Source organism: Cornus florida, unplaced genomic scaffold (assembly GCF_030987335.1).
Source record: "Cornus florida cultivar Cherokee Brave unplaced genomic scaffold, ASM3098733v1 CherokeeBrave_3.0.0_Hap2_Chr08, whole genome shotgun sequence".
NCBI lineage: Eukaryota > Viridiplantae > Streptophyta > Magnoliopsida > Cornales > Cornaceae > Cornus > Cornus florida.
This window is the reverse complement of record NW_026775578.1, coordinates 53892450-53954165: the sequence shown is the minus strand read 5'-3', so window position 1 is coordinate 53954165 and position 61716 is coordinate 53892450. Positions and strand designations below refer to the sequence as shown.

Genomic DNA, 61716 nt, shown 5'->3' with positions numbered 1-61716 from the left:
TGTAATTTGCCCCTTTTTTTTTGTTAATTAGGTTTTTTTTTTAAAAAAAAAATTAAAAAAATATTAAATAAGATAATATAGCATTTAAAGAAGATCAAAAAGAAATAATATATATTTTTTATTTAATTAGATAAATGTATGAAAAACATTAATGAGGTCAGCTATTTGTCCAAATCTCAACCCTAGACAAATCCAACAAAACCCAATTCTATGTTGTGTTTAAAGTATCTTTCACAAACAAAATCCAGGTTGCTGAAAGGAGGGAGTATCGAATTGCCAACTAGTGTAGTAAGTTAAACCCTTAAAAACAAGAATTCACAAAATTTACCCATCCTCTAAGATAGATGAAAGTTAGGTTTCAATTGGGTGGCAAACCGAAGACAGCCGAATGAAGAAATTTGATTCATACACCAAAACGAATGAGTTAAGCCAAACTCTTAGTTGAATTGAGCTAATGTTATACTTGGGAGTACTGAATCGGTATCTTAAATTTGGGATGGTGCCTTACTTTATATGTAGTCGTCTTCTTTCGTTTGTTTCCAAAATCTTGTTTATTTTGCATTTCTGAACCCAAGTAAACGAGACTATCAATCAACAACTTGTCAATTAATGGGTCTGATGTGCAAAACTTGCTCTTGATCATTTTTTATAACAAATAAGAAAATAAGAGGATATGTATTTGTGGTAAACAGTACCAAATTTATTTTTGTGGTACAGTACTGCATTGTTTTGCTTATGGATAGGTCTTGGTCATGTCAACAGCATTTGGAAAGTGCTAATGTGCATTAATTGAATTTTTTTTTTTTTTTGGTTGATTAACTTAATTTAACACTTAATAAGTCAAATATTTTAATAGTTAAAACGAAATTAATTGTTTTAATAATATATTAAATGACATTTTCATTTAAAATTTTAAATAGAGAGACTTGATTTATAATTAAATATATATATTTAAAATTCAAACAAGTATTAAAAAAAACTATATGTATAGTTAGCAAGAGCATTTATGTCTACTACTTCAAGTGGTGTGTAAACTAAGTTCAATAAAGTTCAATTTATAGAGAGAATAATTAAATTAAAATTTTGTGTAAACTTTGACATAATAAGATTATGCAGAGGTAGTTTAAACAACTAAGTAAGAAAGCCACGCATTTACTTTGTTTTAATTTACGACAATTAAGTAAGAAAGTCACACATTCACTTTGTTTTAATTTACGACAACTAAGTAAGAAAGTCACACATTCACTTTGTCTTAATTTACGTTGTTGTTCTACGAAGATTTAACTATTCACGTTTCAAAAACCTTAATTGCACGTCAATCAAGATTGTACATTAACCTACATATCTTGATTGTATCAAAGATGCATTTCTAAGAAGGGTGAAAGAATGAATAAAGTTATGAATGCTTTTCAATAGAGATTGACAAAAACACCCAAATCAAGTCTCAAGATAGTGGATATACAAAGGCTAAAATTGTCTAGTGGGAGTCACAATTATTAAAATTTTCAGTCAGTCACAACAATCTATTTTTTATTATCAAAATAAATAAGATGTTTGGTTGGGAATATTATGTTTATGTTTTTCCTTGGATACCCCTAGATATTAGGACAATTGAATCCGTATCAGGGGATGCCCTACATGCTTAGGACAATAAAAAAATTACAAATTTTTTTACTATTTTGTTGCAAATTTACATGAGAAATTGCAAATGCAGATACTCTATAATGACTTATGTCACCATCCTTGCTTTATGTGATATTTTGCGTGTACATTAAGAAAATAGGATAATGCCGACCAGCTGGAGGAGTGCTACACAATAGCTTTTTGTTTCGCAACATAAGCTTTGTTATTTTCAAGGCAAAGTCTACTTTTTGTTTCTTTCACTAAAATGGGTTTTTCCCCTCCTCAAATGAGGAAAGGCCCGAGAGGGGTGTATTTATATATAGTGAATGAAGATGAGGGTACTTACATAATTTTAGTGCGATAGTGGCCATCATTGTATTGGTCAAGTTGCAATTAGTCATTTTTTCGGAAAAAAGTGGATGGAAAGATAAGAGATTCACGTAGTGGGGGTGTGACAGGAGTTGGTAACTTGGATGGATAAAGAAACTTGGGTGCAGTCGAAGGAATAATGATGAGAGTGGCATAGTCTGATGTACATTGTTTGGTTGTATATGTGTAAACGTGGTGTGACTACCTATATGCATGTCGGTGCATTAAGTCATGTTTGGGAAGTGTTGTGCAGTGTAGTGTAATGCTTTAACCTAGAACAGAACAATTATTTTGTAGTGTAGTGTTCTGAAATGAGAACAAAACATGTCTGGTAACGAAAATTTGTTCCAAAGAATTTTGGAACAAAAACATGGTAGAACATGTTTGGCAAGGTATTTCGTTCCAAGAAATATGAGAACAAAATATGTTTGGTAGAGTTAAAGTGTAACCAAAATCACTAAAAAAAAATCGTGAAATATCTTTATTTTTTAAGTGACAAATTCCAAAACTATAATTTACCAAAAAAATTTATTGGGTTTCCTTTTACAAGGTTTAAAGAATGAGAAAATTATGGCATCGCTTTTTCATTGAGTAAAATCATATACATATAGCGTATAACTGAAATTCTATTCTAAGTAAGTCAAATTTACACTAAGGAAACCAAATAACAATCAGAATACTACCTATTCTAAGTAAGTCAAATTTACACTAAGGAAAGTAAATAAAAATCAGAATACTACCTATTCTAAGTAAGTCAATGTAATGACCCGGTCATTTGACTCCCTTTCCTTTTTCCTGAAATTTTACGGATAAATTTTTTCCGTTTAATTTTTCTTTCTGAGCTCTATTTCTCATCTCATAGTGTCGTCTCAAGTGCTTAAAAATGGTTTCTGAGACTCTTTCATTCGAATTAACAACTTCCTTTGAGGACCGAGTCATTTCCACATTTTTCGTTTTTCGACACTATACACTATTTCGTCCTTTTCCCTATTCTGTCTTATCCCCGTTTGTTAGTTTTTGGAACAACCTCACTTTTCGTGCTCGGAGTTAGATTTTGACTTCACATATCTTGATCTTGAGTGGTTTCCACGAAATACGTATCTTTACTTTTTTAAGAAAGTACTCTAGTTGCTCCCGGTGTCCATAGGGGCATGGATGCACAATTCTTTTCTTTTCTTGGGGTATTTTTCATAAATATCTTTTGAAGATATTTATTTCAGGGGTATCTAAGAAAATATCATTTGGAAGATATTTTCATTCTGGGGCAGTTTTGCAGTTAACCCTTTTTGTAGGGGTCATTGTGCAATTAACGAAAGTTATTGCAAAATACCTCGTCTAGTACCTGAATCCTCGTACGGGTTTCATTTTCACATTTTTTCGAGTCGTGTACTCTTGAAATTTCCTCCTGGTCGATGTTTTCTAGTTTTTGGCCCTAGTTTGTGCCAAACTTGTTTGGGCATAACTTTCTGCTCAGGACTCGGTTTTTGACGCCCTTTCTTCCGTTGTTCATATTTTATCATTTTGAATCTTTTTCATTCATAGAGTTTTGCCATTTGAGTGCGTCTACTCAAATTTCACTTTTTCGGACCCGGCGGGGCCCGTTCGGGGCACTTTTTGAGATTTCTATAAAAGGGGGGTGAGATATTTTATTTTTTCATTTTCCCCACTCTCTTGCATGACCTGAAGCTTCCATGGAAGCCCAAGGGAGGCTGCCAGCTTCTCTCTCCTCTTTTGAGCTTCATTCCTTTGTCAGAACATAGTAGGGCCTTTGCGTTTTGTGTTCGTGTTGATGCCGCGCACCTTTCACCCTTATTAGAACCCGTTTCTGACCAAATTTTGAGTTCGGGTTTGAGGTCAAGTTGTGTTTTTCATAGGTCCTCTTTGGAGTTTATCGTGCACGGCGTAGTCCCCGACAAAACGCTCCGGTATCATTGGATTCGGAGCCGTTTTATTTTGGTGGGCTTTTGAGATTTCATCTCAAATCGAGGTAGGGGTGTTATAATTTATTTTTCTTGTTATATAGCATGCTTGGAATGCTTATACAACTTGTTTGCATGATTAAATATAAAATCTAGAGATTTTATTATTTATTTTTCTTGTACGGGATCTGATTTTCCCGGTTACTCATGACTTGGTTTAAACATGTAGCATGATATTATATTACCCCTTGATATGTTCATTGTCGTGTATAAAACTTAGGATATTTGAATAAGTATTAAAGTTTTTATTTAATATTTATCTTAGGTGAAAGATTAAATCATGTGGTCTTAACTAGCTTTAAATCAATGTGTGTTAGCATATTAAATTAGGCCCTAGCATGCTCTGCAACATAGATTAATTTGAGAGCATTCGGATGTGTTTTAAAATCTAGAGAATATTTAATTATTTGATTAATTAATTTATTCCGAGTGTACTATTCACTCCATTGGAATCCCGACTTGATATTCATGATGTGCATGCTATGTGGTTTCACATATATTTAATCTAGAATATTTGATTAGGTTTTGAAACATTTCATTTATTATTTTTCTAGTATTAAGGTTTAATACTCATGGCCGTGCATTGCATGAAATGTACTTGTATCGTGTTCTTAAATCAAGTCTTGGCATGTTGTATAACATATATTAATTTGAGATCATTTAGATGAATTTCAAAACCTAGAGATTTTAATTAAATGAAGTAATTAAAATCCATTTCATGGTTCATTGGTCTTAATTTAGTTTCTAACCTTGTATTCATGATCTTCTAGACAAGTTCATTCACGTGTATCAAATCGAGAATAATCGGATAAGTTTTGAAACTTATATTTAATTAATTCATTTGTATGGAACTTAATTCATATAGTTGTATCTTGCTTAGAATGAACTTGTAACTTGATATTGGACCTGCCTTGTGTAATGATTTGCACACTTCGCATTAAAAATCATTCATGCATAACGTGTAACAAATCGCACACTGAAGATTCGACATTCATCATATCATATTAATGCGAACTTAGGGCATAACTTGTATGTTTCAAAATCTTGGTTGTGCATGAGACGTGGTTAATGTGTTTCTAGTATTTGATACTATCTTGACTTGCACAACATGTTGATTTTGGAACTTGGGATATCAATCAAGAAATGGCATGGCTAGGACTTGGTTCTAGTACGGGAGATAGAGAGCTCCCTATTATCAATGCGCATTGGGGGAAAGGTACCCTTGGGTTAGTAGCCCTAAAGTGATCTCAATTGAACGGTTATCTTATAATGCGCAGTAGGGGAAAGGTACCCATGGGTTAGTAGCCCTAAATTGATCTCAAGAGTACGGTTTTAATCCGGGCGATATCTAAGTTTCCATATTGGTTGATTTCACTCTTTAAATTTCAAGTTGTTATTCCTTGAAGATTTAAACCTTGTCGTATTATGTGAAATGCTCTAATCTTGTCATTTGCATAGATATTATGCCTCATTCGTGATTTCAAGTATACTTCATGTTATGTTAATTGGTATAGTCCAATCATGTAAATTGCGTTGATAATGTAATTCTTGTTAACTTATATCCAAGTATACCTACCATCGTGTTATATGGATTATCCCATTCTTGTTTAATTTCATAGATTTTATGCCTTGTCCTTGCTTAGGTACTATGCATTGTCTTAGCATAGATATTATGCCTTGTCTTTGAACTCATGTATAAATCTTGTCTTGTTAAATTCGAATGCTCCAATTCGTGTTAAAATTGCATAGATATTATGCCTTGTTTTCGATTCCATGTATCACTTCTTGTCGTGTTCTTTGGATTATCCCAACCTGAACTTGTTTCATATATGTATGTATATCATGATTCTTGTTGTTAGTACTCCATGGTAGCTTAGGATGCTCCCTGAGTCTAATTCTTGACATAGACATTAGATGGCATGATCTCTTTGAACTATTGTATGTCAGTCTAAAAATCTTAAAGAAATCGAGTCATGCATGCTCATTCTTTACAAGTAAACTTGTTAGTCTTGTTTACTCACCCCGAAGTTACTGGGGGTTTTATTCAAGTACGAAGACTTGGTTCGTGATGCTTGTCGTTCCTTGGAAGACGTATAGCTTTCAAGTTTCTATTTTATGCGAGTGTTAGCATGAAATGCCATTTTTGTAGTCTTATGTATTAAAACTTGTATTCTTTGATTCATGTATGTAATGTACATAAATATACCCTTTTTATTGTATTTAACATGTATCAAATGAGGCCGGAGGCCAATAACATGTATCTTGAATTCTATGCACTTTCGTTTTCAAGGACTTTTATGAAAATATTGAAAAATGCTAAGTCATTGTTGCATAACTTTTGCATCGGGTGTGGGAATTCCATTTTTATTCTTTCATAGGGTCTTATAAATCATGTTTGAAGTGTGGCCAAGGGCCAAACGGTAATTTGAGATCATTTGATAATTTTGGTTTTCAAATTTTTCGTTTCTTGTTCATTTTTGTCTCTTTGCCCGTTGGGGGGTCGGATTTTGCATCAGTGGTATTTTTAAATCATGAACCATTGTAGCACATCTTAATAGGTAAGTTATGTTTATGTGCATGGTCGTTTTCAAGAAAAACCTCATCCTTGGTGATTTGAGCTTCCTATGGACTCATTTCGAAATTTTTTTGCATAATCTGATCTAGGGGCATTCTAGACCTTTTACATCAGTTTTATTTTATTCTTTCGACTTGGTCGCTTAGAAAATATGATTTTAGGGGGGGTTTCTTCTTCGTGTTTTTTCAGGAAATGTCGCTTTGGTGCTGGAAATCCCGTGCAAAATTCACTTTTCTGCTATGCTTGTAGCAGCTTTTTAACCCTCTTGCCCCCTTTCTGATCTAGGGGCATTCTGGGTATTCCACAGTGCAATTTTTTTGTTTTCTTTCGCATTTTGGGTAGAAAACATGATTTTAGGGGGGGTTTCTTCTTTCTGTTTTTGCAAAACAAATCGTTTTGATGTCGAAAACAACTCGCAGATCTGGGAACCTGGTGGTTTCAGGTTTTTCCAGAAAATGTTCTGATCTTAGGGGCATTTTGGGTATTTCACTTGGTGAATAAAATCTTCTCTTGACTTGGTCACGTAGAAAACATGATTTTGGGGGGGGGTTTGTTCACAACTTTTTGCCAAAAAATGGAGTTTAAGTCCTCAAAACCACATTTGAAGTCCGAAAATCTGCGCGGACCCTGCACACACTTGAAACCTAGAAAGTTGTTTTTTTGAAACTTTGAGGCTTCATATCTTCTTCGTCCTGACTCCAAATCAAGTGATTTTTGAGTCTAAGTTTATTATTTTTTTATTTTCTATCCAAAAATATGCACGGTTGCATCCAATTCTATCTAAAATGACTATTTTACCCCTTGTGAAGTACCCTTGCCGCATTGATTTTAAACCCAAAAGTTATTTTTTTTTTAAACTTTGACGTTTCATATCTTCTTCATCCGGACTCGAATCAAGTGATTCTTGAGTCTAGATTCATTAATTTTTCCTAGTCTATCTATCGATATGCTCAGTTGCATCCAGTTTTGTCTAAAAAGACCATTTTACCCTTTATCAATTACCCTTGCCGCACTGTTTTGAAACCCAAAAGTTGGTTTTTATGAAACTTTGGAGTTTCATATCTTCTTCATCCGGACTCTGAATCAAGTGATTCTTGAGTCTAGATTTGTTAATTTTTCACCATCTTTCCAGTGGTGTGGTTGGTAGCACTCGACTTTATATTTTCAGAAATGACTATTTTGCCCCTGGGGGCTTATTCGTCATATTTTTGATCTTTTGCTTTCGCGTCAGTTCTCATTGAATTCCACGACCTCATGAAAGGTCATCAAAGTGTCTTAGAGGTGTGTTATGCCTTGGGAGACAGTTGTCTTGTTTCTTGCTTCCGTATCTAGATCCGTTATCGGGTCAATCTTGGGTTCATCATTGTAGTACCGGGTTGAATCAAAACCCGGGTCGTTACAGTCAAATTTACAATAAGGAGACTAAATAACAATTAGGATAATACCTATTCTAAGTAAGTCAAATTTTACAATAAGGAAACTAAATAACAATCAAACTAAGAAATCTTAAGAATCCGAGATTATCGATTTTCTCTATCATGCCCCCGCAAGATGGAGCTCCGAGAGGAGAGTCCAATCTTGGTCTTCAAAAATAAAAATTGAGTACGCGGAAGCGGTTTGGTAGGAGCATCAGCTAACTGATCAGTAGAGGAGACATGAGCCACCCGAAGAGCGCCACTTTGAACTTGTTCACGGATGAAGTGATAATCTAAAGCAACATGCTTCATGCGGGAATGAAAAACCGGATTTGAGCACAAATTCGTAGCACCGACATTATCACAATAGATCACTGGTTGCGAAGAGAGAGAAACACCAAGTTCAGTAAAAAGAGAGCAGAGCCAACGGAGCTCAGTGGCAGTAGTTGCAACAGAGCGATATTCAGCTTCAGTAGAAGAGCGAGCCACTGTACGTTGCTTCTTAGAACTCTAAGAAATAGGATTGCAACCAAGGTACACAAGATAAGCACTAGTGGAAGTGAAATCATCTTTGTTACCTGCCCAATTGGCATCAGAAAACGCATGGAGAGACAAGGAGGAGTGTTGATAGAGGACAACACCATGATCCAAAGTCCCACAAAGATAGCGCAGTAATCGCTTGACAGCATTCCAGTGGTCACTAGTAGGGTGATGCATAAACTGGGACAATTTATTCACTGTATAAGCAATGTCAGGGCGCATAAGCGATAAGTACTGGAGACTTCCAACAATAGTCCGATACTCAGAGGGATCGGAGAGCACTGTGCCAGAGTGAAGTGTAAAGATAGGGGCATTGGCAAGAGGTGTAGCTACAGGCTTTGTATCTTTCATGCATGTGCGAGCTAGTAGATCCGTTATGTATCGACGTTGAGATAGAAGGAAGCCTTGAGAATGGGGAATGACTTCAACGCCAAGAAAATAAGTTAAGTGACCAAGATCCTTGAGAGAGAATCGATAACCAAGGAGTTGGATGAACGTTTGCACAGCCCCATCATTGTCACTTGTAATTATAATGTCATCAACATAAACTAGAAGATAGATCAGAGGACCGCCGTTGTTGTAGACAAACAAGGAGGTGTCGGCATGAGAGTTGGTGAAGCCAGATGTGATAAAAAAACTAGCGCAACTCATGATACCAAGCGCGGGGAGCTTGTTTAAGGCCATAAATAGCCTTGCAAAGTTTACAGACATGATGAGGATGATCATGATCAATGAAGCCCTGTGGTTGCATCATAAATACATCCTCAATAAGAGTACCCTGGAGAAAAGCATTATTGACATCAAGTTGCCAAAAAGACCAGCCACGACTGACTGCAATACTGAGAACAAGACGAACAGTGGTAGGCTTGACAACGGGACTGAAAGTGTCATGATAATCAACTCCAGGGTGCTGATGGAATCCCTTGGCTACTAATCGAGCCTTGCACTTGTCAACAGAACCATCAGGTAAATATTTAGTACAAAAAATCCACTTGCAACCAACCAAATTCTGTGTTGGGTCAGAAGGAACAAGTTCCCATGTCCCATTCCGAACAAGAGCATCATACTCATCAGACATAGCATGACGCCACTTGGGATCCTTGATGGCTTGAGTCACGGATATTGGTTCGCGGTCATCTGAGGTAGTGAGTTGAACAATAAGATTTAATTTATGAATGGGCTTGTGAATATTGTTTTTGGATCTGGTGACAATAACTCGGGGAGGGGAGGCGAAATGCGAGGAAGAAGTGAGGGACGGTGAGTGGGGTTTTGGCGGAAGAGGGATGTGGCAAAGGGGAGGTGGGTGTGGGTAAATGTAGCGGAGGTGGGGTTTGTCCAGCGATGGCCGAAATGGGATTTGCAGGGGGCGCAGACGTCGAAGCAGTGGATGATGAGCCGATAACCGAAAGAAACGACACAGTAGGATACCAGTGAGAGAATGTGTCGAGGGAAGGACGATCGAGGTAAGACTGAAGAGAAGTAAAAGGGAAGATAGACTCTACAAATTTGACATGACACGACATGAAAATATGAGAGGAGGTGGGATCAAGACATAAGTAAGCACTTTGAGTGGAAGAGTAACCAATAAAGACACAAGGAGAAGAACGGGGAGCAAGTTTGTGAGATGAGTATGGTCGGAGCCACGGATAACAGAGACATCCAAAACTATGGAGTTTAGAGTAGTTCGGAGGAACACCAAAAAGTTTAGCATACGGTGAAAGAAGATGGAGTGTGGGTGTAGGTAGGCGATTAATGAGATAGACAACAGTGGAGAAGGCATAAGACCAGTATGACAGAGGCATGGATGCATGAGAGAGAAGAGATAAACCTGTTTCAACAATATGACGATGACGACGTTCAGAATACCCATTGTGTTCTGGCGTGTGTGGAGGAGAAGTGAGATGAGAGATGCCACTAGTAGCTAAAAAAGAGGAAAGTGCTTGATATTCCCCCCCCCCCCCCCCCATTATCAGAATAAAGTGTGATAATTTTTCGGTTAAAGAAGTTTTCAACAAGCGACTTAAACCGGGAAAATATATCATAAACATGGGATTTGCGTTTGAGTGGGTAAAACCAGATATACTTTGTAAAGTGATCAACAAAAATAACATAGTATTTGAAATCATTAACAGAATGAATAGGAAAGGTCCACACATTAGAGAAAATAATTTCCAGGGGAGAGGAAGTAACAAGAGAAGAAATTGAAAAAGGTAACTTGTGACTTTTATTGCATTGACAAGAATTACAATTGAAATTTAAATTTAAAAAACTCTATAATTCTAAGTGAAAATTAGAAACAAGATGCTGAAGAATTTTAGATGACGGATGACCTAATCTATGATGCCTGTAACGACCCGGGTTTGGATTCAACCCGGTACTACAGTGATGAACCGAAGATTGACCCGATAACGGATCCAGATGCGGAAGCAAGAACAAAACGATGGTCTTCCAAGGCACAAAACACCTCTAAGACCCAAAGATGACCCTTCATGAGATCACGGAACTCAAAGAACCAAGGTACGGAAGCAAATGACTGAAAAAATGACAATTAAGCCCCCAGGGGCAAGGTAGTTATTTCTGAAAGTATGGATTCAGGTGCCACCAAGAACACCACTGGAAAGACAATGAAAAACTAGTCATGATAGACTCAAGAATCGCATGATTCGGAGTCTGGATGAAGAAGATATGAAACTCCAAAGTTTCATAAAATTAAACTTTTGGGTTTGAAAACATTGCAACAAGGGTACTTCACAAGGGTTAAAATGGTCTTTTCATACAAAACTAGATGGAAATGATCATACTATTAGATAGACTAGGAAAAAGTAATAAATCTAGACTCAAGAATCACTTGATTCGGAGTCCGGATGAACAAGATATGAAACGTCGAAGTTTCAAAAAAACCAACTTTTGGGTTTAAAATCAGTGCGGCAAGGTTACTTTGCAAGGGGCAAAATGGTCTTTAAAATATAATTAGATGCAACCGTGCATACCGTTGGATAGACCGGCAAAAACCAATAAACTTAGACTCAAAATTCACTTGATTTGGAGTCCGGATGATAAAGATATGAAGCCTCAAAGTTTCAAAAAAAATAACTCATTTTCCGGATAAGAAATCTGGGCAGGAATACTGTTTTGACAGAAAGCATCTTTTGATTTTTTTTTTCCCCAGAATTAAGGCTAAAAACGGACACTTAAACGAGTTTTTCTGGAAAAACACGAAGAAGAAACCCCACTTAAAATCACGTTTTCTACCTAGAAACGCTGAAGAAACAAAAAAAAAATACAAGCTGTAAAATCCCTAAAATGCCCCTAGAACAGCCTAGGTCAAGAGGGTTTTGCAAAAAGCTGCTACACATATTTTTCAGAATCTGCCCACAACTAAGAGCAAAAACGGGGACCTTAACGACATTTTCTGGAAAAACACGAAGAAGAAACCCCTCCTAAAATCATGTTTTCTACCCGACACGCAGAAGAAAACAAAAAAAAATGCACTGTGGAATACCCAGAATGCCCCTAGATCAGAAAAGAGTAAAAACGAGGAAAATGCAACTTTGCACCAAGTATGCATTTGGCCCTAAATGCATTTCTAGGTTGAAACGAATGTGCACGCAAGTGTAACTTACCTATTTAGACGTACTACAATGGTCCATGGCTTAAAAATATAGCCGATGCAAAATCCGACCCCCCAACGGGCAAAAAGGCAAAAATGAACTTGAAATGGAAAATATGGAAACCGAAATTAGGAGATGGTTTCAAATGACCGTTTGGCCCTTGGCCACACTTCATACAAGATGAATGAGACCTAGTGGAGGTGCCAGAACACACTTTGCACCACCCGATTTGAAAATGAACCCTTAAAGGTTCGGATTCTACTATTTAGCCCAAAAATGCAATATGTGAACTAAAATGTAAAAATGAAAACTAAATGGTGTTTGGCCCTTGGTCACACCTCACATATGGCAAATGAATGCTAAAGGATGAATTTCATCTACAATGCACACTCCGGTGCAAAAACGACATGTTAAAACCCTAATTTTTCATACTTTTCTCATTTAGAGCAAAATTCAACATTTTTCAATATACAAGGTTTTCAAATGAAATTTGGCCCTTGGCCACATATCATATACATAGAATGAATACCAAAATGTGTGCTTAAGCACATAATACAAGTTTGGGATCAAATATACACATTTGACAAAATGGCTACAAATGGCATTTCAAGCCAACCTTTACAAGAATTTAAAACCTTCAAGTCTACGATCATCCAAGCAATGACGAACATCGCAAACCAAGTCTTCGTACCTGAAATATGCCCCAGTAACGTAGGGGTGAGCAACATAAAGCTACTCGTAGGAGATGAGCATGCATCGACCTAGCGTTTTATAGTTTTATCACCTTAGGGTGAAACATGTTAAAGGGCTCATGCCACCTAACGTCTATATCACAATGAGACTCAGGGAGCATCCTAAGCTACCCTAAAGCATAAGCAACAAGAATCATGATACATATACATGTATGAAACAAGTTAAGATTTGGAATCCAAGAACACGACAAGTTTGCACTAAAATACAAGGATAGAATACACGACATGAAGTACACTTAAAATCAAGAACGAAGCATAATATCTATTTAAGTAGACAAAGATGGAACACTCCATAAAACACGAAAAGAAGTATACTTGAATCACGAATAAGTCATAATATCTATGCTAACGACAAGATTAGAACATTCTAATTTACACGATGGGAGTTATACAAGGAATCAAGAACAAGGCATAATATCTATGCAAGGACAAGGCATAAAATCTATGCTGTGAAACAAGAATGGAGCATTTCACATACACGAAAAGTTTAAATCTTCAAGGCATAACAACTTGAAATTTAAAGAGTGAAATCAACCAATGTGGAAACTTGGATATCGCCCGGATTAAAACCGTACTCTTGAGATCAATTTAGGGCTACTAACCCATGGGTACCTTTCCCCTACTGCACATTATAAGATAACCATTCAATTGAGATCAATTTAGGGCTACTAACCCAAGGGTACCTTTCCCCTAATGCGCACTGATAATAGGGAGCTCTCTATCTCCCGTACTAGAATCGAGTCCTAGCCATGTCATTTCTTGATTGATATCCCAAGTTCCAAAATCAACATGTTGTGCAAGTCAAGATAGTATCAAAAATACAAGATATGCTTTTATCACGTTTCATACACAAACAAGATTTTGAAACATACAAGTCATGCCCTAAGTTCGCATTAATATTATATGATGAATGTCGAATCTTCAGTGTGCGATTCGTTACACGCTATGCATGAAGGATGTTTAATGCGAAGTGTGCAAATCATTACACAAGGCAAGTCCAATGTCAAGTTACAAGTTCATTCTAAGCAAGATACAACCATATGAATTAAGTTCCATACAAGGGAATTAATTAAATATAAGTTTCAAAACTTATCCAATTATTCTCGATTTGATACACGTGAATGAACTTGTCTAGAAAATCATGAATACAAGGTTAGAACTGAATCAAGACCAATGAACCATGAAATGGATTTTAATTACTTCATTTAATTAAAATCTCTAGGTTTTGAAATTCATCTAAATGATCTCAAATTAATATATGTTATACAACATGCCAAGACTTGATTTAAGAACGTGATACAAGTACATTTCATGCAATGCACGGCCATGAGTATTAAACCTTAATACTAGAAAAATAATAAATGAAAGGTTTCAAAACCTAATCAAATATTCTAGATTAAACATATATGAAACTACATAGCATGCATATCATGAATATCAAGTCGGAATTCTAATAGAGTGAATAGTACACTCGGAATAATTTAATTAATCAAATTAATTAAATATTTCTAGATTTCAAAACAACTCCGATTACTCTCAATTTAATCTATGTTGAAGAGCATGCTATGGCCTAATATATTATGCTAACACATATTGATTTCAAGCTAATTAAGGCCATATGAATTAGTCTTTCACTTAAGATAAATATTAAATAAAAGCTTTAATACTTGTTCAAATGTTCCAATTTTTATACACAACAATGAGCATATCAAGGAGTAATATAATATCATGCTACATGTTTAAACCAAGTCATGAGCAACCGGGAAAAACAGATCCCGTGCAAGAAAAATAAATAATAAAATCTCTAGATTTTATATTTAAGCATGTAATCACGTTGTATAAGCATCAATATCATGCTATATAACAAGAATTAAACCTAGAACATCCCCTACCTCAATTTCAGATGAAAATCCCAAATCCCCACTGAATTGAAACGGCTCCGAATCCGATGAAACTTCTAGGTTTTGTTAGGGACAACACGATCTATATGAATCCCCAAGAAGCCCCATGAAAATCCAAACTTGACCTCAATCCCGAACTTGAAATTTGGTCAGAAATGGTTTCTAACAAGGGGTAATGGTGCGCGTAGTCAACACAAACACAAAACGTAAAGGCACTTCAACTTTTTAACAAAGGAATGAAGTTCAAAAGAGGAGAGAGGTAGTGGTAGCCTCCCTTGGGCTTCCATGGGAGCTCTGGTCGTTCAAGGTGAGTGGGGAAGATGAAAAATGAAATATTTCACCCCCCTTTTAAAGAAATCTCAGAAAGTGCCACGAACGGGCCCCGCCGGGTTCGAAAAAGTGGAATTTGAGTAAACGCGCTCAAATGGAAAAACTCCATGAACAAAAAAGATTTAAAATGAGAAAATATGAATAACGAAAGAAACGCCGTCAAAAAACAAGACCCGAGCAGAAAGTTATGCCCTGAACAAGTTCAGCGGCAACCGGGTCCAAAAACTCTGAAACTGGAGAAAAACGACCAGAAGGAAATTTTATGAATTTACGAGTCAATGAAAAATGAAAATGAATCCCGTACGAGAATCTAGGCACTAGACGAGATATTTTGCAATAACTTTCGTTAATTGCACAATGACCCCTACAAAAAGGATTAACTGCAAAACTGCCCCAGAATGAAAATATCTTCCAAAAGATATTTTCTTAGATACCCCTGAAATAAAATATCTTCAAAAGATATTTATGAAAAATACTCCAAGAAAAGAAAAGAATTCCAAAGAATTGTGCATCCATGCCCCTATGGATACCGGGAGCAACCAGAGTACTTTCTTGAAAAAGTAAAGATACGTATTTCGTGGAAACCACTCAAGATCAAGATATGTGAAGTCAAAAACTAACTCCGAGCATGAAAATTGAGGTTGTGCCAAAAACTGACAAACAGGAATAAGACAGAATAGGGAAAAGGACGAAATAGTGCATAGTGTCGAAAAACGAAAAATGTGGAAATGACTCCCCCTCAAAGGAAGTTGTCAATCCAAACAAAAGAGTCTCAGAAACCATTTTCGAGCACTCAAGATGACACTATGAGATGAGAAACAGAGCTCAGAAAGGAAAATTGAACGGAAAAAATTTATCCGTAAAATTTCAGGAAAAAGGAAAGGGAGTCAAATGACCGGGTCATTACAATGCCACTTGGACGAAGTGGTCTTGACACTGGAGAAAGCAATCAAAGGAGAAGACTTGACAGAGAGATCCGGCCATTCGTACACACCATCCTTAGTCCGACCATGCAAAAGGGTTGCCCCCGTGCGGAGATCCTTCACAAGAAAAGAAGTAGGTAAGAATTCAATTGAAGTATTATTGGATTGACAAAACTTAGAGATAGAAATAAGATTCTTTTTAATTGTAGGTACACAAAGAACGTTATTTAAAGAAAAAGTGTGCGAGGGAGTATAGAGAGATTTTGAACCGGTATGGGTAATAGGGAGACTCGTGCCATCACCAATCATAATGTCATCAGATCCATCATAAGGAGTGTGAAAGGAGAGATTACTCAGGTCGGTGGTAACATGGTGCGATACACCACTGTCAAGAAGCCAACTAGAATTATCAGGAGTGTTGGCGGTTACAAGATTGGCTCGTGGTTGCCATGAAGCCTGAAGGCGTGGTTGCCAAGGAAGAGTTTGAGGAGAAGCAGAAGGTGGTGGTAAGGTTGGCTGCATCTTACGAAACACGGGATACTGTGGAACAGTGTGACCCTGAACACGGCACCACTGGCAACGACCCAAGTAGGGCCGAGGAGGGGGACGACTATTCCGGTTTACGGTGTTGGAAGAGCCCGAGTTAGGAGCACTCACCAGAGGGGGGAAGGAGGGCGTCCACTGTGGACGTTGAGTACGGTTGCCAAAGTTTCTCGAATTGACTTGGGAATTAGCCGGATTTGCAGAAGCTGGAAGTGGAGAAGAGTTGGAATGATGCAGACGCAGCGAGAGTTCTTTATTGATTAATTTTTCATGCAGTTCATCAAAGGAAATCGGCGTGTCACGGCCATTAATGACGTTAACAATAGGCTTGTAATCATCATCAAGGCCATCGAGAATTTTCTCAATGAGGTCCTTATTATCCATAGGCTTGCCGAGGGCCGCAAGTTCATCAGCACGAGTTTTAATAAACTGTATATAATCAGAAATCATCTGGGAGCCCTTGTTGGCTTGCTTAATTTGTTCCTTGATCTGTTTGATGTGACCACGAGAAGGTCGGCCGTAGGTATTGGCTAGAACATTCCAAACTTCACGGGAGGTCTGCGATTGAGTGATAAGGGGGATAAGAGACGATATGAGGGTGCCAACGAGGGCACCAAAAATCAGTTTATCTTGGCGAAGCCGTGTTTGGTATGCTGGATTGGGAGCGGTGATATTATTTGTAGTAGTTGTAGCAGAAGGAGCAGGATGAGAGCCATCAATGAATTTTTGAAGATCGTAACCAATTAGAATTGCTTTCATCTGTAGTTTCCAGGAGAGATAATTGGTGGAGGTGAGTTTTACTGAATTGTTGGTATTGAAAATGACAAGGGGTTTGGTGGGTTCCTGTGTATTTGGGATTATAACTTGATTGTTTTCGTTGGCCATGGTTGGTGCCGGAGATTAGGATTTTGCAGTTCCAGGAGGAGAGAGCTCTGATACCATAAAAGGTTTAAAGAATGAGAAAATTATGGCATCACTTTTTCATTAAGTAAAATCATATACATATAACGTATAACTGAAATCCTATTCTAAGTAAGTCAAATTTACACTAAGGAAACTAAATAACAATCAGAATACTACCTATTCTAAGTAAGTCAAATTTACACTAAGGAAAGTAAATAAAAATCAGAATACTACCTATTCTAAGTAAGTCAAATTTACAATAAAGAGACTAAATAACAATTAGGATAATACCTATTCTAAGTAAGTCAAATTTTACAATAAGGAAACTAAATAACAATCAAACTAAGAAATCTTAAGAATCCGAGATTGTCGATTTTCTCTATCACCTTTGTTAAAAAATTACCAATAAAAACCTGTAAATATTACCAATAAATTCCATTGCATGAAGTTAGTACGAGTGTTGGGTTTTTTTATTAAAAAATTACCAATAAAAACCTGCAAATAGAAAATTTGCTTCTTCATGGTACCCTTTTACTAAAAATAGAAAAACAAATTTGATCATATATTATATTATCTAATAATAAGTTACAATTTGTTTCCTTTGTTCTTTTCTTTCTCCATTTTATTTTTTATTTTTTAAATTTCAGATAGACAAATATAAAAAATGAGGATTCAAGCTATTTTGATATATATATATATATATATATATATATATATATATAGATAAGTAGAAAAACAAAATTTTAAACCCATTGATCATTCCTAAGAAAAGAAGTCAGCTAAGGCTTTTCACTCTACATATATTATTAATCTCTAAATAATTAAGAATAAACTAAGAATAAATTGCTAAAATTAATGACCACTTCGACAACATTATTGTCTAGTGCCTGGTGGTATTTTTATAGTATATCTTTGAGGTTTAATTCTGTTTTACTATAAACAGAGTCAATTTGAGTTTTTTTCCCAAGACGCGCATTAAGTGCACAAATGACAAATAAGGCTATGAAAACCCAAAATGCATATTACTTGTGCATGTGGTGGATCAAACTGTAGGATGAGAATCAAATAAAATGTCCATGTGAGTCACTGTATACAAGTCAGAACAAGTGGTTTGAAGTGTTGTATTTGCTACAGTGAAAGTTGGGCCTTGAATGAAGTCGGAACAAGCAAGAACACCAATTTGGTGTTCCAAGATTTCAGCCTTTTTTACAAAGTGTTCTGCAACTGTGCAAACCAACATAGCCCGGCCCAAACGTGTAGTGTTCTGAAAATGGCTTACTGTTCACATTCTGGAGCAATACACCACACCACACTACAGACACCAAATAGGCCCTTAGTGTATATGAGTGAGGGACAGTTGTTATACACTTATACCGATTGTGTGTTAAAGTGAGTTACAATGTGTGGGTGTCATACCCCCGAGTTCATGTGTGGTAACGCCACATCATCAACAATGGCTTACACAATTTGGTCAAATGGTCAATGAGCTATGCACATCAATAGTAATGACCCACTTAACCTGGTTGACGGTCAAAGTTACCACGACATTAGCATACTTCGAACAGAATAATGAAGACTTGAGTTGGGAGTAGAACTTAGGATTACCTGAAATTTGAGGAAGTTTTGGTTTGGTGGTTGAAATTTAAGACTCGTCGAATCGACACTCGATCTGACTGATAGAGAGAGAAATATCATTTTGACTCCCGAGCATTTAACACATCTAGATTAACATTGCTTTATAATTATTTGAGAAGGCCAAGAAATGGGTAGACAAAAAGGGGAGGAAATGACCTCCTTCACATTTGAGAGCTTTAGGCTCTCTCTCAAATCCAGATTTCCCCACACTTCACACCTTCACCAAGAGAGTTAATGGTGTTTTTGTACACTGTCATCCTTTTTCCATCTCTTTCTCAAGTTTACTTGGGCTTTCACCTCTCTTAATCCACCTCAGATTATACTATGTTGCAAGTTATACCTCACCATTTGTTACTTTGTTATGATTTTGAACCCACCTGAATACTAGGTATCTACATTTGGCGACTACACTGGGGAGTTATTCTCGTATAAATCAATGGAAGAGTCCTTTGTGGATATGGAAGAACTCATAAGCCCTCTGTTGATCTACCGTTTCAAATTGCAGCCTTGTACTCACTGGCATGGAAACTGGAAGAGCTCACTGTGCGAACTTGCTGCTTCATACGGTGATCTCATTCCATGCTCTGTCTCTAGGGGTGGCAATTTTTACCGCCCCATCCCACCCCGTTAATAACGGATATGAAAACAACTTTTATACCGTTGGGGCGGGGCATGGATTCAAATTTTGAACCTCTCACGGGTCACAGGGTGGGGACGGGATCTATTACATATTTGCCCCGCCCCGCTAACATATAATTCTATTTAATATATATATATATATATATATATATATATATATATTATATATAATATTAATAACTTATGTGTACAGATTATATATATATATATATAAGTTATAAGTTACAACCCTAACTGAAGTGATATTATACTATAGCCAGCGGCGCATCAAGGTAATATGTCCTTCTCTCTCTCTCACACTCTTTCGTGACTTGTGGTTTTGATATTGTAATTGGTCACGCAATCTTTGTGGTTGCTCTCACCTTAACATATCTCTTGGCTGGCCATGAAACGAAAAACTTGGAGCGAAGTTAGGTAGTACTGTTTAAGCAATCTTTCTTCATCTTCCAATGCTAAGGGCTCGTTTGGATTGGCTTTTGAAACGCTGCTTTTAGCTTTTTAGGGTTGGAAGCTATTTTGAGTAGTGTTTGGCTAATTTTTTAAAAGAGCTTTTAAGTCCTAGAAGAGCATTTTGAAGAAGCTGGTACCCCCAGCTTTTCTTAAACGCTCTTTTTTTAAAGACACGGGAAGCTGTTAAATGGTTTAATGAAACTTTCAAAATACCAAGCGTGCCCTCCATATTTGTGAACAAAAAATAAAATATTCCACCTATATCCCTATATATGTAAAGAAACCTAATCGCATCACAGATTGTCTCTTTGGTCTAGTTCACAATTTCACATAGCAGCAAGTTCTTCCTCTCTTTTTTCTCATCCTCAAGATTTCAAAGCTAGGTACTCCGTATTTTTTCCATTGGACAAATAACTCCTAAATATAGTATTATTTTTAGTTTTATCATGAATCAGATTTGTTAGATTTTAACAAACGATGAGTGAGAACAATATATATATATATATATATATATATATATATATATATATATTTATTTATTTATTTATTTATTTATTTATTGCTATTGCAATTTATATTTTGATTCATTCTTGATTTTGGTTTTTTGTTTTCCCTTTTTCTCGTATACATTACCATCATATGTTTTTGCCTTCAATTTTATTTTCTCTTAGCTTTGCGAAGCTGTGGGTATATACAAGTAATATATGTGTATATTTTATATGATTTACTTGATGGTAGTTACGGAAATAAACTCCATAAGTTAGGCTAATGACTTTTTCAACTTGCATAACCACGGTCAACCAAAAAATATGAAGAACAAAGAAATCTTTTCATCTTTAGCTTTTTTTCACATCGAAATTGAATTGGGAAATACTTTCCATCTTTAGCTTTTTTTTCACATCAAAATGAACATGTATATATAAGAATCTTTCTATGGCAACCACGATGTACTAACCCAAAAAAAAATGACGAAAAAAAAAAAATCCCATTTTTAGCTTCTTCCTTTTTTCACCTCAAAATTGAATTGAAAAATAGGTGAACTTATATGTAAAGCATTGTATTAAAAAAAAAAAAAATTCCTTTCATATATCAATTTCTCAAAACACTATAGAAGAAAGAATTTATAAAATGAGTTACATATATTATGTTGAAAAAACCGAAAGAAAGAAAAATAATTAAATAATTAACTGTATGAATGACTTCCTTATAGTGAAATTAATAAAGAATGTAGAAGAATGTTATTTAGATCATTTTATAGACAACAACAATGTAAAAGAAATAATTTTTAAATCATTTTCACGATAGATGTGTAACATATTTTGTTCTTTCACAAATGATATGTTTGTTAATTTCATAGTTTTGGTTACAGTTGTTGGGATGGTCATTGTTTGGAACCTTATTTCATTGGTTAGTGTTTGGAACCTTATTTCATCTAAGGGCAAATTAGTTATATTAGTAGTAGAAGAGCTTTAGTAAGCATTTTGCCAAACAGACAAAAAAGTTCTTCTAACATTAAAAGCCCTTCTAAAATGCAATTCCCAAACACTATCAAATAATCCGAATATAAGTGATAGCTTCTACTTCTCTTCTTCTTCTATGTAAAAGCATAAGTAAAAGCTATACCAAACGAGCACTAAGCCCTAATTATAAATCTTTTTGGCTTTCCAAGTTGCAATCTTCAAACTGCTCATTAATTTGTAATGTAAATTATGCATTTTTTGTTCAATAATTTCACAAATGAAGAATATGTTCTTATGATATATAACATTATGTATATATTGTTTTTCCTAATTTTTCTGCTTGTATTAAATATCAAATTTAAACAAAATCTGCCTATCATTTTCTTTAAAAAAGAAATTATAAATATGTAAATCTTGAAATTTCATATTTTATTTAGTAGATTTATTCATTAAACAAATCATAAAGTTGTGTTTTTCCTTGATATGATGGGTGGTCACACATTCTTGAAAATCTTTCTATAAATCTCGAGGACATGAGAGTCTTGGGAGATTGCAGATGCCAGATAGAATAATAGCAGCTTAAGTCTCAAAAAGTGGAAGGAAAAAATTTGTTAATGGGCGGGCATGGGGTGCCATCCCTATATGTCTATCTATTTCAATATTGTCCACCTACAAATATTGCTCATCTCAAATATTACACTTTATTACTTGGTTGCTTGCATTATCTCAAATCACCATATATCTGAAATGGGTCTCCCACGGACCTAGCATAGATGCTCCCATTGAATTTTTTATATTTTCATTTTATATCTTAAATTTTTTAGAATTTAAAAAGATGCTTCCACTAAAATTATAATTCACTCCCTGAATTATTTTCTTTGCATTTTATATTTCAAATTTTGAAGAATTTTCAAAGATGCCCCCACTAATATTGCAATTCATCCTCATTGAATATATATATATATATATATATATATATATATATTTATTTATATATAAATTTTTTGCATTTTACTTTAAATTTTTAAAAATTTATGAAGAAAACTTCATTGAAATTATAAAAATAGACCCACTATATAAATTTGTCTCCACAAATTAAAAGACTGACCCCACTCACAAAATTTTTTGCGTCCATCACTGCCTTGCTCATTATTATTATTTTTTTATTATATATATATATACAAACACATATTATACAACATACATCGACAACTTCCCTCTAAAACAATTTACAGTTTGAGAAGCATCAAAGAGAAATGACTATTTTCTGCTTGAAAATCTCACCTTTTTTTTTTTTTTATATTACTTTCGCCACAAAATATCTTATCACTTCCACTCTTAAAAAAATAATAATAAAAATAAAAATTATTAAAATACACATCTATATACACAATGCTAGCTGCCAAAACCCACTTGCTTTTATCATATTCATTTTATATTCAAAAAAACCCTCAGACTTATTTTTAAAGCTAAGCACAAGCGCGAGCTGCCAAATCCACTTCCCCTCGAGACACCGTCTATGTGAAAGGAGACTAAGGCTCTGTTTGTATTGGCTTTTGAAAAGCTGCTTTCGGCTTTCAGAGCCAAAAAGCTGATTTTTTTAGTGTTTGGATGATTTTGTAGAAGAGCTTCGGGCCTCCAGAAGAGCGTTTAGACGAAGCTGGGGTGGCCAGCTTTTGTTGGAAGAGATGCGGGAAGCTGTTTTGGGGTTTTAATGAACTTTTCATATTACCAAGCGTGCCCCTCGTGATTCAAAGGAAAAAAATAAATTTCCAGTTGTATCCCACAATGTCATCGTTCTTCTCCTAACCCTCTTTCTGCAAATACGCCTCTCTAGCTCAAATTAGGTTTTTCATCCTCACTGCTTCTTTCTTGGTCTCCTCCAAAAATTAACACTGGAACATCTTATCATTGTATGGGCATGAATATATTTGTAGCTATATACATATATTGATGTACATACATATACATGCATAGAAGTGTACTTTTCAATAAAAATTGTATGGGTATGCGTTTGATATCTTGAGTTGCAAAGATCGCATCTCTGTTATTTGCTCTCTTTCTAAGTTGTTGGTTTTATTTTTCAAAAAAATTCTAATTTCCAAAAACTTTTGGTTGATTCTTCTATGAACTTTATAAATCTCAACATCTATGATGGGTTCATTCGTTTAGTGAATTTAACAATAAAAATCGTTCTCTCACAGTCCATTGTTTCTAAATTTCTAATTTGAATTGCATTTTAAAATGCTCTGATTTAAGAAAACAAGCTCTATTTTCATATAAAATTGCTAATCTATTGCTTATAGCTTGATTAATATATATATATATATATATATATATATATATATATAATCAGTTGCTTTATTTTATTTGGTAAAATTAACTCTTTTCATATTTTGGTGAGCTGTGCAATTGATTATTGTAATTATGTTAATTTATTCCTATGATGAGATCAAATGCATAACTTCAAAGAATGCAGAAATGTGCGCGTGTGTGTATATATATATATTATAAGTGTGTGTGTTTGTGTGTGAATTTGCATGATTAGAAAATGAAGAATACTCCTACTTGATGTATATGTTAAATACTGCTCTTATGGGATTTTTTTGGCCTTGTTATCCTTTACTTTTGGTTTGGAGGGCTTGTTCTCCCTGGATCAAGAATTGAAAATTTGATTCATTGGGACAATGTCAAAAAAAGTTTGGTAGCTCCTGGACAATAGTTAATTAAATCTAAGGGTAAAAACATAAATTCATTAATAAAAGAGTTTTGATAAATATTTTGTCAAACACAGAAGAAAAAAATTATTTGTCATCGAAAATTTTTTTTTAAATGTAGTTCCCAAACAATACGCTAAAGTTAAGTGGAAGTGATAACTTTCGCTCTCCTTTACTTCTGCATAAAAATAAAAGTAAAAATTATGCCAAAGGAGACCTAACAAGTCCCATGTCCATTGATACGGTGTGTTGGCTAGACCATCCACACACAATGCTTCCACACACAATGCTTCGAGATTAGCTAAAACATCCACCAGCACATATGCGGAGGCGCACCCGTCAAGGTCGATTGGAAGGGTAGTTTCTCCAAACTGCGGAATCAACCCCATAACCGCCACCAACATTCCCACCTAACAACCAGTAGCGGCACCACCACCACCACCATCTCCGTCGAACGGCACAACTATCAACGGCGCCGATCTGTTGAAAACCAGAACCAGAATGCGGCGGCACCACCTCCCGGAGGCCAAAATCGAGTCTGCCAACGCCGTTCTCCATTTTCTCTGGCGACGTCCAGTGCCACCTCTTACCGAGTCGTCGCCTTCCTTGCCTTGTCACACATCTGTACAAAGATGGGATGAGGGAGACATAGAGTTGTTGATTGTACAAAGTGGTGGTGGTGATTGTGGTGGGCGGGCATGGCGGCAAGGTTGGTCTCGTCAGGCAGCGACATTTAGGGTTGGGATGGTATGAAGCTGTTACTTTGCCCGAGAATCGTGAGGAAGAGCTTGGAGAGATTGAGCAGTCCCTTCAATGTTCTACCGCAACCACAGCGATGGGTTTTCAGCAAACTGCCTATTTTGCAATGGTAATTAACTTTCATCCCCACAGCCCACTCCACCACCAGCTCCACTTTTCTCTCTTGATTGTGAAGATATGCTACTTCTTGGAGACCATGTTAACGAAACATCAAGAAGAAGTCCTTGGAGCTCATAGTCGAAGCCAAGAGGGACCTTGATGGTCTTGGAGGGGTCTCATTCCACCACTTTGTGTCTCCGTAACACCGAAAATTTTCAACCTATTTGGTTGAGTTTGGGAGTTGCAGCGTTTGGCAAGGAGTAGTATGGCGTGGTTGAGGCAGGGGAGAAATTGGAGGGTGGATCGATGGTTTGGTTGATGGGATTGGAGGGTTTCTTGAGTTTGGGTTACAATTTGGTGAAAGGATGGAAGTAATCGGAGAAAAAATGGTACATCAGATGTTGAAATTGGAGATGGAGTTTGAAAATCCAATACAGGTACATCTAGGTCGGTCGGTTAAGCATCTCTCCGGGGAAGGAGTGGTTGAATAGTTCTAAGATGGCCCTCCCCTTATGTACAGTAAAAGGTTCGTGCCGCTCTTGTTCTCTTTTCCGCAGCATGCTGTTAGCTGACTTTGCTCCCTCTATCTGTGTTTAATTGTGTGTGCGTGTGTGTGTGTGAGAGAGAGAGAGAGATGTGGTGGTTAGTGACGACGGTGGTGGTGGTGGTGGTGGTGGTGGTTGCGGATATATGGCGTACCCTGCACAAATTGGCGTTCGACCCTCTTCTATTGAAACGGGAACCAAGCTCTACATCTCAAATTTGGATTATGGTGTCTCAAATGAGGACATCAAGGTATTTTTTTATTATATATTTTTGTGTGTGTTTCAATGTTAGTTGGTTATTTTCTCATCTATCTTCTTAAAAGGTTGTTTTCATTTTTTTTTTCTATAGTATAGAAAGTATTGGGGATTTTATATGTTTTAACGAGGTGTTTTGAGCTGCCAGGATTTCAGAGAACATGCTGTCTCTACTTGTTATTTGATATCTGTCACCAAGTAGACACGATATGAATACCATTGTCTTCTTTTCAATAATTTTTTTGGGTACAATGGTTTTAACTTGCAAAATATGTGCAAAGCTGCTTTTAGATTTCCAGGTTTGGAATCTCTGACTGGCATCAATTACTGTACATATATATATATATAGGGCAGTCTAATGATGTATACCATTGCCTTCTTTGTGAACGTGTATATTTAAATGAATGGTTTAATGATGTAAGACAACTTGGAGGAACAGTCTTACAAGCTTTCCCTACCAAAATCTATGTAGGGGGTAGCAGTAAAGAGTGGGTTTTGGTTAAACTATGGAACTGATTGTAAAAGATACAAGGGGTCGGTTTGAGCTCGGTTACTTTAAGAGTTTTGGTGATGGAATTTGATTATAATAAAGAATAGTAACTAAAGAAAGAAGTATAGGATTTGAGAGACAGAATTTCGTAGTTTTACCTGGATTCTTGTGTATTTTATGGTTTTCACTGACAATGGTTACGAACCATCACACAAATAGAATCTAAAATTCTCAAAACTCAACTCCGTTGAGATAAAGAAAATCAGGCAGATATTTGTTGGATGTTGCACTACTAATTTTCTTGGCATTCTCTGATTTTATATTATGAGCTTTTTATTCCTTTGTTTTTTATTCAAATCCAACAACTGCCTCAACATTTATTTCTCAAGATCAATTTGTTGGTCCATATGATTTGTCTTGGAACTGAAGTTGGACGAGAATAGAGTATTCTAGTTGTACAAATTTATCTTTAGTAGGATTCTTACCTTAAATAGGAACTGCAGTAGCTTTTCTTTGTCAAAGCTAACAAAATCATAGATGCTTTGATAGAGCTTATTTGTCATCTACTAAGTGCTTTTGGCATTGTAGTAGCTTGTAGTAAGCACTTATTTATTATTATTATTATTAAATTTTTATTTTTATTTTTATGTGGATTTGTTAAAATGGATGTTGCTTTTGAATGATCAAATTGTGTTCAGTGATGCATATAAAAACACAATTTTATAAATATTCTCTTTCCACAATTAGACTCATTTTATAAGTTTCTCCCTGTACTTTGCAAACACAATTAAAAAAGGTCCAAATTTGACCTTTGACTAAAAGCTCTAATAGGTCAAAGTGTCTAAAACTGAAAAGTATTTATTTTGACACAAAATTAGAAATGTGTTTAGCCTTTCCAACCGCAAAATGCACCAGAAGTCCATGCGGATCTGGTTCCTGATCTGTGGACTGATGATTTATCATTGCATCTTCCTTTTTCTTTAGAAAATTAGTTTCCCGATTGGATAATTGGGATTAGTATTTCTTTTTCTCTCTGTTGGTCTCTGGCTATGGCTGCTCTTGTGGAAAAAGAGAGGAAAAGGGACTACCCTGAAATTATGATATCTCCAGTAAATATTCAACCTTCGGAATTTGTCATATGTGACAGACCTCATTATAGTGAATCGATAATGATAACATGTGCAATAAGTTTTTAGGCATGCTGGTGGCTTTGAAGAAAACCCACTTTTAGATTTTACAAAGTGGTATTTTGAATTAATCTACATAGTTTTCATTATATAACATGCTCCTATAACCAAAATATATTCACAAATCCACTTTAACCCCCCACTATGGATCAATTTTTTGATTATATTAATTTCTTATCAGTACATTTATATACATCAACGTGTATGTACATATGTTATTTATATTAAAAACATAAGTTCATTATAGTATGCATTCTAAAGATGCTACTGAAGTTTAAAGTTCTGCTCTTCTGCTCCCATTCTCTCTTTCGCACTCCCTCCTACTCTTGCTTTGTGACTTATATTTTTAAAGTGATATTTGTAGTTTTTGCTTGCAGTAATTTTCTAAACACGAAATCTACAGTTGTCTTGAAGGTGGATCCAAATTGGTCGCACAATGAGCATTCAAAGAAAAGGTGAGTGAGATTCTTCCTCTTGTTGACACAGATGACATAACCTCGACCCAAGAACTACTTCTGATTATTTATTTTGTGTGCTTGGTGTTTATCGCAGATGATGTAACTCGTCTTCTGGTACTTTAACTTCTCAGTCGATGATCGTACCAATTTAATTACTCTGTTTTTTTTGCTCTAATTCATTTTTTTCAATGACGGTGATTGATTGTTTCGTAATTTGATCTTCTCAAGTGGGAATAAACGAAGCTTGGAAGGTGAAAGCTGTTAAACACTCCTCCCCAAGGGCATATTTCAGGCCAAGTAAGTTAATCCAACCCTCTTCTTCTTCTTCTTCTTCAAGAACCGGCGCACTTTAGCCAAGTTTTAGTTAAGTTGGTCACACTCTGAGCATTGTAGCATATTTGAAAATTTACAGTCAATTTGTGCAAAAATAGTTTCATAGATGGCGCATTGTAGAAACTTTGGTTACAACGATTCAGAACCAGCTTATTGGAGAGTTGTTATAGTTACAGTTGAATGGTACCAAGTTCAGGTGCATTTTAGCTGTACGTTTTACGACGAGCGTATTGTAGTGTCATCTTATACCCTGAGTCGCATTTTAGTTACGTGTTACAACCAGACTAAATTCAGTGTATGATAGCATATTGTTGGGGACAACATGAGGGAAGTGTGTGTCACAGCGGCATGGCACATGGTCCATGGAGGGTAGGATTGTCAATTTAGAGAGCTTTTTTTATATTCTCTCATTTTGGCAGGTATGAAGCTGTTACCTTGCCCCAGAATTGTAAGGAAGAGCTTGGAGAGATTGAGCAGTCCCTTCGATGTTCTACCACAACCAGGTTTTCAACAAACAGCCTATTTTGCAATGGTAATTAACATTCATTTTGCAAAAAAAAAAAAAAATAACTCTCATTAAATATTCTCAGGCATCTAATTGAAAAATAATAATGGTGATAGAAGTTTTACACTTATGCAATTTAGGGCCAAGTCTTCAAAATACATACATGTGGGTACCATCAGGTACCTCCAATGAATGCATATGCTTCGGTCCAACTTTTTGATGATGAAGACTTGGGTCCTAAAATAATTTTCCAGATTGTGAAAATTTTGACTTCAAACAAACATAAAACATTTGAAAAAAAAAAAAAAAATTTGATACATGGCGTCTATCATTGAGTTCATACTTCTTTATTCCTCTTTCACCAAATTCATGCATACTTGATTTGCCATCTCCATTACAATAATAAGTTTTTGGATACCTTAAAAGCTATGAGATATTAATGTCACCAATTGAAGCTTGAGAATGTGTTAAAATAAGTGAAGCATTACTAATAGATTTTAGTTACCTTTATTTGAAAGGAAAGGTAGGGCATGTTTGGTTTATTGCTTAAAAAAACAGTTTTTGAAAATTCAAAAAAATATGAAACTAGAAAAATATTTTTCGAGAATTTTGAAAACAAGAAATTGTAAAAATATTTTCAGATAACTATAAAAGATAAAACTTTTTTTTTTTAAATAGTTCTAAGAAACTGTAAATTTTTTACACTTTTTTAATTCTTAAAAATAATTTGAACAAAGTAACTCAAGTGTTTGATTCCTACTAGAAATAATACCGGACTCAAGTGAGTGTTGCTAGAATTTTGAAAAAAAATTAAAAATAGGGTAAAGTGCAATAAACTCCCCTCAACTATACACCAAATGCAACCAACTTCCTCAACTACAAATAACCCCCTCAATTATGAAATTAGTTAAGTTTTAGGACACAGAGTGTTTTTCATATCATCTCCCACTACTAGAAATTGTCCCCTTTCATAATAAGACTGGAGGGCACATGTCAGCAGCCAATAGGCTGCTGACTTTATTATTATTTTTCTTCTTCAACGGGTTCTCTTCTAACTCTCCCCACTCTAGCCTTTCTCGTTGTCCAAGCCACCGGCGATGTACAACGGTGAGATCAGACAGCCTAGGGATGACACGACGTTGGTGAAGTGAGACCCATAAACAAACGACGAAGCCCCGACCAACAACCAACCACCAAAAAATCAAACGGCGACGCCCCGACCAGTCACTCGGCGACCGTGGTATATCGACCAGCACAACCATCCACCAACAGAAGAACGCGATGAACTCCTAAATTAGAACGGCGAGGGCAAAGCTTGCACATAGCGATCGCAAATGATTTGGGGTTCGAATTTCTTTCTTTCTGCTCTGCCAACATGAAGCTGACAATTGGGTACAAAAGCTTTTACGGTTTAATCGCTGTTCTGAAACTCATTGGTTGGATGAAGCCGCCGTTGCTGGGGTAGGCAATGGCAATCTCCGTGGAAATCCCTTCAACTACTCGGATTGTTTCAATTATGATGGTCGGGAGGGTCGGTCACGAGCATCAAATGTGCTGCATGTGTGCGTGTGTGTGTATATATATAAACACCATTCCCTCTCTGCGCTCTTGTTCTTCAGCAGCCGATGATATCACCGACTAATTGAATCTCTTGCTGGTGATAAGAGGGGAAAGGTAGTGAATTGCAGATGTGTGCGTGTGAGAGAGGGAGATATTTGTAAGTTGAGATGGTGTTAGGTTGTTGCAGGTGGCGGTCATGGACTCATGGAGATTTGTATGTGTTCTTGCTTGATTGGGTTGAATTGTAGACACTAAAAATTGCAGGTTGTGGTCATCGAATTTTTGTCCCAATTGTGATTTTGGGTCTCAAAGTGTAGGTGATGTTAGAGTTGATCTTTGATTTAGTGTGGTGGTGGAGAGGAAATCGGCATCTTCATCAGATTGATGTATGAAGATGGAGAATGAGTTATATTTTACCATTGTTACAGACGTTAGTGCATGTTTGGTAGGGATTAGGTCCAACCATCAGCCAAGGGCATTATGGTCTTTTAAATAACTATTTCCTTCCATGTGCAGGCACGCGCTTAAAAATGATCAGCCAGCGACAGGGATGGGTAATTTGCAACCAAACACCCAAGTTTAGGGTTTTTTTTTGCCACTTTAGAATTTGAAGGGTTTTTTTTTTGTTGCTAATTGTGGTATAGTTGGAGGGGGTTTATTGCACTTTATCCAAAAATAAATATATACTTGTTGATGAATAAATTCTTGTCTTTTTTGGTTCCTCTTAATTGCATTACTTATAGAAGGGTTATTACCATTTAGTTAAATGACGCGCTGCTCAATTTCATCGCACCACAAGGCAACCTAATTATTATTCTGACCTTCTAATTCCCAACGCAATTCACCCAATTCAATGATGCACTCTTCTTTCTTTGGCATTACTCATTTCTAATTTCCTTAATGGGTACAAATTTATCCTTCAGCCTGTCTGTGCGTGTATAGCGATTGGATAATGTGGATGAACCTTGTGTCAACAACAACAACGATCCCAGGTAAGAAGAAGATCCACCACAAAATTACCATTAAGGTGTTCTAGTTTTTCCTATATTCCCCTTTTTCATGATTGACAAACACACGTCTGTATCCATGTTGACATAGCGCGCATAACATATTGCAAGATTTATTATTTATTTCATCTGCTCATCTCTCTCTCTCTCTCTCTCTCTCAGTTGACGCTGCTAATATCACATTGTTTGATTGTTTTGACCCATATCAGGCAGATACTGATACCTACAACCGCTTTGAAAGGTAATTTTTTCCAAAGATTATGTAAACTGAACTTCTGTTTCAAGGATTATCTCAAGCACTTCTGGTTATATGAGCACCAGAACCCCTTTATTCCTGTAAAAGGGGAACTATATTTGATGATTCACTGTTATTAAATGAGTTTTGATAGCTAATTGAAAAAGAAAAAACAAAAAAAAATGAATGCCTTTGTTAGAAGTATTGAACCGTCGTTGGTTTGGCAGGTTCGATATTGAAGGAGATGAAGAGATGCAGCTGAATTTCAGTCAACAACAGGACGCAGAAATCCCAAGTACTCTAATCCTGAGGAGCCTAAAAAACGTAAGCAAGAGAACAATGCCTCTAATTTCAGTCAACTACACTACAAAACTCTTACCTTCTTCGTTGAGAGACAAACAAAAAATCAAAATTCTGAAAAACCAAAAACACCATCACCAGCAACAACGTCAAGCGATGCTCACTGAATCTCCGAAGTTCAATCATTGCAACATTAACTACCAAAAACCCTAAATTTCTTAATTCTAACTCTAATCAATCAAGAACAAGTCAAACCCAAACGAGTTCTCTTGCTTATGTTTTTGAGGCTCCTCATCATTCTCTTCTTTGGCTTGGATAAGTTCCTTTGCTAACTTTTTGATAACCAATTTAACTTCCACAGTTTCTGCAAACATCTTTTTCAATTTTTTTTTTCATTAATCTCATCCTCTTGAACCTGTTCATCACAGACTTCATTGTTTTCATCGTCTGAAATATTAGAATCAAACAAAGTAACAACATGAGGACTTTTATCAAGAAAAGCAAGAAAAGAAAAATTATTGCAATCATCGTTAGAGGAATCATTATCACTAGGAGTAGAATTCTCATAAACTGGAACTTTCATTGTTTTGCCTTTATTCCTGCCCCTTGGATCTTTCGTAGAACTAGGACAAATATTCGAAGTGTGACCTTTGTCACCACAATTCTAGCAAGTAAGTGTAGTTTCTTTAGATTATTCTCCTTTCTTTTCATTCATTTTAAAATTTGAACCCTTGTCAAAATTTTGAGATTGACCCCATTGCCATTCCTTCTCCTTTATTTTTGCAAAAACTGATTAAATTTTCTAGTCATAAATGGCACATCTTCATCAGAATTATCATCAACAATGTCATCAACTTAAGTTAACTCTAAAGCAAGATTTTTTTCTTTTTGAGTTTGACTAAAATTCTGCATCTCAAAATTTTCTAAGAACCCTCAACCTCATCTACTTGGCGCTAGACAAATCCCAATGTTTAGTGATGGTTTCTTCCCTAATTTGAAATCTCTTAGGTAAATATCTCAAGATTCTCTCACAGATTTTTCTTATCACTAACTCTTTTGCCTAAGTGACAAAGTTCAAAAATAATTTCAAGAAGACTAGAATAAAAATCAGAAAAATTAATAATTGCATACAAAGCTTTTCCATTAACATCATTACGCTCAGTTTCAAGTGCAGTGAAGGTGAAAGTATCTTTCAAAACGTGAGCAACCTTACCATCAACAGTCTTTTCCTCAGTTGGAGGTGTATAGCCTGTGTCACAAATAGTCCAGACTTTTCCTCCTGAATTTTGCAAATGAGCTCTCATCTTTGATTTTCCAAAAATTATAATTGTCTCCTTCAAATAAAGGACCACGTTATTAGGTCCACTAGGATCAAAACATAAGACATGATGAAATAATTTTTGAAATTAAGCAAAAACTTCCCACTAGGATCAACTCAATGTGTAGAGATTGGCTCTGATACCAATTGTGAGTTGTACAACGGAATATATTGTGGAAAGTTTGAGTTTTATTGAGAGAGAATTTAATCACGTGTATCTTTATTCAATTAACTCTGGTAAAATTACCGATTAATTAAATAATCATATGCAAAATAAAAGCAAGTAAAGTTTAGAGTGACACCGGATTTTAGTGAGGAAATCAATTGGAAAATCTTGAGGTTTTGTGCGCTATCCTAAGCGTAAAAAGATCCACTGTGTAGGAAGCAAAGTACACTAAACTTTAACTAAGACTCAAACCCCTTCGCTCTACCAAGACTCAATGTGCCTGCTGAATGTCCCTGACTTTGCGACTTCCCATCCATCAGCTCTCGATTTCAGACTTATGCCTCAAACCTTGTAGAAGGATCACTAGTAGATCAACAACACTCCGCAAGTGTCTTGATTCCTTCAAAGTGTGATATGAAATTCTTCTTATTTGAATTTGAATATGTAGAAGAAATAAATCTGCTTTCTCTGATCGTTGTAGATGCAATCTTCAATAGACTCGAACACGATCAGGATATGAACAACACTCTAAATTCACTATATAGCGTGTATGTTCTAAAAAAAATCTCACAAAAAGGCTTTAATGGAAATCAGAATTTTAATGCAAAAGGCCACACCAACCTATATGAGAAAATATGTTTATATGGACGTTCAAAATCCTAATTGTACTTGGAAAATAAGTTAAATTAGTGCACAGGTTTTTGGATAGAAGTTTATACCAAATAGGAAGTTAAAACAACGTAGGAAACAAGTTACCTAAATCTGTACAAACACTTGAATCGGTTCAAGTTGGCTAGTATTGATTTTGTTTTTTTAAAAAAACGAAGCTTTGCATCTTGAACCGGTTCAAGTTGGCCATACTTGAACTTGAAGAGACACTTAGAAAAATTTTGGCAATGCGAGTTTCGAAAAACTTATGATGTATGTAAGTGTCCTAACCTTCTAACTCAACTTCTTAAAGTGTTGTTCTTACCCTTTTTGTAGTTTTTAAACTATTGAACACGAACAACTCTTCAATTTTGCAACCGATGTCAAATTGAAATTTGAAACTTAGAAATACAATTTGATCGGACTTGTTTTGACACCGAAATTTGCCAATTACAAAATATATATCTCACAACTATTACATTACATATGCGTGATTGAATTTCTTCTAATGATGCCTCTATAAACATAACTGCTACTAATGATTTCACTAAAAAATTCGTCAATCTTTTTTATCACAAATATATTTGCATATAGTATGTATACATGATGCGTCAATCTTTTTTATCACAACTATATTTACATAATAGTGTGGTATACATGATACAGTTAAATCACTCAATTTACAACCTTATGTTAGCTTTTCTTCTATGACTTTATAAAGTTTTAGCTTTATATTATATTTGTTCATTTGATGAATAGACATTGACTTACCATACTTGCAGATCATCGAGCTCCCTAGAGCCTCGAATGCTCCGAAACCAGAATTAATTGATTGACTCGTCAGCGCCTCGATCCGACTCAACTTGGACATCGAACGCCCAGATCCTCAAATGTCCCAATGCCACAAATTGTCAATCAACGAACCCAGAGCCTTGATCTGACTTGGACATCAAGCGCCTAGAGCCTTTGTCCCAATGCTATGAATTGTCAATCGACGAACACTTAATTTACAACCTTATTTTAGCATTATATTATACTTGTTCATTTGATGAGACAAGCCAACGCCTCAATCTGACTCAACTTGGACATTGAATGCCTGAATCCTCAAATGTCCCATTGCCACGAATTGTCAATCAACGGACCTAGAGCCTTGATCTGACTTAGACATCGAGTGCCTAGAGCCTTTGTCCCAACGCCATGAATTGTCAATTGACGGACCCAAAGCCTCTGTCCCAACGCCATGAATTGTCAATCGACGAACCCAGAGCCTCCGGCTGACTCGGACATCGAGCGCTAAGAGCCTCTATCCCAACGCCATGAATTGTCAATCGACGAACCCAAAGCCTCGAGCTGACTTGGACAGTGAGCGCTCAAAGTCTCTATCCCAATGCCATGAATTGTGAATCGATGAATCCGGCGCCTCGATTTGACTTGAACATCAAGCACCAGAGCCTCGATCGGATTAAAAATTCAAACCATGGCATCCACACCAAGTCATCCAAAACTCGATGAGTTATGCTCTCGAGTAAACATTACGGGCAACACCCTCGAGTCATCAAACCCTAACATCCACACCAGGTCTTCAAAACTGACACCGACCGCCACAAAGCCTCAAATGTAACTAGTTTTCTATGTAACATGTGTGATGTCACGTCTGAAAAAATTCAGTGGATTATAGATCATCAAGAGAGTGTTCACAAAAAGTCACCGTAGTGCAAAACTTGTAAACTGCGGTTCCCGACCAAACCAGATCTACAGACGCACCGTGACGTATATCACTGACGGATTTATATCCGTCCAGGTCTTCAAAACTGGACACCGACCGCCACAAAGCCTCAAATGTAACTAGTTTTCTATGTAACAGTGTGATGTCATGTTTGAAAAAATTCAGGGGATTATAGATCACCAAGAGAGTGTTCACAAAAAGTCGCCGCAGTGCAAAACCTGTAAACTGTGGTTCCTGACGAAACCAGATCTGCAGAAGCACCGTGACGAATATCACTAACGGATTTATATCCGTTAGTGTTCTTCGTCGTCTTTTTTTTTTTTTTTTTTTGGCTTTTGATTTTCTCGTTCTTTATTTTCTCGCTCTACGTCTTTTTTTTTTTTCCTTGTTTTTTATTCTCTTGTTCAAAATCATCATCATACGGTATTAGGGTTGATAGTTTCTGTTATTAGAAACGCAACGAACCCAAGTTGAACCAAGAATCACGACAGAAAAGTAAACACGCCACACATAAAACACATAGATTTATACGTGGTTCGGCAACAGCCTACATCTACAGTTGGGATCCGGTGAAAGTTTTTACTGTGTAAAATTGGAGATTACAAGTTTTCAGCCCCTCACTCTATTTCTGTACGTATTTCAGAGTCTCTCTCTTTTCCACTCCAAACCCTAAGTACCCTTATATATCGGGCTACAAGAGGCTAATTAGGGTTCACGACCCATGAGCAAAAAACGGGTCAAAAAATTTTCCAAAGCTTTGGTAGGTTTGGGCCCACACAAAGCTCATCCAACGGGTTGTTGGGTCATAAACGGGTCGCAACGTGACCCCCGACACCAAACTCGGGCCACAATATCATAGTTTTGTAACCACGAAAATAAGCATTGCACCAATGCCAGCCTTAGAAAAGAAACACAGTTTCTTAGGGTTAAGGTTAAACTACTAGTAAATGCATAATTGTACACCATAAACATTTATTACTCTAATCACTAGGTTTGCTTTGCCAAGAGGAGTAGATCCTTTTCCACTCCTAAAGCAACACCAATAATAATATTGTCTACCAAGCAGGCCAGCCATGGATGGTGACGAAGCAGGCCTTTCCCCGTCTTTAGTGCCACCTTTTTGAACTGTGCAGATGGGTGTGGCAAGATGAGCTCAGTGGTGGCTAATTACTGAAAGATCCAACAATTTTGCTTCTTGTTTCATCAAACAACATACGGTCTTCAGCGTTGCTAAATTACCAGTTAATACACACTATGGCAAACCTTGACACCAAGGACAAACAACAATTCGACTCCACAATAACTACCATTACAGTATATCATATTTCAAAGAGCTAGACATGGAATGTAAATCTAGTAATTTGGAATATTAGCTCTCTTGAAAAATCTCAAAGAAACCAAAAAAAAAAATTTGAAAATTTTGAGCCCTTTTGCAAACTTAAAGAAACTATCGATCCTAATACCTAGTGATGATGATTTTGAACAAGAAAATGAAAAACGAGAAGGAAAAAAAAAAAAAAAAAAGACGTAGAATAAGAAAATAAAGAATGAGAAAATCAAAAGGAAAAAAAAGACGACGAAGAACACTAACGGATATAAATCCGTCAGTAATATTCGTCGTAGAGCCTCTGCAGATCTGGTTTGGTTAGGAATCACAGTTTATAGGCTTTTCACTGCGGCGACTTTTTGTGAACTCTCTCTTGGTGACCTATAATCTCCTGAATTTTTTCAGACACGACGTCAAACATATTACGTAGAAAACTAGTTACTCTTTCCTGTTCAATACAAGTATAGAGCCTCCTATACCAGTGCAAGTTTTGCACACCTCAGTCATTGATTGACGAGTAGTCTCGTCTATTTGGGTTCAGAAATGAACGTACAATAAAGATTTTAGAGTGATTGTCTTAGCTTTGGATTCCTATGATGGTCATCTCTTTTGTTTGAGTAGTGTAGAGTGTCTTAGTGAGAGTCCAATTTATACTTCCTTATTTGTTACTTGAGTTAATGGCTAGAAAGAGTATTTGCTAGGCTATAAATGGAATGTATAAATGCAATAGAAGACATGCTAGTACTACTGCATATAACTGTGGTCACATGATGTGATCATGTGATATTTTTTACTTGCACATTGAGAAAGGAGGATAATAGTGATGGCTAATTGGAGAAGTGCAAGTATAAATAGGCACAATTTTTTTTTGAGTTTCCTGGATTGTTCCTTTGAAAATTTGAAAAATGTGAGTAAGTTTTAAAAGCCTACCTCCGTTATTATTTGTCAATGTGTCAAATAAATTTCTACTTATCAAAAAAAAAAAAAGTGTCAAATAAATTTCTCCATGTTTATAGTCAAGGGCAGATCCAGGAATTGTCAATGAGGTGGGCTGCCAATATTTCATTGGGTGGGCTAATACTAGTAATACTATTTTTTTGGCTCGGCTAAAAATTGCCTTTATTAATTTTTTTTTTTTTTTTGGGTGGTCTAGCCCACCCCTAGGTCCGATAGTGGCTAAGTTTAGCCCAGCTAAAAAAAAAAATTAATTTATTAGTAGTACTAACCCACCCAAAAAAATATTAACAATTCCTGGATCCGCCCTTGTGCAGGCCATAGCATAACCTATTGATACTTACCACCTCGCTTCCAGCACAACCCACTCATCATTTTTCATGCGCATGCATACACACGGTAGACTCCAACTAGTCTTGATGGCACTGTGTAGGTACCTAGTATTCGGGTGGGTTCAAAATCATAATAAAGTAACAAATGGTGAGGTATAAGTTGCAACATAGTAAAATCCGAGGTGGATTGAGAGAGGTTTAAGCCCAGGCAAACTTGAGAGAGAGATAGAAAGAGGATGGTTGTTAATTCTGTAACTTTCACCATTTGATGGGAAACGAAGAAGGAACAACTAAGCAAGGGGAAAATTCAAAAAGGATAAGAGATGTGGTAAGAGCAAGAAATACTGCAAGAGGTGGATGTGCAGAAGGCACAAGCTCTGTAAGTTGAACTTTGAAGCTCTTTTTTTGCTTTGATGTGATTGTTGTTTTACGATAAACCTTCAACCATTTGAAGAATCAGCAGGTTTTGGTGCTGCACTAGGGGCAAAAAGAACAAGAGGAGTTGCAGGCTCTACAAGAGCTGTTGCAAGAGGTGGAGTCAGCTCTGTAAGTTCAACTTTCCCAAAAAGAAGGATTTAATTTGATTTCTTTTATTTGTGTATACATATGATAAGTCCACACCTTTTTTACAATATTGTCTGATGAATTGTTGTAAGATATCCAAGAAAACCTTTCATGGTGCATGTGTTTGCTGTGACATAGTTTATTAGATACTTGCAAGGAAGTCTTATCTACAAAGTTAGAAACATGGAGAAAGATTAAGGCCTAAAAATTAGTAAATTTAAAATAAATATAGCAAATTTGAAAAGTAGTAGAAGATGACAATATAATATTACAATTCAAGATGAAAAAGATTCAAAATAACTACTTCTGTTATTTATGGTCAATATATACAAGGAGATGGGGAGATAGCTGGTGATATTGTAAATAGGATTGGAGTAGGGTGGGACAAATTGGAGACAAGCTAGTTTGTATCCTATCTGGCAAATGAATACCAAATAAATGGAAAGAAAAATTCTATAGAAAAGTTATTAGGCTAACTATATTGTATGGAGAAAAGGGTTGGACGTTTAAAAAGAAAGAAGGACAATGCATTTATGTTATGGAAATGAGGACGCTATGATGGATGATAGGAGTGATGAACCGAGATAGAAATGAACGAGTGAGGAAAACTAGGTATAATGTCTACTAATGATAAAATTAGAGAAAGTGGACCTAGGTATATGGTCATATACAATGTAGATCCGAAGATGCACCAGTTAGAATAAGAAGAGGTGTTTGGCGGACAAAGAGGCCTATCAAAACTTACAAGGGATGAAGAAATAAAATATAAGCAAGCGTTTCACATTGCCCTGTTTCACAATCATTTTTTACTTTTTCATGATTTTTTTTTCTTTATTTACTGAGCATACAAAAATTGGTACCTAATGACATGGTCAAATAATAATAATAATAATGGTACGTGCTTGCACAAAAATTGGTACCAATGCGTATAAAAGTTATCCTCTATACCCAAGACAAAAGTATATGTAAAAATGTTATTTATAGTAAGAAATTTCAAAAATTAACTCCGTTAGCTCCTGATGATTGAAATGGAAAAAGGAAATTGTAAATAACTCATTCATGCTTAACATGTAACAAAATAAGAAACTTTTAAATTTGATTTTGGATCAAATCATATTTATCAAATATATAGTTAGGTATAGTTATATATGAATGGGGTCAAGAAAAAAAGCTTTGCAATAGGGATTGCCAACAAATTTAAATCAAGTCTGAAGTTGCTGACTGGTACCAATGCTAAAATTGTCTGGTTGCCACCCTTGGATGCCCTTACATACTAGGGCAATTGCACCCCTATGAAGGGATGCCCTTACAAACTAGGGCAATTGAAAAATTACAGGAAATGGAGAAACTATATATTGATTTCAGTAGGTGTGTATATATACACGTATATCTTGAGACAAGGTGTGTATGAGTAAATTTTTTACTAAAATTAAAATAAAATTATCTCGATTGATTGTTTTGACATTACATTTTTTTATTTTCGCTGTCAAATAATCTTAAAAACAATATGAGCTTACACACAATGTCTTTTTTTTTATTTTTTTATTACTATTATTATTATGTTAAGTATGATCTTACACATTGCCACCACAAGGTAAGCATGCAAAAGAACAAATTTTCAAATAAGGCAAAAGCATGCCAAAGAACTGAAAATTGTACTAATAGAGTCGGAGAGTATTAGCCTATGAAATACTATAATATCATTAAAATTGAAAAAACCATAAAAGGTTATATCAAAAATAAATAAAAAAATTGTCAATGCGTGATGCATATAATACTTGTAATAAATTACACAAACTAAACATGAAAGCTTATCAAATTACCGAAAATAAAATTAATAAACATGAAAGCTCATCAAGCAACACGTGCCATATTGTAAACATAATAGTATAAAAGGATAAACTTTTCATCAAAACTGATTGATTCAATTGAAACTAAAGAATAAGAATTGAAAAGTAAACAGAAAACTAATGCATATTTTTCACAGAATGTTACAAGCAAAGAATATAAAGAAAATTACTTGAAATTACATTAATAAAACTTTAGTAAAAGGTAAGGCTTTAAGAGTGATTGTTTTAGCTTTGGATTCTTATTATGGTCATCTCTTTTGTACAGTCTTCTAGTGAGAGTCCAATTTTTGCTACCGATCTCATTTTTTTCATTGTCAATGCTGCACTGCACGGTATTATTAACTCATATTTACTATTTGATGGGAGTTGTTATGATGTTTCGAAAAAATGAAGTTTACCAAAATGCTGAAGCGGATATAAAAATTACTATTTATTTGTCCAAACTACTCTTACTATTAACATAATATGTCGGTCAAAAGCTACCCCTGGCATTTTCTTAATAATATGAAAATAGGTCTTAGTTATGTCAATAGCATTTGGAAATGGCTAATATGCATTAATTGATTTTTTTTAAATTTGTGTTGGATAACTCAATTCAACGTTTAATTATTAAAAATTTTAGTAATATATTAAATGACATTTTCATTAAAATTTTAAATATAGAGACTTGATTAATAATTAAATATATATTTAAAATTCAAATAAATATTGAAAAAAACTATATTTATAGTTAGCAAAAACATTTATTTGTGTGACTTGTAAACTAAGTTCATCAGCATTTTATTTGTCACCCTTGGATGCCTCTCCATAGAAGTACAAAATGCGAATATATACCATATCATTCCCAATGTCACCTATATCATTTCCTTATCTCATCAGCTATGTTTGGGTAGAAGGGTTAAATGTAGACCTGTGAACGGATCGGATTTGGACCGGATCATGGTCGATCCGATCCGAATCCGATAAGTATACTAGACAATCGGATCCGGAAATCCGACGGATCCTTCTATACTCAATCCATATCCGATATCTTCTCTATTCGGATATCCGATCCGATAATCCGATCCGAAAATCAATTACACAATTTTGCTCAAATCAACATACAATTAGGAAAATTAAACAAAAAATTAACCTGTAAACCTTATTCATTTGTTTATATTTACATCATAATAATACATACCCATAACAAATACAAGGAAAAACGAAACAAAAAAAAATATTTTGCTAATAATCCCTAAAAATATTCAACACCAAATTCATCCCATATTTTCATTCTTCAAATCTTTGTTTGCATAATAAGGATGAAGAAGAAAGGGGAAAAAGAAAACAAAATATGAAATTAGATCTATGTGGAAGGGAGGAAAAAGAACACAAATTAGGGTTTGTAAGATTGAACAGAGAAGAAGAAAAAGAAGGAGGAGAATGAAAAATGGAGAGAACAACATAAATCATGATAAGGGATTTGGGCTTCCGGCGGCCAATCTTCTCACTACTTCGTCTTCTTCGTTCGCCTCTTATCTGTGGAGTCCCTAGACTCTTCTAATAACTAATAACCTTATCATGAAACACTGTAAGGGTTTCTATCTAAAGTATTAAGGTGATGTTAAGATATATGATGGTGTATATCTTAAGTATGCAACTGATTCAATCTAACGGTAGATGATTCTTAAATATGAATCTAATTGTTGATAACAATTCAATATATATAACATACATATATAATGTATATTATATATGTATATACACACACACAATTTAATCGGATCGGATTATTATCAGATCGGATTACCCTTAATTCATATCCGATTTGTTAAGTTATCGGATTCGGATCATTATCGGGTTATCGGATTTTTTTTTCAATCCATATCCGAGTAATCGGATCGGATTTGGATCGGATTCGGATCAGAATCCGATCCATTGACAGGTGTAGTTAAATATAAAAGCAGGAGAAGGTCTGCATCATTTAGGTGTAACTTATATAGATGAAGAAACTTGGTAGTTGAAGGAATAATGATGGGTTTTTGATTTGGCTTGTGGCAATGTGTGTGAGTGTATCATAGTGAGAGGTGAGTTACAGTGCATCAAGATTAATTGGAGTCTATTGTGTGTTTGTATGTGTATGAAAAAATGACGTGTGAGTGGGTTGTCCTTGTGTTCGAAGTAGGGTGGTAAGTATCAATGAGTTATGATATGGTGTGCCCAAGTGTACATGGTGGAATGTGTGTGGGGGAGGTAATATTCAAGTATGTGATCGTAGGTTAACTAACAATGTGCAAGTAATATCATGTGTGTTAGCACTTACATGCAATAGTACAAGCATGCACGTCTTCTATTGTATTTATACATTCCTATTGTAGCCCAACAAAGACTCTTTCTAGCCATTAAATAGACTAGCAAATAGCGAAGTATAAGTTGGACTCACACTTTATACTATTCAAACAAAAGAGGTGTCCCATGGGAATACAAAGTTAAGACAATCACTCTAAAAAGTTTTATTGTTCAAAATGGAGTGTCTATAATATCAATTTTCATATATTTTTTATTATTAAATTTTACAATTTTTTTTCTCTGTTAATTAGGGGTTTTTTTTTTTTTAAAAAAAAAAAAACAAAAAATAGATAAGGTAATAAAGTATTTATTAAAGAAGATTATAAAAAAATAATATATATTTTATTTAACTATAATTAAATTAGATAAACAAAAAATTGTACACTTTAAGGAAGTTATTTGTTCAAATCTCAGGGACACCAATGTAATTTACCTTTATAAAAAAAGTTATATATATAACTCTCGAGTTATATATATAGGCGCTTGCCTTTTTTTTCATTTTGAACATCAACAACCCTCGAGTTATATATACAGTCGCTTACCTTTTTTTCATTTCTGAACATCAATTACCCTCGACTTAAAATCACACATATTACACAAAAAAGTATTTTTCCTTTCCTCTTCAGTACACGCACACAACCTCCTATCTTCTTCTTTATTGTAATTTCTAGGAGGATGAGGAAGAGGAACTTGAGTGGATTGATTCCTAAATTGAGGTGGACGATGATAGAAGATTGATTGAAAGAATTATTTTGGGGCGGAGGATTGGATAAATTTTGGTACTGTCCCTAAGATTGGGGAACAGTATTGTCTTGGCTTTGATTCTGCCATGATAGATTTTGATGATCTCTCTAGCCTGGATTATAGGTATTAGAATATAGATTATACCCTCGTCTTGAGATTGCAGCATTTGCTTGCTCTTGAGGAATTTCAGAAGATTAACCCATAAGAGGACAACTATCAGCAAGATGAGCTGGATTAGCATAGATTGAACACACCAGATGATAAGACTTGGAAAAGAGGCATGCTAAGAAAAGACGGGAACATACCCAGATGATAAAACTTGGTCGAATCTTCGGTTCAACGCTTTTATTTGAGTGGCTAACTCTCTAGATTTCTCAATTTTATATAGATTTTCAACCTTATGGACACCAAGAGTAAACCTCGACCTAGAGAAAGAAGCATGTTGTATGGAATTTTTACTTAGGGCCACAAACAGTTCCCAAGCGTCATCTGCACTCTTATGAAAGAAAGCTCCATTACTGGAAGCATCTACCATTTCCTTTGCAGATATGATAATCCATCATAGAAGATCTACACCAAATGCCATTTAGCAATATCACGGTGTGGACACTTTTTCAGAAGATTATTATATCTCTCCCAAGAATCATGAAGTTGTTAATCCGGGGCTTGGGTAAATTGCATGATTTCTCTTCTCATTTGTGTGGTTTTACCCATAGTGTAGTACTTTTTCAAGAATTCCTGTTGCAACTTATCCCATGTGCCTATGGAATTGTTTGGTAGGGCGTGCAACTAGGTTCTTGCTTTGTCCGTGAGAGAGAATTGAAAGAGTCTCGTCCTAAAAACATCATCAGAGAGAGTGAACAACTTGGTAGTTGAACACAATTCCAGAAACTCATCTAAGTGCTTATAGGGATCTTCAGTTGCAAACCTGTGGAATGAAGAAAGCATTTGGATCAGAGCAGGCTTCATCTGAAAGTGGGTTGTATTAGTGTTTGGGAATTGAAAGCACGAGGGGGAAGTGTATGAAGTGGGAATGTAATGATCCCTCAGTGGTGCGGGAGCAGGTGCAGATGGTAGATAAGCTCTTGGTGCATTCTCACCATCGTTAGTAGCCATGTTTGATTTATCATATTTTCCTAACAATTTAGAATTCTTTTTAGGTTTTCTAATTCGCCTAAGAGTTCTTTCTAGTTTAGGGTCGTATTTAGGTGATGATTTTGACTTTTGAAAAGGAACGACGACCTAACATGCATTAGGTTTAATGTTGAAAACAGTAACAAAAAGAAAATTTCCATGTAAAGAAAAATATTGACAAGAACTCACAGAGGGTCTTGAAACCGCAGCTTATGTTCCTTAAGTGTCGTCCTCGCTGCTAGATTTCTGCACTTGAAGAGAAAAAGAATTAAGGTGAGATATCAAAAAGTCCTAAAACTAAAAATTAAAGTAGAACTAATCTCGAACTCAATAAATCCGTTACACAGTCCCCGACAACGACGCCAAAAATTGATGTGTGTTTATTTTACCACTCACAATAGTACGAATCCTTTGCAGGATACGGCTACTTCGAGGGTGTCGAACCTCAGGGACAATGGTGGTTTATCAAATTTTCAATTAAGTACTATTTTAATTTAGGAGAAAGATTTGTTTGTTGTGCGTTGTGATTCAATAGCATGAACAAAAATTAAACTATGTAAAAGGATTAAGATCAGAGAGAAAAAATCTTAGGGATTGACTTCACCACGCATCTCATACTATGGTCAATTATCCAACCTTGGGATTTCAATATTATGTATAGGTCGGAATTGAACTAAATAACATTTGTTTAATTCAATTTAAAGAAAGACGAATCATGAATTTCTATTAATAATAACCTATCTTCGAATGACACGAATTATCTACCTAGCTATTTCTAACTAATGGTATAATTCGTCTTCCCTAGGCATAGACTATGAAAACGTTCATTTAAAAAAACGGGTTATACACCATTGCATGATCTCTATTCTTATTGTCTGAGAAGCCCTTAGCCGCCAATCTCACACAACAAGAATAAGTTGAATATGGTTTTAGAATAATTAAATCTAAGACAAGGTATTAATTTGTCAAAACCAATTTATTTAATTAAAATCCCAATTGCTTAGAATATTTAAGTCAATTGCTCAAAATCATGCAACCAATTATATATTAACAATTAAAATCCCAAAGAAAATGATCATATCAGAGCAAGTTTTACATATCTCATCTATCAAGAGTTTCGAGTTACATATACAGTCGCTTGCCTTTTTTTTCTTTTTTAACCGAATCAACAACTTTCGATGGATGAGATGTGCAAAATTTGTCTGGTGTGATCCTTTTCCACAATGAAAAAGAAGATAGGAAGCTATGTGCGTGTACTGAAGAGGAAAGTATAAGTACTTTTCTGTGTAACATGTGTGATTTTAAGTCAAGATTTGTTAATGTTCAGAAATGAAAAAAAGGTAAGCGATTGTATATATAACTTAAGAGTAACTTTTTTTTTATAAAGGTAAATTACATTGATGTCCTGGACATTTGCACAAATAGCTTTCTTACTTTTAACTCATTAAAGACATTTATCTAATTTAATAATAGTTAAATAAAAATTATTTATTTATTTCTTTTTAATCTTCTTTAATAAATATTATATTACCTTATCTAATTTTTATTTATTTACTTCTTTAAAAAAAAAAAAACCTAATTAACGAAAAAAATATTTATATTTGTAAAATTTAATAGTAAAAATGATTTGAAAATTGATATTATAGACATTCCATTTTGAACAATAAAACTTTTAGAGTCTCTCTGTGTGTATATACACGCATTAGAGGCACAGATTAATCGCAGGAGAGTTGAGTCACTGTGCCTATAATTTTCGCCGGTTGTAGTGAATAATTTCCTGCTAAATCTTTTCCAGTTTTTGTTATTTTTCCAAATTAATTTTACTTATATATAAAAAAAAAAACAATAAAATTTTTAGAGTGATGGTCTTAGCTTTTGATTCCTATGGGTCACCTCTCTTGTTTGAATAGTGGAGAGTGTGAGTCCAATTTATGCTTTTCTGTTTGTTAGTTGAGTTAATGGCTAGAAAGAGTCTTTGTTGGGCTACAATGAGAATGTATAAATGCAAGCAATAGAAGACATAAGTGCTAGTACTATTGCATGTAAGTGCTAGTACACATGATATTACATGTACGTTGTTAGTTTACCAAAGATCACATACACTCAGCCACACCATAACATTCCCTATTTCCCCATTGGGCCATTACACTAGCAACCCACCCACACGTCACTCTCCACCACACAGACACTCAAATATTACCTCCCACACACTTACACCATGTACACTTGGGCACACCATAGCATAATCCACTGATACTTACCACCCCACTTCAAACACAAGCACAACCCACTCACACGTCATTTTTTCATATACATACATACTCACAATAGACTCCAATTAATCTTGATGCAGTGTAACTCACCTCTCACTATGATACGCTGACACATATTCCCACAGGCCAAATCAAAAACTCATAATTATTCCTTCAACTACCAAGTTTCTTCATCCATCCAAGTGGCGCAGACCTTCTCTTGCTTTTACATTTAACCCTTCTGCCCAAGCATAGCTGATGAGATAGGGAAATGATATAAATGACATGGGGAATGATATGGTATATATCCGCATTTTGTCCTTGTATGGAGGGCATCCAAGGGTGGCAAATAAAATGTAGATGAACTTAGTTTAGAAGCCACATAAATAAATATTTTTGCTAACTAAATATAGTTTTTTTTTTAATACATATTTGAATTTTAAATATATATTTAATTATTAGTCGAGTCTCTTTATTTAAAATTTTAATGAAAAATTCATTTAATATATTACTAAAATATTTAAATTTTTTAATAATTAAACGTTGAATTGAGTTATTCTACACAAATTTAAAAAAATCAATTAATGCATATTAGCCCTTTCCAAATGCTATTGACATGAGTAAGACCTATTTTCATGTTAGGAAAATATTTGGGGTAGCTTTTGACCAACATGTTTTGTTAATAGTAAGAGTAGTTTGGACAAATAAATAATATTTTTTTATGTCCGTTTCAGCATTTTGGTAAACTTCATTTTTTTTAAAACATCATGACAACTCCCATCAAATAGTAAATATGAGTCAATAACACTGTGCAGTGCAGCATTGACAATGAGAAAAATGATATCGGTGGCAAAAATTAGACTCTCAGTAGGAGACTGTACAAAAGAGATGACCATCATAGTAATCCAAAGCTAAAATAATCACTCTTAAAGCCTTACCTTCTACTAAAATTTTATTAATGTAATTTCAAGTAATTTTCTTTATGTTCTATGTGCGATTTCACCCTACTAGGGGCGATTTGTGAGGCGATCTGTGTTTTGGTTGTTTGGAATGAAATCTTTTCTGGATATTGCAAGGTTACCAAGAATTTCGTTTGGGGGAGATGTGAAGTCGGCGGTTCCTCATCGCGGTCCGTCGTTGTATATCGACGGGGAATCCGTCGGAGGAAGGATATCTGTTCTCTCCTCTTGTTTGGTCGGAAAATTTGACAAGGAAATGGGGAGTTGTGATCGCGTGAAAGAATGGGCAGCGAGGGCTTGGAATACGACTTGTGGAGTGGGGGTTTCACCGTTATCCGATTCAATGCTTCTTTTCCGGTTTCCTTCTCAGGCAGAGGCCAAACGTGTGTTGAAAGAAGGGCGAAGACAATAGGGTTCTGCAACTTTGAGGATCGACGTGTGGTCCTTTCGTGTTGGTTGCCGTGTCGTTCTCAGTGATCAAGGTCTCAAGCAGATCCGGTTGTTTGGACTTCCATTACATTTATGGTGCCATGCTCTGTTCGTCGAAGTGGGAGAACTTTGTGGTGGTTATGTCAGATCTGACGCGGATGAGACCAGGGATGCTGAAAGCGTTCGGATAATAGTACGAGTTGGTCGTGATTGTCCGAAGTTTGTGTATATCAACGACGACACTTTCTGCTACAAGGTCGTGATTTGGGAAGAAATTTCACCGGAGCTTGTTCCTTCAACGGAAAGTCTTGAAGGCAGTGACGGATCTCATCTTATGTCGGAAGAAAAATGGAACGAGCTTCTTAGCAAAGGTGAAGAAGGGATTCTCGAAATTCAACAGTGGCTGAAGGATCGTGAAATTCAGCAAAAGGTGAAGTTTATTGGAGGTAGACGACGAGGTGAGATTCACACGCCGAGCAAACGCGTTGTTGATGAGCAACACCGGTGTACACGTGGTGAACGATGGGCTACCCCTTCAGATTCAGCTCTATCCTTATTTCTTGAAGATAAGGTAGGGAAGAATTATTTTCGGGCTGATAAAGGTTTTACTTTGGGCCATAAGTTATCAAGACAGGTCAGGAAATTTGGGCCTGATAATCATGGGCTCATTCAATCTCAACCTTACAGAGCGTATTTGGGTTCTGGGCCTGTTAGAAGAAGACTACAGAAAGGGCCACTTAGATTTAGTCAAACTGGGCAACTCCAAACTGGGCCTCTCAAGTCTGGGCCTATTAGAAAGGTACGAAAAGGGCCTAACTCATTATCTATCTCACTTACAAACATCAAACCTGGTCCTAATGAATCACAAGCCCATACCAAACCCTCTAATATTTTGATGAAATCCGAGAGGAGATTGACGAACGTCGGACGCCATGGATCTCGGTGGACTCGGAATGAAAAGCAGAAATGGGTCGCACGTTCTCGCACTTCTTCTCCAGGTTTGAGTCCTAATCTTTCTCTCAACACTCTTTCTACTTCTTCTCCTTCTTCTTCGGGTGAAGTGGCTAGCGACAGGAAAGTTGCTGAGAATGTTTCGGGTCAACAGAGAAGTATCATTGGGATTTCGACTTCAAAATCAGAGTTGGACGTCTCAAAGGTTACTACCGAGAGTACGGGTTTTCTCAATGGAGTGACAGTTTGTGTTGGAAAAGATTTGCATTTCAAATTGAATAATGATTCAGCCGTAGCTTTGCTTAAAGAGCTTCGGCTATTTACTTCAGTTAAAGTTTTGAGCAATTTTTCATCTGAGCATGAGGAGTCTTCAGTAATCCCATCCAAAGAAGTTAATGCTTCGGAAATAGAGGGGATTTTATAGGAAGGAGTGGTTGATGTTGCTTTTCAGCAGCACCCTTTTAACGCATCTTTTTCCGGGACAGACATTGTTCACGATGAAGTGGACTATATGGAACCTTTGGCTGTTGTGCGGCCTGATTGTTTGGAGACAACCACTGATCTGTGCATGGAATGGGTCATTGAGAATATTGGAGCAGTTAGTGAAGCTTTGGGTGTCTCTGCAGAAGGTTATGAGGAACAAACCCTGTGTATTCTCCACTAAATTATTGCAAGAAATGGTAGCAGTGAACCAATTCGTGACACAAAAGAAGTCAAAGTTAGAAATTCACATCGGAAAGGCGAACAGGAAGTGAAGAATTTGATTTCTTGTGTTAACTACGATGGAAAGAATGGGTCAACCAAAGAAAGGGGGAGAACCAGGAGTGGTAAAAGGGGAGGAGGTGAATTGATTGTTTTTGGTTCTTCATGAAGCTACGACTTATAACATGGAATGTTCGTGGTCTTAATGACCCGAAAAGAAGAAAAGTTATCAAGGTCACTTTGAGGAAGTGGAGTGCTCATGTTGCCTGCTTACAAGAAACTAAATTGGCTGATATTACTGTTGAGATTGTCAGGAGTCTTTGGGGAGGTAGGTTTATGGACTTTGAAGTTTTAAATGCAACAGGCACTTCAGGTGGTATTCTCCTCATGTGGGATCATAGATGGTTGTCAAGTTTGAACTGTTGGAAGGGTATTTTCTCGGTGTCATGCATGTTTCAGATGGAAGAAGACGATTTCAAATGGACGTTTTCAGGTGTGTATGGGCCTGTTACTGATAGTGATAAACCAGTCATGTGGGAAGAGCTTTGCTTTGTTAAGGACTTATGGTCATTGCCTTGGTGCTTAGGTGGGGATTTTAACTCTGTTAGATCCCCATTTGAGAGATCCACAGGAGGTAGGTGGTCTTCAGAAATGACCATGTTTTCAGAATTTATTGACAATAATTTTCTTATCGATCTTCCGTTGGAAGGAGTGGCTTTTACTTGGTCTAATGGTAGGGAATCGGTTACTTTTTCTCGATTGGATCGTTTCCTGATTTCTAGGGCTTGGGAAGAGCATTTCCCGGATGTCTCTCAGGCTGTGTTGGTTAGAGTCACATCTGATCATGTACCTCTTGTTTTGGATTGTGGTGGTTTGAGGTCTAGATGCACTCCTTTCAGATTCGAAAATATGTGGCTTAGATCTGAAGACTTTCAAGGGAAGGTTCAATCTTGGTGGCAAAAAGGATCTTTCACAGGCTCTGCTAGTTATGTGTTAGCTAGAAAGCTTCAGTTTCTTAAAACTGAGCTTAAGAGATGGAATAAAGAAGTTTTTGGGAATCTTGAATGGAAAAAGAATAGAGCCCTTGCTGATATTGCTGAGCTTGATCGTTTAGCTGAGGTGGGATAGAGTAGGGAGTCTTTACGCTCTCAAAGAGCCTCTTGTCAAGCGGTTTTTGCTGAGATTGCTCATATGGAGGAGATTTTGTGGCGTCAAAAGTCTCGGGCTTTGTGGTTAAAAGATGGTGATCGGAATACAAAATTCTTTCATAGACTGGCCAATGCTCACAGAAGGTGTAATCATATCGGACGTATTCGGGTTAATGGTTCTGATTTGTGGAGAGAAGAAGATGTGCGCGGAGGAATTGCTTCTTTTTATCAACAGCTTTACACTGAAACTTTGGATCGAAGACCTACTCTTGATGGTCTTCCATTTAATACTATTTCTGCGTTGGATAGGGATAGTATTGAGATTCCATTCACGGAAGAGGAAGTGCTTAAGGCACTTTCTAGTTGCAACGGGGACAAAGCACCAGGGCCAGACGGATTTACTATGCGTTTTTTTAAGGAGAGTTGGGAGGTGGTGCGAGAGGAGGTGATGAGCACTTTTCAGGATTTTTATTCTCATGGCACATTTGAAAAATCTTTGAATGCATCTTTTATTGCTCTCATCCCTAAAAAGGGAGGTGCATCTGATATCAAGGATTTTCGGCCAATTAGCTTAATCGGATGTATGTATAAGCTTATTGCCAAGGTTCTTGTCTCCAGGATGAGTAAAGTGTTGGATGGTCTTATCTCAGAATCGCAGAACGCTTTTGTTGGTGGAAGGCAGATTTTGGATTCTGTTCTTATTGCTGGGGAATGTGTTGACTCTAGATTAAGAAGTGGGGTTCCTGGCGTTTTGTGTAAGCTTGATATCGAGAAAGCTTATGATCATGTTAATTGGAAGTTTGTTTTGTATCTTCTTCGGAGGATGGGATTTGGTGATAGATGGATAAAATGGATTGACACTTGTATCTCATCAGTTATGTTTTCTGTTCTTGTGAATGGCTCTCCTGCGGGTTTTTTTGCTAGCTCACGTGGTCTGCGACAAGGTGATCCATTATCTTCTTTTCTTTTTCTCATCGTTATGGAAGGTTTGATTAGATTAATGAGAAAAGCGGAAGATTTGGGTTACATTAGGGGGTTCAGAGTTGGTAGAGATGTTGATCATCAGATCCAGATTTCCCATCTTTTATTTGCTGATGATACTTTGGTATTTTGTGATGCTGATATTTCTCAACTCAGATATCTGAGGTGCACTCTTGCTTGCTTCCAAGCAGTTTTTGGGCTTAAGATTAATGTCGGAAAGAGTGTGCTTGTTCCAGTGGGGGATGTTCCAGATATTTCCTCTTTAGCTGCTGTTTTAGGGTGCGGAGTTGGTTCTTTTCCTCTTCCTTATTTAGGATTGCCTTTGGGAGTTTCTTCTACTCTGGGTGGGAATTGGGATTCAGTGATTAATAGATATGAGAAAAGATTAGCAGGATGGAAAAAGCAGTATCTATCTAAGGGTGGGAAAGTCACACTTATAAAGAGTACTCTTTCATCCCTTCCTACCTATTTTTTATCTTTGTTTCAAATTCCATGTTCTGTTGCTGATAGAATTGAAAAAATCCAGAGGGATTTTCTGTGGGGTGGAAGGGGAGAGGAGTTTAAGTATCATCTTGTTAATTGGGATCAAGTTTGCCAACCATTGAGATTCGGAGGGTTAGGCATTCGAAAAATTGTTCCTTTTAATCGTGCTCTCTTAGGAAAGTGGTTATGGCGATTTGGAAGGGAACGACATCGTCAATGGAGAAGAGTTGTCTCGTGTCGTTTTGGTGAGGGGAGTGGGGGTTGGTCATCTCTTCCAGTCACTATTACGGGAGGCGTTGGTTTGTGGAAATTTATTCGGAAGGGATGGGATGTCTTCTCTACTCTTATTAGATTCAAAGTTCGTAATGGCAGGCATGTTCGTTTTTGGGAGGATCTTTGGTGTGGCGACCAGTTGCTTTCACACTCATTTCCTAGGCTTTATAGCATTGCAACTAATAAGCATGTTTTCGTGATTGATTGTTATCATCTTGATAACAATGGAGTTACGTGGGATGTGCGGTTTAGGCGGTCTTTTCAGGATTGGGAAATGGAGGAAGTCTCTGCTTTTTTGGATATTTTGTATAGGCAGAAGGATATTGGCAGAGGGTGTGATGATATTTTGTGGGTTCCTTTGGCTCATGGTCGGTATGATGTCCGCTCTATGTTTATTCATTTATCCAATTTCGTTGGTTCCGAGTTTCCTTGGAAGTCCGTGTGGTGCTCTAAAGCCCCTCTTCGAATCGCGTTCTTCGTTTGGACAGCTACATTGGGGAAGATTTTGACTTTGGACAATTTGAGAAAGAGAGGCAACATCATTGTTAATTGGTGTTGTTTATGCAAAGATGATAGTGAATCCGTGGATCACATTCTTTTGCATTGTCCTGTGACGTTTGGTTGTTGGAGTTTTATTTTCAGCATATTCGGCATTTTTTGGGTAATGCCTAAACACTCCTCTCAATTGATTAACGCTTGGAAAAGCTGTCCTGTTAAGAAACAAGCTCGTGCTTATTAGAAGATTGTTCCTCATTATGTCTGGTGGTGTTTGTGGCGTAAGAGAAATAATAGATCCTTTGAAGGAAAAGAATCGTCCTTAGCTAATTTAAAAATTCATATTCTTTGTTCTTTATTCTTTTATGTTAGAGGAAGTACATGCTCCTCGATTGATGATTTCTTTGATCTCTTGGATTCTATTGGTCCTTAAATCTTTTCTCTTGTATTAGGGATGCGTTCCCCTTTTGAACGTTTTTCTAATATATTTTTACTTATAAAAAAAAAAATATTAATTCTGTGAAAAATATGCATTTGAGTTTTCAGTTTACTTTTCAATTCTTATTCTTTAGTTTCAATTGAATCAATCAGTTTTGATGAAAAGTTAATCCTTTCATACTATTATGTTTACAATATGGATGTGTTAGGGAAAAAAGAAATTGTAAATAGCTCGTTCATGCTTAAAATGTAACAAAACTCTCTTCTTTTCTTTTCTTTTTCTTTTTTTTTTTTTTTTCAGATAAACAAGAAACTTTTAAATTTGACTTCGGATCAAATCATATTTATCAAATATATACTTAGGTATATATGAATGGGGTCAAGAAAAAAAGCTTTGCAATAAGGATTGCCAACAAATTCAAATCAAGGCTAAAATTACCTAGTTGCCACCCTTGGTAGCCCTTACATACTAGGGCAATTGCACCCCTATGAGGGGATGCCCCTACAAACTAGGGCAATTGAAAAATTACCGAAAATGCAGAAACTAAATATTGATTTTAGTAGGTGTGTATATATACATATATCTCGAGACAAGGTAAGTATTCACTAAAATTAAAATAAAATTATCTCGATTTGATTGTTTTGACATTTCATTTTTTTTATATTTTAGCTGTCAAATAATCTTAAAAACAATATGAGCTTACACACGGTGTCTTTTATTATTATTATTATTATTATTATTATTATTATTATTATTATTATGTTAGGTGTGATCTTACACATTGCCACCACAAGGCAAGCATGCAAAAGAGCATTTTTTCAAATAAGGCAAAAGCATGCAAAAGAACTCAAAATTGTACTAAAAGAATCGGAGAGTATTACAGTTATGCATTTACTAGTAGTTTTAACCCTAAGAAACTGTGTTTTTTGTTTTTTTAATTAAGGCTGGCATTGGTGTAATGCTTATTTTCGTGGTGAAGAACCCATTATTACCCATTGAAGATTTGGCAATTTAATTAGAAAGATGATTCATGTTTCAACATTCCAATTTTAGTTTGTTTTTGGTGAGTGAATGCATATTAGAATGTTGACATATCCTCTACAGTGAATTCCTTATTCTTCCTGTCAAATTTCTTTTCAGATATGTAAAGAAAAAGAGTACTTGGAGGTGTAGTTTGGCCCCTCCTAAACCCTAAATTTCAAGTTGTCTTCAGTATAATCATAACACGACAACGACCTGATGTGTTATATGATATGAAAATGTGTTGTTTGAGATTATATGGACATTGTAACATGGGCATTCAAGTTGTAAATTGTTGTTTGTGCCTTAGTGCCTTTGAATATATACAGAACATTAATATAGATCGTTTGACCTACTCTGTGTTGAGAAATTATTATTATTACATGGTCTCGTGCCAAAAACAAAGCGAGTAAGCCTCTCTTTCAAGTTCCAGCTTATTCCTCTTCCCAATGAAGCTGTAAGATGCACCGTTAGAATAAGGGGAGCTGCAGGCTCTACAAGAGCTGCTGCAAGAGGTGGAGTCAGCTTTGTAAGTTCAACTTTCACAAAAGGAAGGATTTAATTTGATATCTTTTATTTGTGTATACATATGATAAGTCCATACCTTTTTTACAATATTGTCTAATGAAGTATTGTAAGATATCCAAGAAAACCTTTCATGGTGCATGTGTTTGCTGGACATAGTTTATTAGATACTTGCAAGGAAGTCTTATCTACAAAGTTAGAAACATGGAGAAAGATTTTAAAAACAAAAGGCCCAAAAATTAGTAAATTTAAAATAAATATAGCAAATTTGAAAAGTACTAAAAGCATAATGCATTTATGTTATGGAAATGAGGGCGCTATGATGGATGATAGGAGTGACCAAACGAGATAGAAATGAACGAGTGAGGAAAACTAGGTATAATGTCTACTAATGATAAAATTAGAGAAAGCGGACCTAGGTATATGGTCATATACAATGTAGATCCGAAGATGTGCCGGTTAGAATAAGAAGAGGTGTTTGGCCGACAAAAAGGCCTATCAAAACTTACAAGGGATGAAGTAATTAAAAATTAGCAAGCGTTTCACATTGTCTTGTTTCACAATCATTTTTTACTTTTTCATGATTTTTTTTTTCTTTTTTTACTGAGCATACAACTTGATCAGCAAAGTGAATACATGGAAAAGTCGTCTTACTACTATGTTTGATGGAAGTTCTTAGAACTCAATATGCGGTGCTCTGTTAGGTTGAATTGTAATATTATGTTTGTTGATATATTGATGCATAGTTGAATTAGTAAAAAATATGCTTGTGAGTTGCCCCTCTTCATAACGCAAAATTTCCAATCCTCACTGAATAGCATAATGTCACGCCCCACCTATTGAGGTTATGCTACGCAGGCGACACGCAGACGCTGAGGAGGATGCTGCATGGCAATTGCATGGCGAGTGGAGTTTCTAGAGTCTTTCGGAGTAGTCTAGAGTTGTGTGGAGGATTCTAAAATGTTGTAGATACTTGTAGATAAGTATGGAAGTGTAAAGAAGGTGGGAGAAGATTCTAGAGAATCGATCTCCACCGTTGGTTGGAATGCATCTTAGCCATCCATTAGGGATGGGGATACCTATAAATAGGAGTAGGATTTCATTTTGTAGGCAACAAGTCCTAGAGTGAGTCTTGAGAGCCTTGTACAGAGTTTGAATGCTAGCCTTGTACAAAGCATTCTTTGAAGTAATAGAAGTGTTCTTTCCTTGCCAACTTAAGTGCCTTAGTGTGTGTGTGTGTGCAAGCCAAGTGAGGAGAGGGCGAGGGCCACTACAACATTAGTAAGCGCACGAGGGGAGTGTGTTGGCTAAGGTGTGCACGGAAGTTAGGCTGACCAAGTACTTGCGAGAGTAGAAGCAACGTCTTGGTGCCGCACGGGAGTAGCTAGAGTGGTGCTGAAACTCTAAGCCCGTGACAATAAGCTGCCTATTCATTAGCAGAAATATTTCATTATTCCAAACAGAGCTATTTTAGTCTTCTAACATGGTGATTAATTGCTAGTTTAACATCTAAAAAGGGATGGGTGTTTCGATTGTTCTCATTGATCCAAGAAAATATCACACGTGACATCAAAAACGCACATTTTCCTTTTTCATTAGAAGTACATACTATATTCTTACATTTATTAATTGGTAAAGCATTCACGTGCTATGAAATTGCCGGATTTGGTATGTTTAATTAGTTATAAATTTATAATAGAAGACCATTATTTTAATGATGTTGATATTCTCTCTTTGGAGTTTGGCCTGTATTGTATTGCAGATTTTGGTGTCTTGTTTTGTGAAAACCTCACATTTTGAGGAGTACTTGTGTGTCAAGGTAAGAGTTGTTTTTTTTCAACTAGATATTAATGGATGAGTTGTCCCTGCAGCTGATAGCTAAGATGCAACACAAGCACAAGCACAACCCACTCGTCATTTTTCATACGCATGCATTCACACAGTAGACTCCAACTAGTCTTGATGGCACTGTGTAGGTACCTAGTATTCGGGTGGGTTCAAAATCATAATAAAGTAACAAATGGTGAGGTATAAGTTGCAACATAGTAAAATCCGAGGTGGATTGAGAGAGGTGAAAGCCCAGGCAAACTTGAGAGAGAGATAGAAAGAGGATGGTTGTTAATTCTGTAACTTTCACCATTTGATGGGAAACGAAGAAGGAACAACTGAGCAAGGGGAAAATTCAAGTAGGATAAGAGATGTGGTAAGAGCAAGAAATACTGCAAGAGGTGGATGTGCAGAAGGCACAAGCTCTGTAAGTTGAACTTTGAAGCTCTTTTTTTGCTTTGTATGTGATTGTTATTTTACGGTAAACCTTCAACCATTTGAAGAATCAGCAGGTTTTGGTGCTGCACCAGGGACAAGAAGAACAAGAGGAGCTGCAGGCTCTACAAGAGCTGTTGCAAGAGGTGGAGTCAGCTCTGTAAGTTCAACTTTCACAAAAAGAAGGATTTAATTTGATTTCTTTATTTGTGTATACATATGATAAGTCCACACCTTTTTTACAATATTGTCTGATGAATTGTTGTAAGATATCCAAGAAAACCTTTCATGGTGCATGTGTTTGCTGTGACATAGTTTATTAGATACTTGCAAGGAAGTCTTATCTACAAAGTTAGAAACATGGAGAAAGATTAAGGCCAAAAAATTAGTAAATTTAAAATAAATATAGCAAATTTGAAAAGTAGTAGAAGATGACAATATAATATTACAATTCAAGATGAAAAAGATTCAAAATAACTACTTCTGTTATTTATGGTCAATATATACAAGGAGATGGGGAGATAGCTAGTAATATTGTAAATAGGATTGGAGTAGGGTGGGACAAATTGGAGACAAGCTAGTTTGTATCCTATCTGGCAAATGAATACCAAATAAATGGAAAGGAAAATTCTATAGAAAAGTTATTAGGCTAACTATATTGTATGGAGCAAACGGTTGGACGTCTAAAAAGAAAGAAAAAACAATGCATTTATGTTATGGAAATGAGGACGCTATGATGGATGATAGGAGTGACGAACTGAGATAGAAATGAACAAGTGAGGAAAACTAGGTATAATGTCTACTAATGATAAAATTAGAGAAAGTGGACCTAGGTATATGGTCATATACAATGTAGATCCGAAGATGCACCGGTTAGAATAAGAAGAGTTGTTTGGCCGACAAAGAGGCCTATCAAAACTTACAAGGGATGAAGAAATAAAATATAAGCAAGCGTTTCACATTGTCCTGTTTCACAATCATTTTTTACTTTTTCATGATTTTTTTTTTCTTTATTTACTGAGCATACAAAAATTGGTACCTAATGACATGGTCAAATAATAATAATAATAATGGTACGTGCTTGCACAAAAATTGGTACCAATGCGTATAAAAGTTATCCTCTATACCCAAGACAAAAGTATATGTAAAAATGTTATTTATAGTAAGAAATTTCAAAAATTAACTCCGTTAGCTCCTGATGATTGAAATGGAAAAAGGAAATTGTAAATAACTCGTTCATGCTTAACATGTAACAAAATAAGAAACTTTTAAATTTGATTTTGGATCAAATCATATTTATCAAATATATAGTTAGGTATAGTTATATATGAATGGGGTCAAGAAAAAAAGCTTTGCAATAGGGATTGCCAACAAATTTAAATCAAGTCTGAAGTTGCTGACTGGTACCAATGCTAAAATTGTCTGGTTGCCACCCTTGGATGCCCTTACATACTAGGGCAATTGCACCCCTATGAAGGGATGCCCTTACAAACTAGGGCAATTGAAAAATTACAGGAAATGGAGAAACTAAATATTGATTTCAGTAGGTGTGTATATATACACGTATATCTTGAGACAAGGTGTGTATGATTAAATTTTTTACTAAAATTAAAATAAAATTATCTCGATTGATTGTTTTGACATTACATTTTTTTATTTTCGCTGTCAAATAATCTTAAAAACAATATGAGCTTACACACAATGTCTTTTTTTATTTTATTATTACTATTATTATTATGTTAGGTATGATCTTACACATTGCCACCACAAGGTAAGCATGCAAAAGAACAAATTTTCAAATAAGGCAAAAGCATGCCAAAGAACTCAAAATTGTACTAATAGAGTCGGAGAGTATTAGCCTACGAAATACTATAATATCATTAAAATTGAAACAACCATAAAAGGTTATATCAAAAAACAAAAAAAATTGTCAATGCGTGATGCATATAATACTTGTAATAAATTACACAAACTAAACATGAAAGCTTATCAAATTACCGAAAATAAAATTAATAAACATGAAAGCTCATCAAGCAACACGTGCCATATTGTAAACATAATAGTATAAAAGGAGAAAATTTTCATCAAAACTGATTGATTCAATTGAAACTAAAGAATAAGAATTGAAAAGTAAACAGAAAACTAATGCATATTTTTCACAGAATTAATGTTACAAGCAAAGAATATAAAGAAAATTACTTGAAATTACATTAATAAAACTTTAGTAAAAGGTAAGGCTTTAAGAGTGATTGTTTTAGCTTTGGATTCTTATTATGGTCATCTTTTTTGTACAGCCTTCTAGTGAGAGTCCAATTTTTGCTACCGATCTCATTTTTTTCATTGTCAATGCTGCACTGCACGGTATTATTAACTCATATTTACTATTTCATGGGAGTTGTTATGATGTTTCGAAAAAATGAAGTTTACCAAAATGCTGAAGCGGATATAAAAAATACTATTTATTTGTCCAAACTACTCTTACTATTAACATAATATGTCGGTCAAAAGCTACCCCTAGCATTTTCTTAATAATATGAAAATAGGTCTTAGTTATGTCAGTAGCATTTGAAAATTGCTAATATGCATTAATTGATTTTTTAAAATTTGTGTTGGATAACTCAATTCAACGTTTAATTATTAAAAAATTTAGTAATATATTAAATGACATTTTCATTAAAATTTTAAATATAGAGACTTGACTAATAATTAAATATATATTTAAAATTCAAATAAATTTTGAAAAAAACTATATTTATAGTTAGCAAAAACATTTATTTATGTGACTTGTAAACTAAGTTCATCAACATTTTATTTGTCACCCTTGGATGCCTCTCCATAGAAGTACAAAATGCGGATATATACCATATCATTCCCAATGTCACCTATATCATTTCCTTATCTCATCAGCTATGTTTGGGCAGAAGGGTTAAATGTAGACCTGTCAACGGATCGAATTTGGACCGGATCATGGTCGATCTGATCCAAATCCGATAAGTATACTAGACAATCGGATCCGAAAATCCGACGGATCCTTCTATACTCGATCCATATCTGATATCTTCTCTATTCAGATATCCGATCCGATAATCTGATCCGAAAATCAATTACACAATTTTGCTCAAATCAACATACAATTAGGAAAATTAAACAAAAAATTAACCTGTAAACCTCATTCATTTGTTTATATTTACATCATAATAATACATACCCATAACAAATACAAGGAAAAACAAAACAAAAATTTTTTTTTGCTAATAATCCCTAAAAATATTCAACACCGAATTCATCCCATAATTTCATTCTTCAAATCTTTGTTTGCATAATAAGGATGAAGGAGGAGGAGGAAAAAGAACACAAATTAGGGTTTGTAAGATTGAACAGAGAAGAAGAAAAAGGAGAATGAAAAATGGAGAAAACAACACAAATCATGATAAGGGATTTGGGCTTCCGGCGGCCAATCTTCTCACTGCTTCGTCTTCTTCGTTCACCTCTTATCTGTGGAGTCCCTAGACTCTTCTAATAACTAATAACCTAATCATGAAACACTGTAAGGGTTTCTATCTAAAGTACTAAGGTGATGTTAAGATATATGATGGTGTATATCTTAA

At 35.6% G+C, this 61716-nt stretch overlaps 1 long non-coding RNA gene and 1 other non-coding gene across 2 annotated transcripts; one reads left to right on the top strand and one right to left on the bottom strand.

Moving 5' to 3' along the window:
* Window positions 1-16815: 16815 nt before the first annotated feature.
* LOC132272276 (small nucleolar RNA Z247) lies at window positions 16816-16948 on the bottom strand. Its single transcript, XR_009470019.1, has one exon. It is a non-coding gene; the product is annotated as a small nucleolar RNA Z247 (small nucleolar RNA).
* A 7675-nt stretch (window positions 16949-24623) lies between these two features.
* LOC132271755 (uncharacterized) lies at window positions 24624-40070 on the top strand. Its single transcript, XR_009469806.1, has 10 exons — window positions 24624-26018; window positions 28078-28155; window positions 28253-28272; window positions 28387-28455; window positions 28911-29023; window positions 31480-31548; window positions 31773-31804; window positions 32026-32122; window positions 35013-38948; window positions 39033-40070. It is a non-coding gene; the product is annotated as an uncharacterized LOC132271755 (long non-coding RNA).
* The last annotated feature ends 21646 nt before the right edge of the window (window positions 40071-61716 follow it).